Consider the following 72089-nt stretch of genomic DNA (forward strand, 5'->3'; position numbering starts at 1 on the left):
ATTGAGTCTCCTGAACCTCCGTCCGCTACTCTCTCTTTGTCAAGGCCGTTGGGAGAATAAGGCTCACATTTTATACCGGACAATGCTGATTATTAATCAAAATTCAAGCGATGGCTGGTTTCGAACTGTAGGCGGAGAGCGCTTTGAATACTAGTCAACTACGCTTCCCCAAAGAGCATGCTTCTTTTTGGTACATTTCCTTTCATATGAGTAACATGTGCCACTGCAGAAGAGAAAAGCATGCAACCAGCAGTAAACTAGAAGAGAAAATTCGAATATATTCCTTTTTGTTCAAAGGCCGGTGACTGAAAAATGGAGTAGCAGCTGCGTCATTTTGCCCTCCTCACTATCTTTCAAAATGTTCTGAAAATTTTGGAATGCGAACATATTCGCGCCTTTTTACGCTGAAAGAGAAGAAGACAGTGGCAGTGGCAAAGGTACAGAAAGGTAATAAATACTAAAAGATAGTAGTCTTAGAGAAAGAGCGAAGCTGACAATGGCAGTGTGAGAGAAAGAGAGGGACACTGTGGCAGTGGAACATAGTTGACAATGACAGAACAGTGCTAGGAAAGAGTGAAGAAGACAGTGTCAGTGAAAGGGAACGATAGGGAGAAGCAGAAGTGAAGAGGAAGATAAAATGGAAGTGAGTGACAGCCAGGTTGTATGACAGCGTCAACGAGGAAAATAGATAAAATGACAGAGGAGGCAGTGGCACCACGAAGTAAGGAATAAGATATTAGCAGCAAGAAAGAGTAAGGGAGAGACAGTGAAAGTGAGAGAAGACTATAGTAGTAGGGCAGAACGAAGGAGACTGTTTCTGTCACACAGGAGACAATGACACACAGGAGACAATGACAGAGGGACAAAGAGACAATGAGCGAATATCTGCCTGACCATGGTATAATCTACTTGAAATCTTCCCGTATCCTGACATTTTGCAAGTATACGTCCTCCTCTTGTGATTCTTAAGTACATTCGCTGTTACAGGCTGAAATTTATTGCGGAACTCAGTTAATCTTTCGCTTTTCTCACTCCTAGTATCAAGTCCATATTCTCCCGTAACCGTTTCTTCTGCTCCTTCTCCTACGTCTGCATTCCAGTCCCCATGAGTATTACAATTTCAACTCCCTTTACATACTGAATTATTCGTTCAATATCCTCTTACACATTCTCTATCTTCTCATGCTCGGCTTGCGATATTGGCATATATAACTGAACTATCGTTGTTCACTGAACTTTTCCCATTAACTCATTCTTTGCACTACTTTCCTATTCATAACGAATTCTTTTCTATTCTAACACTTTTTTATGCTATCCTATGCTCACCTGACCAGAAATTCTTTCCATTTCACTTCACTTACCCCCACTATGTCTATATTGAGCCTTAGCACTTCCGTTTCCAGATTTTCTGGCTTCCTTACCACGTTCAAGTTTCTGACATTTCAGACCCCGTAGAACGTTATCCTTCCGCTGGTTATTGAATCTTTCTCTCATTGTCACTTCCTCGTTGGCAGTCACCTCCCGAATATCTGAATGGGGGACTAGTCCAGAATCTTTTGCCAATGGAGAGATTATCATAACACTTTTTCAATCACAGGCCACAGGTCTTGTCGATACACTTAACATGTATTTAATGCAGTAACTTTCTGCACCCTCATTCCCTTGATCATTGCAGGGTAAGAGAGTGCCCTGAACCTCTTGTTTTTATTTTAATTTTTATATTCCAGGAAAAAACAGCCACATCTGAAAAAGAAAAGAAAGAAATGTAGCCGGCCGCGGTGGTCTAGCGGTTCTAGGCGCTCAGTCCGGAACCGCGGGGCTGCTACGGTCGCAGGTTCGAATCCTGCCTCGGGCATGGATGTGTGTGATGTCCTTAGGTTAGTTAGGTTTAGGTAGTTCTAAGTTCTAGGGGACTGATGACCACAGATGTTAAGTGCCATAGTGCTCAGAGCCATTTGAACCATTTTTGAAAGAAATGTAGGGCCGAAGTGACATCCTCGGCACTCCACTTGGAAGAATATCCTAGCTCATGAAACTGGTCAAACCTAGGGCTCTCCATCTCTCTGGGGGATCATGAAACATGCTGTCTAGAAAGTTCACAAGCTGCGTTTTGTATTTAGAGTCACGTCGGATGATCTCGCGGTGTCCTAGTAGATAGAGCCAGTAATGCATTCCCAATACCATGGACTGCGAGAGCACGTAGTGCAATGTGTGTCCTGTAATCGAGCGGATTGCGGACGTTTTCTGTGAGAGGAAAAAGACCAAACTGAGGAAGAATAAAATGTTTCGTCGTGATCGTGGAGCTGTTGGTGCGCTGGAGGAGTGCCACAATGCGTTGCGTCAGCCGCCAAACATTCTTCGCCTCACTGCATTGCAGACAATGTTCATCGATGTCCTGCATGCCACACATAAGGCAGAGTGCTGAATCGACCATATGAATGTCGCGAAAATGGTCGGCGTGACTGTCTTGCTTTTAATAAATGTATACCAAGACGATCTCACTGCCGTGGTGAGGAGAGGCGTATAGAAAGCACGCCAGATCCCTCATTGGGTATTTAAGTTTGACAACATTGATGCCATGATGACGCCTCACTTGTTATACGTCAAGGTCCGACTATCCCCATCGTAGAGCACTGTAATCAATGATTGGCGATTACTTGCATTCCCCGTGGACATACGATGCATGGAAATACGTTCTCCGTCGAGTTGTCCAAACACCGAGCACAGTCCCTCCAATCGACGTCCATGATCGATAAAATGCACACCATAATGCCATAGACTTCCGCTTAACGCTAGGGCGATGGAGCCCTGAAGAAGAGATCACGAAGCACCATGTAGTAATATTCAAGTGAATCTCGGAGCCATCTCGCTTTTTCCTTGCCGTAATTTACAAGAGACCTTCGTATCACCGGTTTTGCGCATTACAGCCACCATGAAAGAACCGTACTGCGCATGTCTACCACGGTTCTTCATTCCGCAGGTGACATTCGGGGTCCACCAATAAGGTGAACTAAGTTTCCGCGAACTACGGCCCCGCCAGACCTGCTACCGTCGGAGGGTTAACGTATTTAAGTATGCAAGGTGACCCGTAAAAGCTGTGGGCCAGCATTCAGCAGCCAGCACATGATCTCGTAATCCATCATAAACACAAATCAGCCGAGTGGCTAGCCAAAAAACGTGAAACCCTCACGCTCCCCGTGGATTTTTTTCTATGTGCCCATCAGTGTTACGTATCGGCAGATCGAGCGTGATGCATTGCAGGAGTTAAAATTCGAGGTTTGAGCCTTTGGTGTGAGAAAACACAGTTAAAATCCCCTCCTCCTATCAAGATGTGATCATGTATGCCACGGAAGAGGGGTGCAATCTCCTACGAGTAGAATTGCGCACGTTCCCGAAGATTGTCAGGTTCGCAGCGTGCGTAGATGTTGACAATACGAATACCTTTCACGGCCATCGCCAAAACACCGGGCTGAAGGGAGATAATTGAGGACACACCCCGAAGTCTCTTCCTGGAACAAGATCGCCGTGCCACGTCCTACGTCTAGAGTCGGCACCCTCGAAGGGCAACATTGCAGGCTTTCTTTCATCGCAGGATATCGAAGTCTGTGGCGTAGATCATATTCTGGAAAATTTGCAACTTTGCAACAAATCGTACGGTATTAAAGTCCACTGTTCCCACCTTATGTGCTAGGTTAGTTGTCGTCGTCATGCTCGTGTCATGTCACTGTAAACTCCAAACACTATGTCTACTATTAGTGCTGGGAAGGTTGCCCACCAACGGGCTTCTCTCTATATTGTTCTTGTCCTGTGGTGGCGTCCTGTATGTGAGCCGTCATCAAATGGGGCTGCCAACTCGTCTACCTCTTGGACTTGCTCTGCCCAGTCACACTGGTCACCAATCCTAGAAATGCTCTCTCCTGCATTTATATGTAATTGCCCGGATGCGGTCACTCACATCCGGTCACCATTCGATGAAATCATTTCGACGTCCTCAAAAGACACATGTTCTATGTCAGATGTCTCTTCAGCTCGAAGATCCTCCGTGTCCCCTGGGCTAGCGGAGGATGTGTCGTCCGAAGTATGGCGCCGCTTCTTGCGGGCTTTGTTTTCGCCCCCTGTCCTGTGACGCCGTTGTTAATCGGGCGCTCGGTGATCCACTGCTGCCGCCACATTCTCACCTCCGTGCTACTTGTGAGGCTGCCGTATGTTCTACATCTACATCTACATTTATACTCCGCAAGCCACCCAACGGTGTGTAGCGGAGGGCACTTTACGTGCCACTGTCATTACCTCCCTTTTCTGTTCCAGTCGCGTATGGTTCGCGGGAAGAACTCTACATAGTAGATTCTGGGTTTCCAAAAACGACATGATACTCGAGCAAAAAACATGTTCTAAAATTCTACAACAGACAGACGTCAGAGATATAGGACTATAGTTTTGCGCATCTGCGCGACGACCCTTCTTGAAGACTGGGACTACCTGTGCTCTTTTACAATCATTTGGAACCTTCCGTTCCTCTAGAGACTTGCGGTACACGGCAGTTAGAAGTGGGGCAAGTTCCTTCGCGTACTCTGTGTAGAATCGAATTGGTATCCCGTCAGGTCCACTGAACTTTCCTCTGTTGGGTGATTCCAGTTGCTTTTCTATTCCTTTGACGCTTATTTCGATGTCAGCCATTTTTTTCGTTTGTGCCAGGATTTAGAGAAGGAACTGCAGTGTCGTCTTCCTATGTGAAACAGCTTTGGAAAAAGGTGTTTAGTATTTCAGCTTTACGCGTGTCATTCTCTGATTCAATGCCATCACAGAATTTTACTTTCGAATTCACTAAACGCTTCACGCATAGCCCTCCTTACGCTAACATTGACATCGTTTAGCTTCTGTTTGTCTGAGAGGTTTTGGCTGCGTTTAAACTTGCAGTGAAGCTCTCTTTGCTTTCGCAGTAGTTTCCTAACTTTGTTGTTGAACCACGGTGGGTTTTTCCCGTCCCTCACAGTTTTACTCGGCACGTACCCGTCTAAAACGCATTTTACGATTGCCTTGAACTTTTTCCATAAACACTCAACATTGTCAGTGACGGAACAGAAATTTTCGTTTTGATCCGTTAGGTAGTCTGAAATCTGCCTTCTATTACTCTTGCTAAACAGATAAACCTTCCTCCCTTTTTCTATATTCCTATTAACTTCCATATTCAGGGATGCTGCAATGGCCTTATGATCACTGATTCCCTGTTCTACACTTACAGAGTTGAAAAGTTTGGGTCTGTTTGTTATCAGTAGGTCCAAGATGTTATCTCCACGAGTCGGTTCTCTGTTTAATTGCTCGAGGTAATTTTCGGTTAGTGCACTCAGTATAATGTCACATGATGCTCTGTCCCTACCACCCGTCCTAAACATCTGAGTGTCCCAGTCTATATCTGGTAAATTGAAATCTCCACCTAAGACTATAACACGCTGAGAAAATTTATGTGAAATGTATTCCAAATTTTCTCTCAGTTGTTCTGCCACTAATGCTGCTGAGTCGGGAGGTCGGTAAAAGGAGTCAATTATTAACCTAGCTCGGTTGTTGAGTGTAACCTCCACCCATAATAATTCACAGGAACTATCCTACTTCACTACAGGATAAACTACTTCTAACAGCGACAAACACTCCACCACCGGTTGCATGCAATCTATCCTTTCTAAACATCGTCTGTGCCTTTGTAAAAATTTCAGCAGAATTTATCTCTGGCTTCAGCCAGCTTTCTGTAAATATAACGATTTCAGCTCCCTTATCTGCTGTGAAGAGGATGTAGGGACATCCTGCTTGTCACCTCCTTTCGCCCCTGACTCGATACACTCTTGCATCAACATATATTCGTTCACCGACACATAGGTGATCGGCAGTAGCGTGAAAACTTCTCACTATGACGCTTCTCCACGTGGCAGTTGCATGATTTAGCGGTGTACGCACTCCGAGCGGATATTTTCCCTCCACCGCAGTGAGAACATGTCCGCGGCTGGCCACCGTAAATGACAATACCTCCACATCTTAAAACACGTAAGTATGAAGGGATATAATTGTTAAGGGTGATCCGCACCTATCGGACGCTCTTTAGCACGGGATAGGTGCTAAAACTCGCCCAGCGTTCAGACGTGTGACTGAGTAGCGTCCCGTATGGTCGCAATGATTCCATAACCATCAATTCTGGTACCTCAAAGGCAGTTCAAAGATCCGTACAACCCTCACTCCGAAACCTGAAGAGACACTGCAGCATCGCTGACATGTCCATCAGAGTGTCGAAATTTAAATCCCCTTTGGAAAGTTCTTTCACATGCAACTTCACCGGTCATATTGACGTACATTATGCTGCGTACACTGGGTAGGTGTGTCCCAACTGTATCTGTAACAGGTAAGCTAATTTCATTGGCCAAAAAATGCTCTATTTCAAAAACACATCGGGATTGGCATTTTCGTTGTCAAACATAAATTGTGTCACAGTATTTCTGAAATTATGTGCCATTGCGGTCTATTGGGTGAACAACAAGCGCGAGTATCGGCAATATAAACACTTCGTGTTCCATATGCGCTAGCAGCCGGGCAACGGATCCAAACTGCGCCACTGCCTAGTGCGGGTTCACCCCTACACCACGAGTGTACTCCTTGTAAGTCATCCTGTACGGCTGTTGTAGCGTTCTTCTAGGTAATGCCACTTCCCGGTGCTCGCTCTTCAGTTTACAGACACACTATAGCCACAGAGTCATATTATCGTCATTGCTGCCGTACATTTCCACCAACTCAGTGATAGGAAAGCTCATTAATCAACAGAGCCAAATATCAACCGTACAACCACTAGAATTTCTTTCGAGAGACAATTTTTTAATCTTAAATTCTGTAAGCAGGTACAGTATTAATGACAATGGCACTCCTAAGTCGGCCTTTGCTACAATCGTCCTCAAGTCTGACTGAGGTCGAACTGATCCAACTCTCCTATCTGCACTCGTCTTGTATGTTTCGAGTACCTCGCTTAGTTCATCGTCTCTATATGTCCAGACCATCGCAACATACCTTTCTCACTACTCGACGCTGCATAATCTTTCACTCCAGTTGGTTAAACATTACGTATCTTGAATAAAACTAATTATCAAACATAACAACAATATTATTTATTGATAAAATTAAATTGTAAGTTATCCATAAAACTAAATAATAACAATGGCTGATGAAACGTAATGCGAACATTGATTTTATTTCTTCTTGGTGAGTTGGGTAAGTCAAGGATGCATATTATTTTTAATTTGCGGCATGGTCTCAGGTTCTCGATGATAGGATGACTTCCCAGTTTAATGTTGATAAGGATTCATTCTTGAAAATGGCTGATCGCATGAATATACAAATCCGAATAAGGGAAGAACAGTAAATGCTAATTTCTTCAGCTGATAATGAATCAAGAATACTATTCAATATGTTAAAAACTAACATATCTTCGCTTCCGACAATTCGTCTAAAGACAGACTCACCAGCTGAGCCTGTAAAAATAGGAATAAGGAAACAAGTCATATATGCGGGACAAGTACTTTTATTTGTTATTAAACAAGTTTATATTTATTTGTCATCCTCCTCATCTGTTTCACATATTTCCGACTCAGAATTATTATCATAATTCAAGATGAGCCCTTATTAGTTCCTTAAAACAAAGTTATCTTCTTTCGTCCGATCGCTCGCTGTTTTCCACACTTCAGGAACCTTCAATGGAGTAGATACAACACGTTCTCCATTTTTGGTCAAAAGTTTAGGGACCATGTTGTAGTATTCCTGAGTGCTGAAGCATCAGAAGTATAATGAAAGCTGCCTGTTATCAATACCAAAACTAAGTATTTGTTAGATGCTCGAAGCGACAACTTGCCTTATAATTATTACGATGATAGCTCGAATGTATGATCGCAGCCGAATCTCGGAGTGATCCAAGCTGGCACTCAGGTAAAGCTAAGCGTTCTACCGCCGCCTTAGCGTCATTTGGCAGAAACACACTGTCTCATCCGCCCCCGTTTTCTCGTGTATTTCTGCATTCGTTACGAGTGATTTAGTCCTGCTGAACTGGAGGTAAGCGCTGCTCTGGTTACCTGAACACGCTAAGCAATTTAAGAGTCCTCTGCCACTCACGTACGTACTGTGACATTAATTGATAGGGTGAGCATCTGCTATATGTGACTGAGCGTTTTATTAAATATATCTGCATCTTTGAGTCTGTGTACGAGTTATTTACATAGCTTTGTAATCTCCCTAACTGCACTTCATTCTGTTAGTGATGATGTCCACAGTAATTAAGTGAGAGACCAAGATTAATTAAGCCTGCAAGTACGGCAGGAAGACGTTGCCTGGCCGCCGATCATCACTCTACATTGTGTGCTGGTGTACATTTTAGCAACAGCATACGATGCCAAGAGAAAGTTGTACAAACCCTTGGATCCACGCCGGCCGATGTGGCCGATCGGTTCTAGGCGCTTCAGTCCGGAACCGCGAGACCGCTACGGTCGCAGGTTCGAATCCTGCCTCGGGCATGGATGTGTGTGCTGTCCTTAGGTTGGTTAGGTTTAAGTAGTTCTAAGTTCTAAGGGACTGATGACCTCAGATGTTAAGTCCCACAGTCCTCAGAGCCATTTTGAACCTTGGATCCACCTTAGAGGGAAATAAAATGAGTGAAATAGAGGAAACTTTTAGTCTTACTGTGTTTCATCCCACCAATCTTCGAATCAGTTTATCTAAGTCAGATACGCCAAGAGGACAGCCCAAGTGATCATGGAAGACAACACCACTACCAGCAACTGAAATATGATGGAAAATACTGAGCCATAAAGTTAGATGCTTCAAGGATGCAAAGTTTTGTATTTTTGCACTGTAGTTTACGAAAATATAAAGAATTCAGATTTACCTTGTGTTGTTCTGTTATAATTTATTGTATAGAAAGTTTGGAGGAAAATTCAATGCCTTCTTAAGGAGTCCTCAAACATCGACACACTTTTGTATATTTAATGGACTTCAGTCTTTGGTATTAACAATCAATGTACAAATGAAGTGGAAACAGCAGGTTACACCCAGCCAGAGTGACTATAACTCTCTGAAGTTTGTTTTCTAAATTGCTCTTATTGCACTTGGCGTCTTGGAGCCTCAGTTACAATCGGTAAACCCCATCCGATACGAAATTACTCTGAGTATCTTGTTTATTACTCCAAGCGCAAGTTATCACAAATTTACAGGAAATTATGAAGTTCAAGTAAGAGAAGTGCTGATAATATTCGTAAGAGACCTGATAAGATTCTTATTCTTAATTTCTACAGTTGCTACACTGGTGCAGAGAGGGTACTTACACTGAGGGATGGATCCCGCACCGGGCAGCTGAATGGTCTGCACGCAGGAGTTCAGAGCTAATGCGGTGCCCAGCTTGAAGATGGCGATGTCGTTGACAATAAGTACGTTATCTCTGTAGGATTAATAGAAAATGGTATTTTTTAAGTGAGAGTCGGCTTGTCGATAAGGACAATTGTTGAAATAACCGATTGAAACAAATTTTAAAAATGATCATATCACAGCCGTTCATTAGAGCCTTAATAAGGTGTAGATGGCGGTTTATTTACCAGTGAAGAAAACAGCAACAGCCGGTATTAAATTATAGCAAACGATACTAGAAACAGGAAAGAAAATCCACCTGTTGAAAGACCGACAAGTAAGAGATCCTATCAGTGGCCGTCAGCTATCGGCCTTAGGGAAGCACCACATTCTGTTTGCCTGAACTTTGCCCTGAACTCCTGCATCTACAATCACTGTTAAGATGCGATCAACTACTGAAGATACTGCCTACGGAAGACTCATGCAGTGTCTTCCTGTTCCACCATTATCATTAATTATATGAACTGCCTCAGCCGCGCGGGATTAGCCGAGCTGTCTTAGGCGCTGCAGTCATGGCCTGCGCGGCTGGTCCCGGCGGAAGTTCGAGTCCTCCCTCATGCATGGGTGTGCGTGTATGTCCTTAGGATAATTTAGGTTAAGGGGAGTAGGACGTCAAACGGGTCGACGTGGAGCAGGAGAGGCACCACAGGACATTTTAATTTCCACTGTCTATACTTTTACAAATAAATTCATTAAACTTTAACAGCGTGACCAGGAACGATTCAGGATTCATACTCATAGCAGTGGAAGCTCTAAAACGTAACAAAACACATTTTTACACGTGAAATTTCATCATTTTTTCACTTACTACTGGCTGCATTTGTTGCTATAGGTACACTTTTCTTCCTAAGTAAGAGAGATTCTTCGATGACTTTTGCACAGCATACAAACCATAGTTACAGGTGTGTGAAACTCAAGAAGTTATTTAATTTATGAAAAAATGAATGAACAGTAATATTTTAAACTTCATGTTTAGAAAAAAATTCACGTTTTGTAGTTAATTATCTCAATTTTTCCACAGTTTTTTAATAGATTTGGAAAATTCTAGAGTTTCATACACCTGTAACTACTGTCTGTATGCTATGAAAAATTCATCGAAGAATCTCTCTTACTTAGGAAGAAAAGTGTACCTATATCAACAAATGCAGCCAGTAATAAGTGAAAAAAATGATGAAATTTCACATGTAAAAAAAGGTATTTTGCTACGTTTTTGAACTTCCACTGCGATGAGTGTGAATCCTCAATCCTTCCTGGTCATGGCGACAAGTTTTATGAATTTATTTGTAAAAGTATAGACAGTAGAAATTAAAATGTCCTGTGGTGACTCTCATGCTCCAAGTCGGCCCGTTTGACGTCCTGCCCCCTTTAAGTAGTGTGTAAGCTTAGGGACTGATGATCTTAGCAGTTAAGTTCCATAAGATTTCACACACATTTGTATTTTTGAAGTGCCTCATAAATACCGCGTTCTTCATATCGGTAACTCCAGGTTAATAATCAATTGTGACGTCAGTTTCAATTGCACTGCGCAACACAATTAATGGGCCACATTCGCAAAAACCAGTAACAGTTTCAAATTTGGTGAATGGTGTCGACAATGTTCCTCTGTAACGGTGCAAAAGCGTGGCGTCATGTGGCGTCACCCCCAGGGTCGGCGACGCTTCAAACAACCAAACGTCGACACTTACGAAAACAAGGCCACAACTCCGAAGTTCATGTGAGCTGTTAGGTCGGTTAATGATGTTACCTTGGCACCAGACTTCACCACAATTTTTCCCAACACCACTGCAGACATGTCAGACAATGGGAGGGTCGTCAGATCCCCTATTACGCACATTTCGCCCCTTCTCTTGACACCTCTGCCATATAGGACAGAATCCTAACGTCCAGCGACGTAATCACACAGCATCTTATGAGTGACCGAGGAAAACATTTCAAACACACCGCCGCTCAGAATCGGTACGAGAAGTCCTCTGAGGGTGGCATACAAGGCACCAATGAAACCACCGCTTCTTTGAGGCTTTGATCCCACACATTTTGCAATCTAAAGCGGCAGTTCACAGTGTAAAGAGGAACAGGACGACGTTCTTGACAACGTTTGACTCTGTTGAACCCTCCTGGACGATTCAACCTGTCCCTCAGGACATCCTGTACTTATAACCCCACTGGACGTATCGGATCCTTTTTGGAGTACGACCGCAATTTTTGCTTTTGTGTACAGGGCGTGTGATGACCTCAACCCACAGGAAAAATAATTATCAAAATCTATGCTGTGAAGTCATTCAAAATTCTAGTTGGAAAACCACACTCTATGTTATACTTCTCAATTGGTCACGATCCCACTTTGTTTATGAACTTAAAACACGAATATTCACGAGAAACTGCTCTGAAATTAATCTGAACCGACAAAATTGTGTATATATTCTCTGAAACTTTAAAGACATCTAAGACAATAACTGAAAGGAATTAGAAAAAGTGACAAAATTTCGTGAATCACACACAATACTGTTAATAATTGCATGAACACTGGGAGGGGGGGGGGGGGGGGGGGGAGCCTCAGCACACATCTACCCACTTTTGAGTATAACCAGTGTCTCTTAATACTACGACTCGTAGCAATACAATATCAAAAACATTTATTACTGGATAAACAGTCCCTGCGTGATTTGACAGGCGACGCTCACGTCAGGACTTGCACCAATACGGGAATAGCAGCTTTTACGTTATTGGTCAAAACGCAAACAATTATGGCGGTCGCCGTAATTTTCGCGCGACACCATATTTCGCGACAAAATACTCTTATTAGTCACTGTCATATATCTAGTCTCATAACAATACATAAAACTACATAAAATAACTACAATAATTTTGACATGCAAGAAGAATTAGTTCTAATGAGAGGAAGAAATTTATATTTAGTGGTGTTTCAACATTGACTACCAGGCAACTTTTAATTCACTGATTGTAATTTTATTTTCGTTAGCAGAAAGCAAACATAAACTAAACAAAGAATTTATTTGACCAGAGTCTGTAATTCTTATACTTTTAATAGAAAAAGAAAGTTTCTAGGTCAGGGGATAGCGTTCGGCGAAATCTCTTAACTTTTTGTTGCATACGAAGCGTTGCTTTGGGCAGCACGATGTCGGCGGGTTACGATGATAAGAGCAGCATATAGGCATTTCCGCTGGTTAATCTTCTCCGGTGAAACGCAAATAAAGTTCCGGCACAGCTGTATCATTAACCCCATGGTGGTTAACAAACCACAAGGCGCCAGTATACGACCGTTGTTGACATGTCCTCTCTTTCAAGGTACATTACGTAGACATCGCTCGTTTTTACACTTTATGCACTGTCCGTGACGCTACCGTCCATAATTACACAGTTCGTCGCATTCATATAGTCTTAGCCACAAATACACAGTTCATAGAATTGTTCTTGTGTGTGAAGCACACCGTAAACAATGTCCACTCTGTTCTCACATTTCCAACTTCGACAACGTCACTGAAAGTCATTTATATTTCACAGTTAATTAAAGTCTTCACTTTCACGGCTCGATAGAATGTGACAGACAACAGTTCCACCACCCAAAACCAATACCAGCAAAGTTCATTCGCATAAAAGCACTGTTCGTGTCGGCCACAACAAAGGATTGTTAGCGGCACTTTCACAGACCGGTTTATTTGCCCTTAAAGTTCGCTCGTGATGGCATTACATACTGCAGTGGTAAAGAGAATTAACAATATGATAGTTCGGTATCACTGTCCACACAATTACGTATGCTTTTCTTAAAACACAGTACTCTTTTTCCACGCACGCTTCACATACACACCATCCACCATCCCCTCAACTACACAGCAACCGTTCGGCTATCGATATCACTATCGCTGTCACCTGTCTATAGATGTTATGTCGTTATAGTAAATTACATAAATCTTTATAGATGGTATTGACTGCATTTTTCACAATTAATAATATTCCAAAAGAGAACTTTACAAACTATACCACAGGTACAAAGCAAGAAAAACATTTATCCATTGGCAAACGAAATAATCACAATTACATCTTTACATTTAAAAACCACAGTAGAATGTTACATAATCACAATTAGAAATGCCCATATGAACAAAAGAAAAAGAATAGAAATCTAAAGAAAATAACGAAAAAAATTTTATATGCCTAATTAGCAATGCCTTCACAGGCGAAACCACTAGGTCCGCGGGTGAGACATGTACATATGCGTGAATAAAATGATAACGGGCCCCTCTGAGATTTCCATGATCCGCACGTCGTTGTCGGGCGCTTCAAAAATCTTCCTGTACAGAGATAGCCATTCACTGATTCTTAGGTATCAGCGGGACAGACAACCATTTCGACAAACCTCATCTGATGGCGCTATGTCTCTGAATTAGCGCCTGCCTGTGAAATCTAAGAGGTGTCGAAGATGATGGCTGTCACAGCGCCAGCTAGGAATCAGTGAATGGCTGTCTCTGTACAGGAAACATTTCTAAGGTCCGAACGAAGGTGCGCGGGTGGAATCAAGAATGTTGCCGAACTGGAGGGATTTCGAGAAACCCTATACCGTTTTATTCACTCACGTGTCAATGTCTCACGCCGCAGGAGGGCGCGAATCAGGAGAGGTGAACAGCTTTTGCTACTTCGGATAGCGTTCAAATTTCGCGGAATTGCTTAGAACGGTTCTTAGTGGTTCCACCCTCTAAACCATAAAAAAACGCTTTTCGTGACACACAAAGGTGCGATGACGTTTAATGGGGTTGTAGCCCCACAATGTTCTTAGAGAAGGTTCAGATGGCTCTGAGCACTATGCGACTTAACTTTTGAGGTCATCAGTCCATTAGAACTTAGAACTACTTGTACCTAACCTATCCTAAGGACATCACACACATCCATGCCCCAGGCAGGATTCGAACCTGCGACCGTAGCGGTCGCGCGGTTCCAAACTGTAGCGCCTAGAACCGCTCCGTTAGAGAAGGGTTCATCGCGCTGCGAAATGTTGTTTTCAAATGTGTGGGAATCAACGCCAAAAGCGAAGGAGAGGTTTCGTTGACGTAGTTTATGACACCCGTTGACGCCTTGAGCGGTGGTGTGTCTGAAACGTTTTCCTAGGTCAGCCGTAAGAAAATCGATATATATATATATACAGGGTGTCCGAGAAGTCTTTCCCTGATTACATAAATTGATAACTCAGGCTAGAAGTAAGATACAAATATGAAACTTGTGTCGAATTGTTTACAACAATCAAAGTTTTTTTCTGTTTTAGGTTCGCAGTTCGTAAGTAGTGGATGAGGTGCAGTGCCCAAGAAGCCATGTTAACGAATCAGGAGAAGGCACAGTGTGAGACACGATCACCAACCACAGTGCAGAGACACTTCCAGACAACATTTGGAAGGAATCCACCTGATGTCAAGAGCATTAAAGCCTGGTATGAGAGGTTCAAGAGCACAGGATCGGTTGCTGACTTTACGAAGTCTGGTCGACCAAGAACCTCAGCAGACAGGGTGGAAGCTGTAAGGCAGTCTTAGGTCCAAAGAAATCGGTGCGCAGGGCCTCACGGTAATTACAGATACCAAAAAGCTTTCACCATGACATTTTACACAAACGTTTATTGTTTCCTGCATACAAAGTGCAAATCGTGCAGGCCTTGTTGCCCAATGACTGTACACGTCGATATGACTTTGCTATCACGTATTGAGGACGATGATGGTTATCTCTGACCAATTGCCTTTTTCGACGAAGCGATTTTTTTTGTCAGTGGAGTAGTGAGCCGCCATAATGTGCACATTTGGGGTTCACAACCCCCTGGCGAGGTCATGGAGTGCACCGGAGGCAGTCCAAAGGTGAATGTTTGGTGCGCGCTACGGCACGATCGAATTATCGGGCCATTCTTCTTCGCTGAGGCTACCATTACATCTGCAGTGTATCTGGACACGTTGTAACTGTATGCTGTTCCTCAGCTGCTTCAGTATCACCCCGATGTCTTGTTTCAGCAAGACGGTGCACCGCCTCATTGGGATTTGGACGTCCGTGCCTATCTCGATATGACCTTTCCTGGGCGATGGATTGGTCGTGATGGGCCAACGGTTTGGCTTCCACGCTCTCCTGACATAACCCCATTAGATTTCTTTTTATGGGGTTATGTCAAGGACGAGGTCTACCGAACAGGTGTAGCAGATCCTGAAACCCTGCGGCAACGGATAACCACAGTCGTTGAATCGATCCCTCCAGTGATGTTGGCTAATGTGTGGACGGAAATTGAATATCGCCTAGATGTGCCACGTGCTACCAAGGGTGCTCATGTGGAAGTTTACTGATGTGTGGAAAAAACTTTGATAGTTTGTAAATAATTAGACACCAGTTTCATATTTGTATCTTACTTCTAGCCTGAGTTATCAATTTATGTAATCAGGAAAAGACTTTTCGGACACCCTGTATATATAGCGCAGAAGCGTCAACAGAAGGCGTGCAAAGTGCGTAAGAGGGGTGTCACGGGTTTCCTATGACACGTCCACGGGGGCCTTGGACTAAATTTTAGTGACCGTTGCTGCCAATGTGACATTATTAACCCATCTTGCAGTTCACAGGAACTTCTGAGCGTCGCCTTTTCTTCGCCCGTGCCGACACCTTGCTGTCTGAACCATTGCCAATACCGATGGTGACGGTGCAGGGCACCATGCTTCTACACCATAACAGAGGTAAGTTGTCGGCATCTTCGAACCTAACTTCGAACTCTGCGTCGCAGTGGGAGTCAGAGGATTTCGGAAAGCGGCCCTTCTATTGTGTTGCGCAGTACAGATTCCCCCAAAATAATTATTTTAAAACAGTCTCTAACACGCACACTTTGCACGGATAGTGGCCAAAAATTCACCTTAGATGGAGAGGTTAAGTTCACGTCTTTACTCACCCTGGATAGTCAGGGTGCACGATCTGCTCTGCCACCAGTGACGTCTGTTCGGTGCCCTCGTCAATACTGAGGTTCACTTCTCCGGCCACCGCCTGTCAACAGCAAACAAGAAAAAATTCCTCAACGTGTTACACTTTTGTCTTCCTTTTTACGCTCATCTGTGCCTGTCTTGTGTTGTTCTTCTCATCTTAGTATACAACCTGTCCTGCAGGTCGTTTTACATATTCCAGTCTTTGTACGCCGCAGTCTTTGTGTGCCGCTATAAACCTTCCTGTTTACTACTACATTTAACTGCATGTGGACGCGTTTTACACGCTATAGATCGTGGTTGTCGCTGCAAAACGGGTTTTTGAACATACCTTTGTTTTTCCATCTCAAATTTAATACGACTCTTTAAAGGGGACAAAACAACCAGATTCTGAAATATTCGCTTTTCAGTTTCTCATTTTTATTATTTCCAATGGCAAACGGAGAAATCGAACAAAGACTGAAAAACTTTAAGAAGTCTGCATTACACGTTTCAAGACACGCAGACTCAAAATATCAAATAAAACAAGTACATAAAAGAAAACTAAGACAATCTACTTTCTGCAGCCTTCGCGAAGATTAATGTAGGCCGCGCGGGATTAGCCGAGCGGTCTAGCCGCTGCAGTCATGGACTGTGCGGCTGGTCCCGGCGGAGGTTCGAGTCCTCCGTCGGGCATGGGTGTGTGTGTTTGTCCTTAGGGTAATTTAGGTTAAGTAGTGTGTAAGCTTAGGGACTGATGACCTTAGAAGTTAAGTCTCATAAGATTTCACACTCATTTGAACATTAATATAGGGTTAAATACTAAAAAACAAACTCCAATATTCTCCTGTTTCATTTCTAATTTTTTGAAACTCTGCTTAAAAATTATGTTGTAATTGAGGATCATACATCCATCTGAGCACTATAAATAGTCAGTGGTAAAGGGTGAAGGCTTGGTTTGGACAGCTCTTATTTTTTCGTGCTAAGTTGTCCGTTTCCAAGGATCTGCAGGCAGATAAAGGAATATTACATAAACACAGAAAGCAGACCAGTTGCTTTCTCTTTTGCTTGTAAAGTATGAGTGAGCTGCAAAGTTTTTAATTTTTTTCTGTTTCAGTAATTTCCTTTCTTTTTTATTCTTTCATAGAAATGGCAGACATATAATAAGATTTTGTGTAAAATTTGTGGCGTTCTTTTTCTGTAATTGTTTCAAATGAAAAACCCTTCTTGCAATCAGATACAATTATTTTCTTTCAACCCGGTGTAGGCTGTTACACACTCCTGTGCACATACACCGCAATAGGTACACTATTGTCTCAGCATCGCAACATCGATTCTTGTGTCACATGTTTGTTGGTCGCTTCTAACTGTCGGCCTTGTTCGTGAAATAACATTGATTGCGTTTCTCACATTTTATGATAACCGAATATTTCAAAATAGTGGAAATTTTCGACTAAACATTAGACGTTGTTTATAAAGTTTTGTTTTAATAACCAAAAACTGTAGGAACACTGCTATGGGAAACTGACGTGCGGCACCGGTTTTTTACCCATTATTAGCAAAAACAGAATACGTGTTATATCCAATACCGAAAAATACCAATTATTCTAAACTGAAACACCGGTATCGATTTCAAGCGATCGGTTTTATCCATCCCCATCCGAAGCCCGAACAGCCAGCTCCTACTTCTGATCCGCGTTTTCCGTTGACTTTCTTCCTCTCCTGTTGTTTGTGGATCATCTGCATTTCCTTCTGTACCTACTCATTTAGAATTTCTTCTACAGTAACATCTCAAATGCTTTCCCGTCCTTCTTCTCCATGTTTCCTGTGGCCAAGATTCACAAAAATCAAATGTTGTGCTGCATACTTGCACAACCAGAAACTTCTTCGTTACAGTATATCAATATTTGATGCCAGTATATGCAGTGTAAGAATTCCGTTACCGTGTGATAAAAAAAAAAAAAAAAAACACATGACGAACGGAGCGATGAGTGCATAAGAAGGATAGCAGCACGCAGCAAAAACAGTATTCCTCTCCATCAGATACTTACTAATAGTAGACATTGATCTGAGATAAGACTTTTTAGATCTCTGGAGAACAAACATACATGGAAGAGATTCATGGACTGTGAGAAACCGGGAAAGAGAAGAATCTATGGATCTGAAATGTTGAAAAAAGTGGTATGTCAGAAAGGGGGTCTTGAAAGAATCGGCAAGGAAAAGAAAACATCGTGTGTGAAATACACTAATAGACATAAAGGACAATGTTATAGGATATCAGAAAATAACTTCTATGATAACAGGGAGAGCCATAGAGGACAAATGTTGTCGGAGAAGACAGAGATTTGAATATGCAGAACGAATAATCAAGGAGTTTTGGTTTAACTGCTACTTGAGACCACCAGACTGCCACACGGCAGTGAGAAGACCGATGAACCAAAGAAAAGAGCACTTGAAAAGAAGTAAGTTTGCTTCCCGTGCTCCGATCTATTATGGATACCACATTTCCTTCGGTCATCGTCTTTAAGCAGGCTTGTTACATAACAGACAACCGTGTCACGTCATATTGCAGCTAACAGTAAGACCGATAATATTAACATCTGCGATGCATGCGCCTAACAGTCGCCTACACTTCTGGTAAACCACCAAACTAGCGACTCATCAACATCTTTACTGTAACAAAGACATAAAAGGAAATCCAAATTTCACTGGATCCGATTGAAGCGTTTCCAAGGTTTCCCGCATATTGAAAAACAATACCTATTCGGTACTGGAACTCCCTCCCACGTATTCGCTGGGATGTAGCTTGTATTCTAAGCTCGCTGGGATCTGCCATCGAAGAAAAACGAGAGACATGTGAGCTTAGAAAACGTCTTTCCTGCCCGTTGTGAATACGAAATCAAGTAAAAGAAAGAAATACAAAAAAGAGTGAACAAGAAAAGCCTCCATTCTATACGGCTTACAGATTCAAATTTGTTGCTACTTTCTTCTCATGCTTAATGTAGCGTAAACCGATATTTCAAAAAAAGTCAGTCTGTCATCGGAGCTCATGTGAAGTAAGCAAATATTTGATTAACTCCGCGAGCACCTCGCTTCCGATACTACCAATGGTGAAACCGATGCGACAGACAGACCATCTTCAAATCGACCACGAACAGCTTTCGTTCCACTAAACGGAGACGTCAGTCAGGCCATTCAGTAAATTGCTATTCGAAGTCTGCGGAGGAAGCTCTGTACTGGCTCAAGTGAAGCGCAGTAAATACACATATCAGAAAAAGTTTTGCAACACTCCGGCTCCCAGAACTCCTGAAGATAGACGTTGACTGTGGATATTGTATCACAGACACAGTCCCTTTGACTGTTCAGAGGTGTCACTAAACCCGTCCAAAGACGTAAACAACCGTGGATGAGCAGCGCCTATTACACGGAGGGGTCCGACAGCCGATCAGTTCCAGGCATTCCACCAGGAAGGAGGTACACGGCTCGTGTTGTCTGTAGTTCAACCATGCCTAGACGGTCAATAACGCAGTTCGATCTCTTCCGCATTGTTACTGCCAGGAAGGGCTCTCAAAAAGAAAAGTGTCCTGGCGTCACGGAGTGAACCAAAGCGATGTTGTTCGGACATGGAGTAGATACAGAGAGACAGTAACTGTCGGTGACACGCCTCGCTCAGACCGCCCAACGGCTACTACATCTACATCTACATCTACATTCATACTCCACAGGCCACCTGACGGTGTGTGGCGGAGGGTACCCTGAGTACCTCTATCGGTTCTCCCTTCTATTCCAGTCTCGTATTGTTCGTGAAAAGAAGGATTGTCGGTATGCTGTTGTGTGGGCTCTAATCTCTGATTTTATCCTCATCGTCTCTTCGCGAGATATACGTAGGAGGGAGCAATATACCGCTTGACTCTCCGGTGAAGGTATGTTCTCGAAACTTTAACAAAAGCCCGTACCGAGCCACTGAGCGTCTCTCCTGCAGAGTCTTCCACTGGAGTTTATCCATCATCTCCGTAACGCCTTCGCGATTACGAAATGATCCTGTAACGAAGCGCCCTGCTCTCCGTTTGATCTTCTCTCTCTCTTCTATCAACCCTATCTGGTACGGATCCCACACTGCTGAGCAGTATTCAAGCAGTGGGCGAACAAGCGTACTGTAACCTACTTCTTTTGTTTTCGGATTGCATTTCCTTAGGGTTCTTCCAATGAATCTCAGTCTGGCATCTGCTTTACCGACGATCAACTTTATATGATCATTCCATTTTAAATCACTCCTAATGCGTACTCCCAGATAATTTATGGAATTAACTGCTTCTAGTTCTGACCTCCTATATTGTAGCTAAATGATAAAGGATCTATCTTTCTATGTATTCGCAGCACATTACACTTGTCTACATTGAGACTGAATTGCCATTCCCTGCACCATGCGTCAGTTCGCTGCAGATCCTCCTGCATTTAAGTACAATTTTTCATTGTTACAACCTCTCGATACACCACAGCATCATCTGCAAAAAGCCTCAGTGAACTTATTCTGCATTGCTATCCATACAAAATCACCCATGTCCTGGAGTTGCTTCCTGCTGACCTGCCAGCAAACTTTCGCTCCAGAACTTCTTGCTCGCGACGGAGTTTGTTTTGTTTTAGGACGCAAAAACATCTAGGGTGATGCGCGTCCGTGTCAAAACTGTAAAACACGAAGACAAAGAGAGGAGTTACAAACGACAACGCGTCACTCCGAATCGACGGACGAGAAGACACCTAAAAAGAGGGACTTGGTAAAGTGTCCATAAAATACGCCATAGAGGCAACGGAGGTCCCTGACTAAAGATGCCACGACGGATAAAAAGTAAAACGCCGACGACGGCCCGCGCGTAGTTCACTGAAACAGCCTATAACTCAGGCGGCAAACACAAACGAGTACGAAAGTGGTTAAAAACAGAAACAGAATTTCGCCAGGAAATGACCGACCGTCAAAAGTTGAGTGCAATGTGCACGAAGTGGAGGGGAAGCACCACTTAACAAATGGCAATGGCTAAAAGGACAGTGCCCAGTACGTGACCTAGCTGAAATGATCGCCTCATGGCGAGAGCGCCCAGAGAAGTCGTCCAAGCTGTTGGGAGATGCTTAATAACTCGGAGCTTGTTCCCATGAAGGGAGGTCTAGTGATGATGCCAAAGTGACACCACCCGCTTATTTTACTTATTTATTTAGCGTATGTAAATTAAGTACAATTCAGTACTGGACCACGTCCTTCTACATTACGTAACATTACATATGTTCACAAACATCTAGCCCTTGTATATACTCAATGCAAGAGGAATTCTTCAAGTCCCCACTGAACGCTCTGGCACTGCATTCATCTCTGTTGTCTTGGATGGTCTGTTAAGGCGTGCTGCAGTCACATGCTGGCGAAGACAGCAGTCCCCGTTTGAAGACTGAGTCAGCACATCTTCCATGCCCAGTTCTTAGTCGGTCCACAACTGACCAGAACTTGCGGGGCTCATCAAAACCAGGAACTACCTCAGCAATACAAGGCATTAGGTGGCAAGTTGTTGGGGCATTTTGGAGCCATTGTCTTCGCCATGTCAGGCCCGTCGAGGCTGTCCAGAGCAAGATGGGGATGTTGACACAGAGATCATCGCAGGGAATGTAGCAACTAGTGGGCTGAGGTACGAGAACTGCTGTCTTAGCAGCGGTGTCAGCGGATGACCGCCGCTACCTCCGGATTATGGCTTGGAGGAACCCTGACAGCAATGCCACCATATAGGATAATGCTTTTCGTTCAGCCATAGCGCGTCGTGTTACGACTCAACCTGTGCGCGGTAGGCTGCAACTTCACTCCCGACGTCCATGGCGAGGTCCATCTTTGCAACCACGACAGCATACAGCGCTCAGGATTGGCATCACTTTCTCTTCACCGACGAGTGTCGCATATGCTTTCAACCAGACAACCGTCGGAGACGTGTTTGGAGGCAACCCGGTCAGGCTGAACGTCTTAGACACACTGTGCAGCGAGTGCAGCAAGGTGGAGGTTCCCTGCTGTTTTGGGGTGGCATTATGTGGGGCCGACTTACACCGCTGGTGGTCATGGAAGGTGCCGCAGCGGCTGTACAATACGTGAATGCCACCCTCCGACCAATAATGCAACCATATTGACAGCATATTGGCGAGGCATTCGACTTCATGGACGACAATTCACGCTCCCATCGTACACATCTTGTGAATGACTTCCTTCAGGATAAAGAAATCGCTCGACTGGAGTGGCCAGCATGTTGTGCAGACATGAGCCCTATCGAACATACCTGGGACAAATTGAAAAGGGCTTTTATGGACGACGTGACCCACCAAACACTCTGAGGGACCTACGCCGAATCGCCGTTGGGGTGTGGGACAATCTGGACCAACAGTGCCTTGATGAACTTGTGGATAGCATGCCACGACGAAAACAGGCAAGCATCAATACAAGAGGATGTGCTACTGCGTATTAGAGGTACCGGTGTGTATAGCAAACTGGGCCACCACCACAGAAGGTATCGCTGCCTGGTGGTACAACACGCAATGTGTGGTTTTCATGAGGAATGAAAAGGGTGGAAATGATGTTTATATTGATCTCTATTCCAATTTTCTGGACACGTTCCGGAACTCTCGGAACCGAGGTGATGCAAAACTTTTTTGACGTCTGATCACAAATGCGGAGGTACCGAAAACTTCGCTCCTTCTCTCTCTCTCTCTCTCTCTCTCTCTCTCTCTCTCTCTCTCTCCCTTACATCTATCTAAACACTTCAAACAAGAGACTGCTTAAAAATATACATCCAAGCTTGGTGTCCTCTCTTCTACAGGATTGTTCATTATGGTTCAAAGAACCTACTGTCATGCGTATTACTTGGAGCTGCGGTTGGCGATTAGTTGTCTCTGCACTTGCTCTGACGTCACGACACCGGATTCTGAGACCCAGCAGCCCAACGAATTCCTCAAGCAGAAGGTGCACAAAATCAAAAAGAGGCAAATGTCTACAGTAAATAAGTGAAAACCGAGTTTCCAGAATAACATCATATTACACGGAACTATACAAGAATTACGCTATAACTGTACACGTTTACTCTCTCCTATACGTCACAAAGGGAACAGAAACTTTAGCGTGATGAATTCGCGCGTATTTCAGGATTTTAAACACCTAGTGACTTCTAGCTAACTTCCAGCATATTTTCAATCCTTCTCTAAACTTTTTCTCGAATACATGCTTGATGTCAAATATTTAACACATTAACTCATTTATAAAGTAATCAGACGATTAAGGCTGTTTCATACATGAGCTAGATTCCTTACTAGTTGTACAGGCTATGCAAGGTAGGCAATCGCAGGTGTCGGTAGCTCTCGACGTTATAACGTTATATAGCAGGGGTGCCAGCTTTTGGTCTGATGGCGGCCGATACCTCACGTTCGTTCTCGTATATTGTGCTCACCTCTCCCTCCTTCCCGAAAAGGAAGTCCGGACCCTTTGTTTTGCGAAGTATACTTGTTTATAAAGTAACTTTTTCTCTCCCCTTTTGCGGCCCGTTATGCAGTCACTGTGCGGGATTTGCGGCGTGCGGTACTAAAATGTCTTTACACCTTTGCTACACGGTGCGACAGCATTCGTCCCGCCTCCCCTCCCCCCCCCCCCCCACACACACATACTTACCTGATTTCACTTAAGTGCAAGTAGGTTTTGTGAATACACTATTGCAACCACATTCGTTTATTAAATTTACTGAAAGACACTAAACATACTGTTTTTAATGACTTCCGTGATCCTTCAAATAGGGATGCACAGATGTTTCCCAAATCTTCTTTCAAACCACCAGTATTTTCAATTGGTTGGTTGTTATTCTCCAGCTTTTCTTGTTTTAATGCTTATCTTTCAATACCTACGTAACTACATGTACTTAGCGAAGAAATAACAGATAGCCCAGAAAAGTGATGAAGGTGAATACAACTCACTGTGTTCTCTAAAACTAAACTCCTTCCGAACACCCCTCGGGAGGCCCAGAGGTACTGAGCGACCACTGGCCATCCTCAGTCTACACACGTCAGCGGATGCGGAGGATATGGAGGAACATCTGGTCAGCACTCCGATCTCTACAGTATGTCTCATATTTTTTATGTCCGAACGAGCTAATCCTGTACACTCCCATAACAATGACCGTTTCGACCAGTGTTCTGATTTCCACAAGTACTCTGGCATGATAAACTGCATCGTCTGAACTTGGAAAGAGGCAGTATTTCTTGTTTCCTTTTAACTATACAGATCGAAGAAAGACTGTCATTTAATCATCTTCAACAGCGCAAAACGTTAATTCTGTTTTTAGGCTTTCGAAATCTTACTAGGCGAACGTGAGTCCAGTTGACGGCAGAAATTTGCGATTAACTTTTATACGACTTACGTTCCCCACTACTCTTGTGCTAATCTTCCTCATACAATCGACGACTTGGTGTTCGAGGGCGCAGTGAACCTGCAACATCGCTGCTCGCCTTGGTTCACCGAGCCGAGCGGTGATCACGGTGTGCCTCCCTGGAAACTCTGACGTCACCGGCCAGGCCTAAGTTCACTGGGCGGCTACCTTGGACTCAATCGGGCTGGCTGGCGCTGCTGCTGCTTGCACAGTTTCTCGTCCGCTGTACCCCTAGAGTAGCGTGTCTGAGGATCACTGGGGATAACACCAGGATAATGAGCAATGGGTGACGATTCTGCATATGAACTTATTGCAGTCGTTTTTTGACATAAAGATGCCTGGGATCGAAGTGATGCAGACGTTTACAACTGTTATGCCTATGGGCCAATCGAGCAGGAAAAAGAGAAATGGTGAACATTAAGTGGTGATTGTCAGTCACCTAAGATGCACAAACTTGTCCAGTTTCCTGTTCTACGATAACACTCACTCTCACTCCAAGGGACCATCGGTACCATCTGGCCGCCGTGTCATCCTCAGCTGAGGATGCGGATAGGAGGGGCGTGTGGTCAGCACACCGCTCTCCCGGTCATTATGGCGGTTTTGTTTGACCAGAGCCGCTACTATTCGGTCGAGAAATTCCTCAATTGTCATCACGAGGCTGAGTGCACCCCGAAAAATGGCAACGGCGCATGGTGGCCGGATGGTCACCCATCCAAGTGTCGGCCACGCCCGACAGCGCTTAACTTCGGTGATCTGACGGGAACAGATGAAATACTAAACACCTTTTTCCAAAGCTGTTTCACAGAGGAAGACCGCACTGCAGTTCCGTCTCTAAATCCTCGCACAAACGAAAAAATGGCTGACATCGAAATAAGTGTCCAAGGAATAGAAAAGCAACTGGAATCACTCAACAGAGGAAAGTCCACTGGACCTGACTGGATACCAATTGGTTTCTACACAGAGTACGCGAAAGAACTTGCCCCCCTTCTGACAGCCGTGTACCGAAAGTCTCTAGAGGAGCAGAAGGTTCCAAATGATTGGAAAAGAGCACAGGTAGTCCCAGTCTTCAAGAAGGGTCGTCGAGCAGATGCGCAAAACTATAGACCTATATCTCTGACGTCAATCTGTTGTAGAATTTTAGAACATGTTTTTTGCTCGAGTATCATGTCGTTTTTGGAAACCCAGAATCTACTCTGTAGGAATCAACATGAATTCCGGAAACAGCGATCGTGTGAGACCCAACTCGCTTTATTTGTTCATGAGACCCAGAAAATATTAGATACAGGCTCCCAGGTAGATGCTATTTTCCTTGACTTACGGAAGGCGTTGGATACAGTTCCGCACTGTCGCCTGATATACAAAGTAAGAGCCTACGGAATATCAGACCAGCTGTGTGGCTGGATTGAAGAGTTTTTAGCAAACAGAACACAGCATGTTGTTATCAATGGAGAGACGTCTACAGACGTTAAAGTAACCTCTGACGTGCCACAGGGGAGTGTTATGGGACCATTGCTTTTCACAATATATATAAATGACCTAGTAGATAGTGTCGGAAGTTCCATGCGGCTTTTCGCGGATGATGCTGTAGTATACAGAGAAGTTGCAGCATTAGAAAATTGTAGCGAAATGCAGGAAGATGTGCAGCGGATAGGCACTTGGTGCAGAGAGTGGCAACTGACCCGTAACATAGACAAATGTAATGTATTGCAAATACATAGAAAGAAGGATCCTTTGTTGTATGATTATATGATAGCGGAACAAACAATGGTAGCAGTTACTTCTGTAAAATATCTGGGAGTATGCGTGCGGAACGATTTGAAGTGGAATGATCATATAAAATTAATTGTTGGTTAGGCGGGTACCGGGTTCAGATTCATTGGGAGAGTGCTTAGAAAATGTAGTCCATCAACAAAGGAGGTGGCTTACAAAACACTCGTTCGACCTATACTTGAGTATTGCTCAACAGTGTGGGATCCGTACCAGATCGGGTTGACGGAGGAGATAGAGAAGATCCAAAGAAGAGCGGCGCGTTTCGTCACAGGGTTATTTGGTAACAGTGATAGCGTTACGGAGATGTTTAGCAAACTCAAGTGGCAGACTCTGCAAGAGAGGCGCTCTGCATCGCTGTGTAGCTTGCTCGCCAGGTTTCGAGAGGGTGCGTTTCTGGATGAGGTATTGAATATATTGCTTCCCCCTACTTATACCTCCCGAGGAGATCACGAATGTAAAATTAGAGAGATTAGAGCGCGCACGGAGGCTTTCAGACAGTCGTTCTTCCCGCGAACCATACGCGACTGGAACAGAAAAGGGAGGCAATGACCGTGGCACGTAAAGTGCCCTCCGCCACACACCGTTGGGTGGCATGCGGAGTATAAATGTAGATGTAGATGTAGATCCACAGCGGCAAGGCTGTTGTCATACGGTGACGTTAGTTTTTCGAAATTGGGACCATTGTTTCACCAGAAACGTATTAGCACAAAAATTGATACGCGACATAAGTAGCAAATGAAGTATACAAAAACTGACTATATATCTGAGTACCAATTGGTCTTCAACAGAAAATGTATTAGCAGTGTTTGCCCGTATCTGACTATTTCTAATTCACTGCGACTTAAAATATACTACAAAGTTTGTTACGACTTTCTCATATTTGGGAAATGGTTCTAAGTTATTTATTAGCTATTGACAGAAAGTGTGACAGTTTCTGTAGCACGGTAGTTCTGCTTTCAAAATGAGCTATCGCTTGTTATTATTTACTCTTTCTTCTTGCCGAGATTTTTTTTTTCCATGAACGAATCATTGTCCCTATCGTTAGACGATATAGGGAAAGTTGTTTTTCTGAACAGACCACGTACTTAGCAGTAAGTACACGTTGTATTGTGCAAGTAGCTACTTTCCGGGAAAAATGTAGTACCTATGGGCCAATCAAGCAGGAAAAAGAGAAATGGTGAACATTCAGTGGTGATTGTCAGTCACTTAAGCTGCACAGACTTGTCCAATTTCCTATACTACGATAATCTGCTATTTGAGAAATTTTGTTTCTTTACTGTAGTATCAAATTTCGTGACAGCATACCCGTGTTTTTTCTGTGGCGGGCCACTGTTACTGAGCACTTGCATGTACGCGGCTACTGCACGGAGTACGCGCTATGTTTTATTTAGTTAATCAGAGAGAGAGAAAGAGAGATAGAGGGTAAATGAGAAGGTAGACTGCGACGGGTGTGGCGGGGAAAGGGGAGGAAACAGCCATCGCACCCTTTCCGTGGCACCATTGTCCGTGACTGTGCCACTGGCCGTCCGAAAAATATTGTACTTTGCTAGTAGGCTTGAATGTAAGCATTTTGTGTGATTGTTCACCGCTTAAGGTCTCAGACTTTAGCTTTTTATTCACATCTCGACCGAGAAAGGGCAACATTCACCTGTAACGTCGATGCAGACATCACATCCACATTAAAAGCTAAAAAACAGAGCATAGGCTGTGTTTTAAGTGAATAAAACGAGACGTGTGTCATAACAAAAATGTGGAAATATATATTTCAGCAGTTGCAGGCATAATTTGACCGACATTATTTCAGAAGTATCAGTGCGCGGGAGAGGAGGCGCTACAAGTCTCGCATGGTGGCACTCATGGAAGTGTTTTAAGGGCAGTGCGTACTTTCCTTCATCCACCACGTCACTGTTCATGTAGCCACATTCCTGCTGCGCAAATTCATCTTAGCTACGGACGCCACACTGGAACTCGGAAATTTCCATCGCTGCAGGCGGTGTGGTGGGAGGAGGGAGAGAGATGGCGGTGGATGGTTTTCTGAAAGGTCACACGCATCCTGCGCCTGTATGCCAGGCTGTCCCGCCAGATACCAACTGCAGTCTATTGATCTATACAGGGCAGAGCAATACTAAATACTTTTAAATGTAACAGCGGTTGAAATTAATACCTCACTTCAATTACCCATAACGGTTATACTTGGTGATTCTAAAGTCACTATACATTTCAGGGATATAGTAAGTCACTGTACATTCAGTGATATAGTAAGGGAATATTTGTTTCTTGCAGGTGCTACGACAGAATGCTAACGGAAGAAGACCGAATCGCTGTTGTTTCTGCTCGTCTTCGTGGAATGACGTATGAACATGTGCGGACAGACTTTGCCCGTCGATTCCGGAAAACAGGCCGCACCAGGCTGCTATCAAGACGCTCGGCAATAAATTCCAGCGTACTGGTAGTGTTGCAGATGAAGAACGTCCATGGAGGCCGGCCATAACGCCAGACACCGTGCAAAGTGTGCAGGATGCGATAACACGTAGCACTTGCGCATCTACCAGGAGACTTAGTAGGGAGCTTGGTATTCGTCAAACCACTGTATGGAGAGTTCTTCGTTACAAGCTCACAAACGTGCGTACAATATCCAGTTTGCACATAAGCTTGAAGCGGAGGACTACGCAGCCAGACAAGCTATGTGTCATGCCCTGCTACAAGCTGTGTAAAATGATAATTAGATGCAAAATGTCTTGTTCAGTGATGAAACTACAATTCATACCTGTGGACATGTGAAAAGACACAACTGTAGGATCTGGGCAGACGAACAACCAAGTGTGCAGCAGGAGTGGCAACGGGACAGCAAAAGTGAATGTGTGGTTAGGGATAACGAGGTCAACAGTGTACGGGCCCTTCTTCTTCGCAGAACAAACCGTTACTGGAACCACATACCTAGATATGTTGGAACAGTTTTTGGAGCCCCAGTTGATATCTGATGGGACCAGGGATACTGCTGTTTTTCAACAGGATGGTGCACCAGCCTATTTTGCCCTCGTTGTTCGGGATTATCTGAATCAAGCATTTCCCGGCAGATGGACTGGTCGTGCCTCTCCACGGATTTGGGCACCACACTCTCCTGACTTGACAGACAGACTTTTTCGCATGGGGATTTATCAAGTCTAAGGTATACCAGGTGAAGATCCGCAGCACTGAACACTCAACGCAGCGTATTCGAGCCGCAGCTGCTGTGATTACACCAGATATGTTTGGGCAGGTTTTTCGGTCTACAGTGGTTACGGTGGTTGGGGGGTGTGCCTAGACGTGCAAGGTGGTCACAATGAAATGTACCGAAATTATGTCCCATTGTAACGTAAGTTGCAGTGCCATTACATATTGGTTCGTAAAATTTGTTTGAGTACAAAATGTATAGTGACTTAAGAATCACCCTGTATTATTTCCGATTTTCACCTAAATTACAACAAAGTACTGGCCAATTTTATGATTATGTACTATGTTGTATTTTTTTTTTCAATGACACTTCCTGGAACATTTTGGCTGAAACAGTTTTACATACAGGAATAAAATTAATTGTCAGTTATGAGTGCTTTATTTCTCACACATTGTTCCATTTAGATTTTGTGAGAGTAAACTGATTATAACTGAAGGGTATGACAGATTAATTTCGGATTTTCTGACACGTAATAGTTTGTAGTACACAGGTTTGGTCGTGGTCAATGGTGTGGCGCACCAGACCGAGAGGCAGAGTCTGAACTCGTCATTGCCCTGTCATTTTTTCGTATAATCGACTGCGGGTTGGTAGAGGGGGACGGGGGCAGTTTGTGTGTCCGCCCCACACGGTATAGACGAAACTGGGCGCCTTTAGCTTGGCGGTCAACATCGCCTCAATGTTGGGGAATGGAGAAAGACTTGTAGACAGAGAACGACAGAACACAACAACTTGTCGCGTGGCTATTGGACAAGAATTAATTTTGTTTCATGGCCCACTTCCCACTATATACCGTGATGATGTGAACGAGTCATTTCATGGAACATTGTGTGACTGCATGCCCATCATTTACAGCCTGGTCACATAATAGAAAACAAAGTTCAGTCAAATGACACAAGTATCATTTTTGCACTAAACTTCTATGGAATAGCAACAACTGCCCTGAAGAAATAATATCGGTTTATTATCAAAGAGAGCGTCTTAGATCTGGTTAATTGCAAGACGTAGGTAACTTACTTAAGACTGAAATATGCTATATGCTACAGATTAAGAGATCGTTATTACAGAAATGTCTATCGTCCCCGGTAGAAGGTTGGTTACAGTCTCAAGTCCTCGTATACTGTAATCAGCCAGTAAACGTCGCCGGTCTGTGAGTGGCTAGCGCCTCAGCTATAGAAGGCGAATGACCCATAGGCAGTCCAAAAAAGAAAAAAAAAGCCTAAGCACTATGGGACTTAACATCTGATGTCATCAGTCCTCTAGACTTACAACTACTTAAACCTAAGTATCCTAAGGACATCATACACATCCATACCCGAGGCAGGATTCGAACCTGCGACCGTAGCAGCAGCGCGGTTCCGGACTGAAGCGCCTAGAACCGCTCGGCCACAGAGGCCGGCAGTCCACTACACATTTTGCGAACAGTATGGGCGCGGAAAGTGTAAAAAATCAAATGTTCCTGCACTTACCAAAATCTTATGGCTTTGCGAAAGGCAAGTTTTGAACAGGCCTTTTGTCCTACCTATGCTACAAATGCACTATGCGCAAAAGTGTACGTCTCTGGGAGGCAATATCCCTTCTCTCCACACGAAATTTGTCTCTTGTTACATTTATTGAACTTAAAACTAAAGTTTTTTAGAAAGCGAGTAACGGGCGTTTCAGACTTCTCATTCTGAATTCTGGATATCAGTTGGGCACGAACGTTGCTTTGCTTCAGTGCAGCATTCTAACACAGTCCTACAAACCTATTCATTATTAAAATTGTCGTTTTGAGTAAATATACTTTCCCGTTTGTATCAATCTCGTGGTGAATCGAAGACAGCACTCACACCTATAGCTTCTGAAGCTACGATCAACCTAACGCGTTACACTGTTCTTTGTACGACTCCACACGCTTCTACTGTCAATTTTTATGTTTACGCAAAGTTCAAGTTTTGTCTTCCTTCATCATGAGCAAGTCTGTTGAAATCATATTAGATGTGAGACATTTATAGAGGAACGACAACGACTTTTCCGCATTAACGATAAACGCGGCAGGAGGTATTTAAAGCGATTTGGCGAGTCTTTAAGAATCATACGTTTCTGGCTAAGAAAATTTTTCCACGAATTAAGGCGATATGGTCGTTTTAATGCGAAACTTTACCTGCAACTACCTGACATATAAAAACTATGTGTCCGACACAGTCTCGAACTTGGGACCTGCTGAACGCTCAGGAACGATGCGACTTGTGCACACGGTACGTGGGCCCCAACGCAGGTATACGCGATCGCAACGCACTCCAGCGGCAGTTGAGTGATGATCCTAGTTCGTAAGTCACACTGTTTACTCAACGGGCGCGCGTAAAATTCCCACATTAGCTCTATTAAAACGCACTTTTCCTCTATCGTCCACGAATAGGAAAGTACCATGTCCAATCAATAAGGACACAGGCTTATAAAAGTTCTATTACGAACAGTGCAGTACAAAGTAGGAATACTTCTCCGCGTAAGATAAACATTATTTCATCATTCCCACATTTTAGTAAAACCCTAAGGTCAGTCTTACTTGATCAGTGTTCCTACCCAGTAGCAGAATCTTTGCAACATGTGCATTACGAAGCGTAAAAGAAAAAGGGGCAAAATATCTTTATACAAGTAGCGCAAGCTGTCCTGTAGATTAAGCCAATCGAACAAAGTCGTCCCTCAAAAAAAGATGAACTTATATTTACATAACATCAAATATTATAGTATATACTTATATTAAACTAATAATAAAGTATCAGAACCCAATAAAAGCGTGAATGTTAGGAAAAAAAATTGGAAGTGGCAAGATGCGAACCACCGCCCCATCAAATATTCCTACATTGTGCATTGACGCTAGTCATTACACTACACCGGTACTGGACAGCCACGCTCTAATCATAGTATGTTAGCTCCTACAGGAAACCTTAATGGTAGATATGTTACTAATTGAAATTTAATTATAACAAATTGTACCAAGAACAATGCGTTTTGGGTGGATCTTCACTGTGTCGCTGGCTTCAAATAGCCTACTCTCGTAATACGCAAGTTACAATAATTCTTTTGCCACGAATATGATATTTCTCATTATTTTATTGCAACGAATGACAGAGTTAACAACGGGTTTTCGAGTGATTCTCAATTTGCTGGTGCACAGAAACGGTATATATACATATAGGCTTGAAATGAAAGCCAATAAGGCGCCACACAACTCTGTACTGAAGGGAGACGGCGTACGTGTGACGTAGGTGGCGTTGTGCCACCTCATTGATCAACGCTCAGACGCACGCTCAGAATATCTGACAGGCCAGATATTGCTCTGCACGTTCGGAAAGACTCGCGAACGTGCTATTTCACGCTATGGCGTCAGAAACTCGGCACGCTCAACGCTCAACGTTCGGATGCACGGTCCGTGTGCCGACGGCTTAACGCGCTGGCGCGAATCCGCCCAGCGGATTAGGGTCGAAGTCCGGTGTGATGGCCAGCCTGTGGATGGTTTTTAAGGCTGTTTTCCGTCTACTTCGGCGAATGCGCGCTGGCTCCCTTTATTCCGCCTCAGTTACACCGTGTCAAGCAATTGCTGCACAAACACCATTTCCATGTATGCGTACAATGTAATTACTCTACCATGCAAACATTTCGGGTTACACTGGGCTGGTATGAGACGTTCCTGGGGAGGGGTTAGGGGGGAGGGGGTCCACTGGGGGCAGAACCGCACAATAACCCTGGTTTGGGTGTAGGTCGGTGGTGGGGTGGGTGGACTGCTTGGCCTGTTGTGGGGTTGTAATCCACTGAGGCCTACAGCGAGACGAAGCCTCTCCGTCGTTTCTAGGTCCCCGGTTTAATACATACATAAAATATCGGCTTCGTTTTCATAACTGTGGTGAACTCAGACTAACTTGGGTTATTTTCTTCCCTCTCACACAGACGGCATATGGCCTTCTCTCAATAAGGACTGCGTGGACGACGACGTTGTCGATAAATGTCTGTAGGCGACTTGCTACTCATTCTCACGGTCGAGCGAACAAACTGCAGGGTCACTAGAGGACAAACATCATCTACAACAGTAAACGCGTTGAAAAATAGTGTCGCAGAGCTGTACATTTTAGAGTCGTATACTTACGTAGTATGTGGAGTTCTGAGCACAGTGGGCGGCGGTGAGGACGGCAGAGATGGAGATGAGGGCTCCGCCGCAGCTGTGGTGCCTGGTACCCAAGGCAGAGACCTGCAGCGACACCTGGTACGGAAACTGCCCTGCAACATTGCATACGTGGGCTTACAGTCACGTCATTCAAAATGGTTCAAATGGCTCTGAGCACTATGGGACTTAACTTCTGAGGTCATCAGTCCCCTAGAAATTAGAACTACTTAAACCTAACTAACCTAAGGACAACACACACATCCATGCCCGTGGCAGGATTCGAACCTGCGACGGTAGCGGTCGCGTGGTTCCAGACTGTAGCGCCTAGAACCGCTCGGCCACTCCGGCCGGCGTCATTCAAAATTGGAAGTTTGGAAATTGGGGCCTGTATCTGACATACGATAACTGACCGAAATAATGAATTAAGTGAGAATTAACTGAAACAATAATCACAACTGATTCGGTTTAGTCCGATGAAAAAAACGTTTGACAAGCAATAATAATATTACTCTTGTAAAATCTAGGCACATCTGATAAAAAGGTCTGGGTTAAGACTCTCCTAATCAAAAACTCCTCCCGAACTGGCCTTGAAGGCCCAACGGTACCGACCTTCCTTCCGCCGTGTCATGATCAGTCCACGTGCATCACTGTATACGGATATGGAGGGGCGTGTGGTCAGCACACCGCTCTCAGTTTACGAGACCGGAGCCGCTACTTCTCAATCAAGTAGCTCCTCGGTTTGCCTCACCCCGCTTGCAACAAACAGCGATCGGCACATCGGATGGTCACCCATCCCAGTCTTAGCCCAGTCCGACAGCGCTTAACTTCGGTGATCTGACGGAACCTGTACTACCACTGCTGCAAGGCTGTTGGCTTCCCAGTCACGCAAATGAAACAATTTTCAGTCGTAAAGCCGTTCTGTGATTGTCGTGAGTTTAGTAGAAACAATAGGTTATGCTAAAGAACGGGACGCATTGAACCGGTGGTCGGAGTTGACAGTAATCAGGTCACTAAATGTGTATGCAGGTTTTCAAAGTGAGGCTTGAAGCTATGAAAGTGCATAAAATGGCTTTTATATTGGAATATATTGATGAACATCCTTAAGTAAATAGGAATCAACTGGAGAGATCGGAGACTTATAAGGAACTTGTACCTACATCTACATCTACATCTACATACATACTTCGCAATCCACCATACGGTGCGTGGCGGAGGGTACCTCGTACCACAACTAGCATCTTCTTTCCCTGTTCCTCTCCCAAACAGAAAGAGGGAAAAATGGCTGCATAGATGCCTCTGTACGAGCCCTAATCTCTCTTATCTTATCTGTGTGGTCTTTCCGCGAAATGTAAGTTGGCGGCAGTAAAATTGTACTGCAGTCAGCCTCAAATGCTGGTTCTCTAAATTTCCTCAGTAGCGATTCACGAAAAGAACGCCTCCTTTCCTCTAGAGACTCCCACCCGAGTTCCTGAAGCATTTCCTTAACACTCGCGTGATGATCAAACCTACCAGTAACAAATATGGCAGCCCGTCTCTGAATTGCTTCTATGTCCTCCCCCAATCCGACCTGATAGGGATCCCAAACGCTCGACCAGTACTCAAGAATAGGTGGTATTAGTGTTTTATAAGCGGTCTCCTTTACGGATGAACCACATCTTCCCAAAATTGTACCAATGAACCGAAGACGACTATCCGCCTTCCCCACAACTGCCATTACATGCTTGTCCCGCTTCATATCGCTCTGCAATGTCACGCCCAAATATTTAATCGACGTGACTGTGTCAAGCGCTACACTAATAATGGATTATTCAAACATTACGGGATTCTTTTTCCTATTCATCTGCATTAATTTACATTTATCTATGTTTAAGAATTAGCTGCCATTCTTAACACCAATCACAAATCATGTCCAAGTCATCTTGTATCCTCCTACAGTCACTCAACGACGACACCTTCCCGTACACCACAGCATCATCAGCAAACAGCCGCACATTGCCATCCACCCTATCCAAAAGATCATTTATGTAGATAGAAAACGACAGCGGACTTACCACACTTCCCTGGATCACTCCAGATGATACCCTCACCTCCGATGAACACTCACCATCGAGGACAAAGGGTAAAGGCAGGACTGAACTATGGAGAAACGAATAGGAAGGGGAGTAAGACAAGGATGTTGTCTGTCGCCAAGTCTCTTCAACTTGTGTGGAGAAATGCTGGTGAGAGAAGCGCTTAAAGGATGCGGAAACTTCAAAGTAGGAGGACGTCTCATCAACACCATCAAGTGTGCAGGCGACCTGGTAGTGCTCGCCAAGAGATGATGAAAAATTTGGTGGAAACGGGAAGAAAATACGGCATGGAAATCAACGTCGAAAAATCAAAAGTGATTCGCATATCAAAACGTGAGAAACACTTGAAGATAACTGTTGACAATCGGGAACTGGAAAATGTGAATACCTGGAAATTTTTATCACAAAGGATGCCCACTGCACCAACAAAATTAGAGCAAGAATCACCATGGCCAATGCTGCTTTCAACAAGAAGAGGACTCTGCTGACCAGCAAGTTGAGTTTTGCATTGAGGAAAAAAGTGATAAAGTGCTACATTTGGAGCACTGCACTGTATGGAGCAGAGACATGGACCATGAGATCGAAGGAGAAAAAATACTTAGAGAGCTTTGAAATGTGGTGCTGAAGGAGAATGGAAAAGATCAAGTGGACAGATAGCATAAAAAATGACGATTTACTGCGAAGAGTAAGAGAGAAGGGAAGTATTCTGCGTACAATTCTTCAGAGAAAGGCCAGCTGGATTGGACATGTGCGAGGGACTCATACATGATGTCATCGAAGGGAAACTCAGAGGAAACACAGGACGAGGAAGAAGAAGAAGAATTAACATATGGACGACATGAAAGATGGAAGGGGATACAACAGAAGATGATGACAGGGAACAGTGGAAACAGAAATTCTCCGTACGAAGACATGGACCTGCCACTAGGCAGAATACCACATAATAATAATAATAATAATAACAATAATAATAATAAAATCTTTCGGCATCGTCACTCATTTGCGGCGTTTATCTCACTACAGTAAACTGTAGGTTGATGCTGAAGTTGCTACAGCGACCCCTGATAATAGCTAAGTGCAGATCAGCCAGAAATCTTTCTAAGTACCTCGATACACCTTGTATGGCGGCGTTGCAGCACAATCTGAGATCTAGATGAAACAGTGGAGATTCTCTATAGAGAAGTAATTTCGTGCCAAGTGATCCCTAAAAGGATACCTCGCATTTCCGCGTTTGCACTCTTTATCCTTAGAAATCGTCCCTCCCTTTCACTTGCCTATCCGTCAGGCGATCAACCAGCAAGGAGACTTCCACCATTTAAAGGCATTTCAAAAATGGTTCAAATGGCTCTGAGCACTCTGGGACTTTACATCTCAGGTCATCAGTCCCCTAGAACTTAGAACTACTTAAACCTAACTAACCTAAGGACATCACACACATCCATGCCCGAGTCAGGATTCGAATCTGCGACCGTAGCGGTCGCGCGGTTCCAAACTGAAGCGCCTAGAACCGCTCGGCCACTTCAGCCGGCTAAAGGCATTTCACTCTCTCTCCAATTCTCTCTGTGGCCAATGAGGTGGGTCCTCGTCGGCACAGTCGAGTTTCTCTGTCAGATCTCTACTTTATTCATATTAGCCGGCTATGGCAGTTTCTATGCTGCGTTAAACATTAGTTCTGAATCCAACGTTCAGCAGCGTCTCACGCCTATGAAGTGTCTCAAAACTGTCGGACCCCATTCAGTTTCCCAAGTAGAATATATAGCGTCCTGCAGTGTCCGGAGAGTGCCTTCCTGGACTTCACTAAAAACGGCTTTCCTTCTCATTCGACTTCTAGGTTGTAAAAGTGGTGATGCCTGGGAGGGGGAGGTACCTTGCGCCACAGTCAAAATTACTTGTGGTTTGTGTGCAGTGTTTTGAGGTGACCTACTCACCTGCCGGCGCTGCCTTCTGGGAATCTCTCCAAGTACTGTGTGGCCTCTGTGACTCGACGACTCTGCCACCTCTATCCATTCTGCTCCTTTCTGAAAGACACGTAAATCGGAATAAAAGAACAAATGAAGAGTAAATTATACACTCCTGGAAATAGAAATAAGAACACCGTGAATTCATTGTCCCAGGAAGGGGAAACTTTATTGACACATTCCTGGCGTCAGATACATCACATGATCACACTGACAGAACCACAGGCACATAGACACAGGCAACAGAGCATGCACAATGTCGGCACTAGTACAGTGTATATCCACCTTTTGCAGCAATGCAGGCTGCTATTCTCCCATGGAGACGATCGTAGAGATGCTGGATGTAGTCCTGTGGAACGGCTTGCCATGCCATTTCCACCTGGCGCCTCAGTTGGACCAGCGTTCGTGCTGGACGTGCAGACCGCGTGAGACGGCGCTTCACCCAGTCCCAAACATGCTCAATGGGGGACAGATCCGGAGATCTTGCTGGCCAGGGTAGTTGACTTACACCTTCTAGAGCACGTTGGGTGGCACGGGATACATGCGGAAGTGCATTGTGCTGTTGGAACAGCAAGTTCCCTTGCCGGTCTAGGAATGGTAGAACGATGGGTTCGATGACGGGTTGGATGTACCGTGCACTATTCAGTGTCCCCTCGACGATCACCAGTGGTGTACGGCCAGTGTAGGAGATCGCTCCCCACACCATGATGCCGGGTGTTGGCCCTGTGTGCCTCGGTCGTATGCAGTCCTGATTGTGGCGCTCACCTGCACGGCGCCAAACACGCATACGACCATCATTGGCACCAAGGCAGAAGCGACTCTCATCGCTGAAGACGACACGTCTCCATTCGTCCCTCCATTCACGCCTGTCGCGACACCACTGGAGGCGGGCTGCACGATGTTGGGGCGTGAGCGGAAGACGGCCTAACGGTGTGCGGGACCGTAGCCCAGCTTCATGGAGACAGTTGCGAATGGTCGTCGCCGATACCCCAGGAGCAACAGTGTCCCTAATTTGCTGGGAAGTGGCGGTGCGGTCCCCTACGGCACTGCGTAGGATCCTACGGTCTCGGCGTGCATCCGTGCGTCGCTGCGGTCCGGTCCCAGGTCGACGGGCACGTGCACCTTCCGCCGACCACTGGCGACAACATCGATGTACTGTGGAGACCTCACGCCCCACGTGTTGAGCAATTCGGCGGTACGTCCACCCGGCCTCCCGCATGCCCACTATACGCCCTCGCTCAAAGTCCGTCAACTGCACATACGGTTCACGTCCACGCTGTCGCGGCATGCTACCAGTGTTAAAGACTGCGATGGAGCTCCGTAAGCCACGGCAAACTGGCTGACACTGACGGCGGCGGTGCACAAATGCTGCGCAGCTAGCGCCATTCGACGGCCAACACCGCGGTTCCTGGTGTGTCCGCTGTGCCGTGCGTGTGATCATTGCTTGTACAGCCCTCTCGCAGTGTCCGGAGCACGTATGGTGGGTCTGACACACCGGTGTCAATGTGTTCTTTTTTCCATTTCCAGGAGTGTACTAGTCAGTTGCCCACAGTCACTAGTACCGATATGGATATCATATTTCTAAGCACTGATTAATCATTCTGATCGAATGATTCTTTGAATTATAATTTTACATACATCATAGAACTGTTTCCGAGAAAATAATCGTGTAACACCTAGGTAAATGGTACCGATCGTTGGCTAATCGAAAATTACAAATGACGTATTTCTGGCACAAATACGCCATGGACATGTTCCGCAGTGGCGTGACAGTCAAAGCGTGCAGTTGTGGGCCCCTATGCCAGTGAATTATGAATCAAAGTTCCTCCATATGGTAGTGGGTTATGAATCAAAGTTCGTTCAGGCTGGCGAAAGATCACATCATAGATTTATTAATTCTCCCACATCGAGAGAGCAGCTTCACTTGAGATTAGAAGACTCTCACTGATTCCTGAACCTTAAGTGGCCACGTGGTTGTCACTGAAAACGAAAGAGCTGTGTGACATTGTTAGATGTGATGTTTTGAAGGATTGTTCAGGCACCTATTCATAATAATTTTTCTGCCTCCACACACAATTTCCCTTTTCCGTTTGATGAAACAAACGTATCTCACACTAAAAAGTCTCTTTACAGTTCAGTGTCATGTTTGCTCTGTATGATTATGGAAGAAGCGTGTGTGTGTGTGTGTGTGTGTGTGTGTGTGTGTGTGTGTGTGTGTGTGTATGTATGTGTGTGTGTGAATTTCTAAGGCGCCAAGCTGCTGAGGTCATCGGACCACAGACTTACACACTACTTAAACTAACTTAAACTAACTTATGCTAAGAACAACACAAACACCTATGCCCGAGGGGGGACTCGAACCTCCGGCGGAAGGGGCCGCGCAATCCGTGACATGTAATTTACGATTATTAAGAGGACCTGGAAGGTCCTGTACCTTCAATGTTAAATGTAGGGAACATATTCTTATGAACTATTTACACCAGAATGATGAAACTTTTACAGTAGCGCAGTACATATATTTATCATCGTGTACCATATGGATTCAAATTTATTGCAATTTTCTGGGAAGATATTAATTATTTTGTTACTGAAAATAATTGACTCATTTTAGGTGTAACATCTTTGAAACAAAATCTGTCATCGATTGAGAATGACAAAAGGGCTATGGTAAAAGGTGTTTACGGAGACTGTTTACATTCCCTGAAAGTTTCAATTACGTATCTCTAATAGTTTAGGAGGAAATATTCCTTATATGGCAAAAAAGTGAACTTGTGAAAAACGAAGTTCGAAGTTAACTAACATTTTAGTGGAGTCCAACTCCATAATAGGGGGTTTCACTGTCAGTAGACATCTCCCCAACTAGCCTTCTTTTCACACCTTTCATTCTTTGTTTGGCTTGCCTTTCTTTTCGGCAGCCCGTTTCCTCTCATTGTCTATCGAGTTGCCCTCACCCTATACTTTACGGGCACATTTTCCAACCTTTGCAGCACATTACATTTTATAACGATAACTTTGTTATACTTAGAAACGCCTTCATATGCTCCAAAATGAAGAACATGAATTTCCACAAACAGATTTTTTGGGATCTGGTCCAAATTACATTATTCACAGTCTCATTTTGCTTTGTGTACGTCCATGGAACCATTTCTTCAACAGATCAGTTGCAGAAATATCACTGAAAATTGGGTTTTATAGGTTCTGTGATGGGCAATGGGCATGTCGCAGTGGTAGAACCGGTTCCGTCAGATCATCGAAGTTAAGCGCTGTCAGGCTGGGCTAACAGTGGGATGGGTGACCAGACGGTGCGCCGAGCGCTGTTTGCAAGCGGGGTGCACTCAGCCTTTTTGACGCAAACCGTGGAGCTACTTTATTGAGAAGTAGCGGCTCCGATCTCGTAAACTGGCATAGGGCCGGGAGAGCGGTGTGCTGACCACATGCTCCTCCACATCTGCATCCAGTGACGCCTATGGATTGAGGATGACACGGCGGCCGGTAGGTTCCGTTGGGCCTTCATGGTCTGTTTGGGCGGAGTCTCTATGACAGCTTTTGGTAGACTGTGATGAAGCTTCTATACAATTTCAGATACCTGATATTTGTTGTACTTGTTCCAAGAACTGGTTTCTTACTGTACTGTGGTTCCTTGTCGGTCGATAAGCCTATCAGTCTCAAATTGGCCTATTTCAACATATTCTGAACAAAATGAAACACTGTGATGATAGTTAGTATTATGGAGACAGATTTCTGCTGCAACTCCTATGTGTAAAATGGCTCTGAACACTATGGGACTTAACTTCTAAGGTCATCAGTCCCCTAGAACTTAGAACTAATTAAACCTAACTAACCTAAGGACATCACACACATCCATGCCCGAGGCAGAATTTGAACCTGCGACCGCAGCGGTCGCGCGGTTCCAGACTGTAGCGCCTAGAACCGCTCTGCCACCCCCGCCGGCCTCCCATGTGTCACTTGAAATTTATTGACATACTCAATTTCCAACATTCCTAACACAATACTGAACTTTCTATCACCTTTGAGGGCTATAAGTGTTAATTTCGTATTTTGTTCACATTATCCTCACTACACTCCTTCAATAAACTGCAGCTGTTCCATACAACGTCTTGATAGTATTGGATACAGAAGTAGATTTCTCTTTGTGAATAACTTTTCTACTTTCAGAATCATTTCCCTTGTTACAGTTCCACTGGTACAGTTCCCAGCAGGCTTCTTCCTGCTACTAAATCGAGGCATGTTTGATAAGTTCCTGTTACCCAGTAGAAATTCAATAGAAATCATGAACTAACCAGCAAATGCTGAATGTAAACAACAGTATCCAAAGAATGTGATATGCAGACAAAGCAATTTCCAGTACAAGAATTTTGCGTCACGTACATAATATAAACTCTTTGGAAAGACGGGGAGTTTTGAATAAGGATGTTTTCAATGACCACGAATCCTCAGAAATGACAGCTCACGACAAACCCACTATAGCACATTACTGAAAATAATATCTTTAATACTTGGGCTTGGGCTACAGGGTAGATTAATATATCATTTTAAAGAGGAAGTGCTGTAGCATTTTGTTTCTAAGTAACCTGAAAATCCAAAATTTCATCATTTTTAGGTTCTAGATAGCTTTAATACAAACAATGTTCAGTTGACTCAGAATTGTTTATTCCGGGCTGGGATGCCAGTGGCAGCCTGGGCGTAGATGTTGCCTTGTGTGGCGTCATGGTAGCATCCGCCGGGTCACAGGGCACAGGTGTGTAGCCACAGATGAATGTCAGTCGTGCTAGGGTAGTACAAAGCAGATTCATCATTCATTTTTTTTCTTTTTTTTAAATGAGTTAGCGCTATTGGGAACTGATTGTTTGCAAACCAGCTCCAGCGCGGAATTTCAGTAACAAATTAAGCTGTGACCTATTTACTTGTTGCTAGTGTAATTTTCAAGAGCACCTTAGTTCCCGACATATTAAATAATTTACTTCTGTGTTTGTTTAAATGAGCTATTGCTCATAGGAATCAGTAATTTGCAAATGGGCAAGAGCCAGGTATTTGAATAACAGATTTAATTATGTTTGAATGGGCTAGCGCCTGTGATCTATTTACTTGTTGTTAATCAGTTTTCAATGACGACCTCCCACCCAACATTTTGAGTAATTTCCTTTTTTTAGTGAGACATTTCTCGTAGGAGTCAATTATTTGCAAATGAGCGAAAGTCGGTATTTTAATAATAAAACTAAAACCGTTTATATGTGAGTTAGTGCCCGTAAGCCATTTGAAATTTGCCGGTTCAGGTTTTAAACGCGGTCCCCTACCTGACATCTTGAGTCACTACCATTTATCCTGTATTGGTTGCTTAAAAAACTAGTGGTCGTATATGTTCAATTCTGTCGTTGCTGTTTCGTAAGTATTTTGATCTATAAATCGACTGAGTATTTTCAGTATTTTCAAGTGGCCTACCAACCATTAGATAATTTATGTCATAAAAGTTATCGCGCATTTTCAGAGAGCTATTGCCAATGAGCTGACTATCCATCAAAATTCTTGGGATATTTTATTGCTCAGTAACAAGCTGTGTATACCTTATTCCATAAAAACACGCGAGAACTGCCGGATATCAGTAACTTACTGCCACGATATTTCGGCGCAGAGTCTTCTGGCCATCTTCAGGCGAATGCCACTGTAGTAGTACTGGCGAGTACGCACTGAGCTCCGCTATTTAAAGCCGTACTGACAAGGGAACCTCCCCATCGCACCCCCCTCAGATTTAGTTATAAGTTTGCACAGGAATAGGCCTTGAAAAACTGAACACAGATCCATCGAGAAAACAGGAAGAAGTTGTGTGGAAGTGTGAAAAAAATAAGCAAAATATACAAACTGAGTAGTCCATGCGTAACATAGGCAACATCAAGTAATCTCTGAGCTTACGAGCGCCGTGGTCCCGTGGTTAGCGTGAGCAGCTGCGGAACGAGAGGTCCTTGGTTCAAGTCCTGTCTCGAGTGAAAAGTTTAATTTTTATTTTCAGACAATTATCAAAGTTCAGGTACTCACACATAATCAACTTCGCTATCCAAAATTCCAGCACATGTTCAGATTTGCTTGGACATATGCAGGATTTGACGGTCTAAACATGAAAACATTTGAAAAACGTAAAAAACATATGTTTTGACAGGGCACAGGGAAAACTGTGCGACTGTGAAACTGTTGCATTCATTTGTTGCAGTTTATGTCACAAACTCTTATGTTTTCATCACTTTTTTGGGAGTGATTATCACATCCACAAGAAAACCTAAATCGGGCAAGGTGGAAGAATCATTTTACCCATTCGCCAAGTGTGCAAGTTAGGTGGATCGACAACATATTCCTGTCATGTGACGCACATGCCGTCACCAGTGTCGTATAGAATATATCAGACGTGTTTTCCTGTGGAGGAATCGGTTGACCTATGACTTTGCGATCAAATATTTTCGGTTCCTATTGGAGAGGCACGTCCTTTCGTCTACTAATCGCACGGTTTTGCGGTGCGGTCGCAAAACACAGACAGTAAACTTATTACAGTGAACAGAGACGTCAATGAATGAACGGACAGATCGTAACTTTGCGAAAATAAAGAAATTAAAATTTTCGCTCGAGGGAAGACTCGAACCTAAGATCTCTCGTTCAGCAGTTGCTCATTCTAACCACGGGACCACGGCGCTCATCAGCTCACAGTGTCCTTGATGTTGCCTATCTTACTCATGGACTACTCAGTTTGTATATTTTGCTTATTTATTCATAGTTTCACACAACTTCTTGCTGTTTTTTCGATTGATCTGTGTTCAGTTTTTCAAGGTCTATCCACTGTGTCAATTTATAACTAAATCTGAGGGGGGTGCGATGGGGAGGTTCCCTTGTGAGGTGACATTGCGCATGCGCTGCTCCTCGTGCGCGTTCATAACTGCTCCGTGCGCTGCACCTCGCGCCCTCCACTGTGAAAGCCTGGCGCATCGGTACCAGGTCGATTTCCATCTTTAAACAGATAACTACGTCGACTACGAAGCTTCTCTAGAACAGGATTCCAAGCAGAGTTTAGCTGATATCCGCTATCTCGATTGATGAGAGTCTCGTTGTCAGACAATCTTATTTCCACAGATTCATTGATAATCGAGCTCCAAAAGTTTGATGTATGGGCCAAAATTTTTGTGTCGTTGTAATTCATGGAATGGTCTGTGGAAATACAACGTGTATACCTTGTTTGTCAATTAAATCTCTTAACTAGAAACTGTTCAGTGGTTTTCCGCTCCCGAACCCGTGAGTCCATCAAAGCTACCAGATCCAAGGTATCACCCCACTCCGGTCCTTCCTGGTCTCAAAGGGGGAGTGTTTTCACTGTCTATATCTGAATGCAAGTATTCAGGGAGCCATATGCCAAGATGCTTAACATTCTGTATTCATTCCACTTGTCTAGTAACAAAAGACTGAGTTACATTTGCAAGTGACTCTAGTTCTCGTGTTACAACATATTCTGCTTTGTTAATAATACCTGTTAATGGAAACTTTGACTTAGCATCTTCTACTCAACGAGTAGCTCGTTATACCCCAGATTTTGTTGTCCAGATATTTACGTAGTACCAGTTTTGATTGATTCGAAATGAATAATAGCATCAAACTACTACCAAGCCTTCAACTCTTGGGCGTGGCTGTGTTTATTAAGTGTCTAGTTCACATTTCGCGGAAAGTAGAGTGAAGTTGTGGCAGTTGGGCCGAATAGCACTTGTGCGAAGAAGGTCTGTGTTGACATTTCTGTGGAGTAGGACTGTTGATGTTTTTAAAAATATCAGGAAATCGATATATTGATATTTAAGAAATATCATTATCGACTCTTGAAATATCGATATTTTATCAACAGCCCTACTGTGGAGTCCAATGCACTTTAGGGAGGTTTTGGTTCTTACCTTCGTTGGCTTCGATAGCTCAAAGCCAGACTGTCACGTTCCAACGTCGCCTAAAACTCGGGATAACCTACAGATCGGTATGACACCACAATCAGGTTTTATGAATGTATCTGATTCTGTAGGGAAAAAGCCGCTTATCCCAACAAGAGCCCGAGATTCCGCACAAATATCTCTCCGCAGAAGTGTTCCAACCTCAACAGAGAGGCCTTGTTCCTCTCCTTCTGGCAACATTAAGCCCTACACTCGCCACATCTAATACTTCAGAGATACCAGTTTATGTTGACATACCCGATTAACTGTTTTAGCCAATTAACACTGATAACGCAGCTGCCATGTTACACAGCTGCCACTAACTTTACAGTCACTGTCCATTATGATAATCCGGGCTGTTATGCCGTGGTCGGTTGATGAATTTTGTCTCAATTCCCAACGTTTCGTCCCCGTCTGCGGGAACATCTTCAAGGGGGCTGAGAATTGAGACAAAATTCATCAACCGACCACGGCATAACAGCTCGGATAATCGTAATGGACATGACATTTCCGGCCGTGAAAGTCTACATTTTAGCATCAGACGCCTCTACGGGGAGGAGATGTCAAGAGAAGTGCGACACCTGAAAGGACTCCAGAAGAAGACAGTGCAGCTTTTGTGTTCCCTCACATTCCTGTCTCGTTGCAGAGCCGTCGGCGTTATACCGAAGTTTCTGAAGATAAAGCGACTGTTCTATTCGGGAAAGGCACAACGCATTTTCAAACGGACTGAGGAGGCCTTACTACGAGAGCGCATTCAGCAGACCAGACGGGACTTGGCAAGCACAAACTGTAAGTTAATGTCTATCCATATTACGATCAGTAATAAACTGTGCAGCGGTGACTGGGATAAAATTGATAGACTACTGCATGATACCATGTGGAAGCGTGTGTTGACAACGTCTAGTAGACAGAAGAAGAAGTTTGATAATTTGCTACCTATTCAGACTGTTCGGTATTCAGACGTTTCCCGAACCGTCATCAATTTATCCAAACGTTCGTTATCTGAGTATGAGACATCTGTGCTTGCCAAGGGAGGAAATTTTGCTGTTAGCCCGCGTTTTGTGCCCAAGGAAGAAATTATAGCCAGTGTAGAAGCAGGAATTCGCAGTGTGGATTCTGTAACAGCTGAAGAAATCCGTATAGTAACAGTGAGAATATTAGCCAATGCAAAACCGCCGAAGAGTAATATAACTGTGGGTCAGAGAATAGCTTTAAAACTCCTGAATGACGACGATAGTATTTTGATTCTCCCAGCTGACAAAGGAAGCGCAATGGTGGTTATGGATGTGGCCGACTATCAGGGTAAAATTACTGATCTACTGGATCCGCAAGCATATAGGAAGCTGAATAAGGACCCCACTAACAACATTCTTAGAAATGTGTCGAGGTTAATAAAAAAGTTCTCCATGGAGGAGAGTGTACAAATAGCTCTGAGCACTATGCGACTCAACTTCTGAGGTCATCAGTCGCCTAGAACTTAGAACTAATTAAACCTAACTAACCTAAGGACATCACACACATCCATGCCCGAGGCAGGATTCGAACCTGCGACCGTAGCGGTCACGCGGTTCCAGACTGAAGCGCCTTTAACCGCACGGCCACACCGGCCGGCTGAGAGTGTACAGAAAGGTCTGTGCAATTCGGTTGCGCTACCAGCGAGGCTTTATGGATTGCCCAAAATTCATAAAGAAAATGTACCGTTAAGACCGATACTAAGTGCCATTGGTTCGCCCACCTACTCGTAGCCAAGTTTTTGACTACGCTGTTAAAACCACATGTGGGCCGTTCGGGCTCTTATATAAAGAATTCGACACATTTCATCAGCAGATTGAAAGGCATAGTGGTCCAGCCGGAGGACATATTGGTGAGCTTCGATGTGGTATCGCTGTTTACCATGGTTCTACTTAATGATGTATTGGAACAGCTGGATCGAATTTTTCCTGCCGATAATTCAGAACTGTTTAAGTGTTGTTTGACGACCACATACTTCAAGTGGAATGAACAGTTTTATGAGCGAACGGATGGCGTGGCTATGGGAAACCCCCAAAGTCCTGTAATTGCAAACTTCTTTATGGAGAAATTCGAAGAACAGGCCTTAGGTACTACCAGAAAAAAAACAAATATATGGTTCCGATACGTGAGTGACAGGCTTGTGTTGTGGAGACATGGCAGGGAGGAACTAAGTCGGTTTCACAAACATCTGAATATTATAAACTCGAGAATTCAGTTTACAATGGAGGAGGAGGTAGACTGCAAATATCATTTCCTCGATGTGCTGGTTTTTAGAAACGAAAATGGTAGTTTGGGCCACTCAGTATACCGTAAACCCACGCACACGAACCGTTATTTGCACCGGGATTCGAACCACCACCCAGAAGCGGGGTGTTATCAAGATGTTAGCGGACAGAGCTAGAAATATTTGTGAACCTGAATTGCTCGACGCGGAGATGGAACATCTCTACAATGCACTAATGAGGAACGGATATTCGCCCGCCGAAATAAAACGTGCGTTGAGACAGCCACGCAGAAATCATACTGACGTACAGGCTACTGCAAAATCTAAGGTATTCCTGCCATTTGTTAAAAATGTAACGGAACGAATAGGGAGGATCTTGACGAAGCGGAATATTACCGTAATTTACAAGCCCACCAGGAAGATACAGGAATACCTTAAGCCTGCCAAGGACGCTCGCGAACCATTGGAAAAAGCTGGAGTGTATAGGGTGCCATGCAGCTGTGAAGATGTTTATGTGGGTACCACTAAAAGAACTGTTTCAAAACGTTTGGAAGAGCACAAGGGCAATTTAGAAGAGTTGAAACGGAACGATCAGCTGTTGCGGAGCATGCTTTCCAGCCAGGGAACCACCATATTCGTTTCTAGGAGACGCTAGCACTAGCTGCCACAAACGCATATTACGAAATGCTCTACAGGGAAGCAATCGAAATCGCTAAACACCCTAATAATTTCAATCTAAAGGAGGAGGGCGTGAAATTAAACGGTGTATGGATGCCGGTGTTAAAGAAGATGTGTCCCACCCCTCCAATACTGGGTGAGGGCAACGACGATCGACGGCAGCGCACAGCGGCCAATTGCACTGACGTTTTCAAAACACGTGACGTCACGCCGCGGCGCGGGAGCGCGCGGACACGGAATTTAGCGGCAGTCAGTAGCGAGCCAGTGGGTGTGTTGGACCTTCCATCGATCTACGGACCCCCTTGAAGATGTCTCCCGCATACGGGGACGAAGCTTTGGGAATTGAGACAAAATTTGTCAACCGACTAACAGCCCGGCATAACAGCCCGGATAATAATAATAATGGACATGACGTTTCCGGCCGTGAAAGTCTACATTTTAGTTTAGAGTCACTGTTCATCTGGTTCCTTCACAACCAGTACTCACCGCTGGCAGCTTCCTGACCTCCATAGATACGACCGGCAGCCACACCCAGACCCCTCGTGGGTCCAGTGTGTACCACGCGATGCAGGGGCAGCCTCATGCCTGTAACAAAGGAAAGATAACTAGTACACACCTCGCATTTGCCGATCACTGCTAAAAAAAAAAAAAAAAAAAAAAAAAAAAAAAAAGGGTCAAAATGGCTTTAAGCACTATGAGACTTAACTTCTGAGTTCATCAGTCCCCTACACTTAGAACTACTTAAACTTAACGAACCTAAGTACATCACACAGATCCATGCCCGGGGCAGGATTCGAACCTGCGACCGTTGCAGCAGCGCTGTTTCAGAATGAAGCACCTAGAACGGCTCGGCCACAGCGGCCGGCCCGATCACTGTAACTTCCCGGATTAGTGAAATACAGCAAACTTCTGAACTTGTTTCCTTTCCGGTACGGTAAATAGTATTTGGTGAGCCCATCATATATTTTATTAATGTAAAGAGTATTATTGGAGACCGGAAAATATTAGCCAGTTGGCAACAGTCAAAGAACCTATACTCAGTAGGAAACATGTATTGTATGAAAGGAAAAGCGCTAGAAATAGGTAAACAAAGTTTGTGAAAAATGTATAGATAGCAATTGGAAATCCTAAAAACAGAATTTCTCATAGAGAGAACAGTGTGAGCATTAAAAACTCCTTTGAAAGGAAGTAGCTCATGTAAAGACGGTCGTCTGTGCCTTCCTATTTTCTGTCAGCAAACAGCTGTTGGCTGATGCTTTAGCCTGTTGCAACGGTGCAGGACTTGGACTGATTCCTCAGCAGTGATGATTGCAAGAAGTAGTCCATCGTTAAACCTCCTACGGGTAGTGGTTGGTAGCAGACAGTCGCACACAGACGACATTAAATCCTCAGCTGGTATTCCTCAGAATGAAGGAACGGCGCCTGTTGTTTTGAAATAAGGTATAACTGCATGTAACGTTTACTTGAACAGTTGTTTCGATGTAAATGCTAAAGAAAGGATTCTAACGAAAATGACAGACAGCAAGAAAAAATAGTCTGAGACTTTCGTTTCTAAGTGAGATTAAAACTGTCGGGTTGTACAGGCCATACAAGAAAATCCAGATTCCTTGAAATAAAAAAGGTGCTTTCGTAGTTCATAAACAAAATAACCTCTTTTTATATCGGAAGAGAAAGACAATAAAGAACAGTTGGTTTAAAAGGTTTTCAACCTGTGGTCCATTGAACCCGACACAATGCATTAAACTTATAGACTGCTGTTTTCTGTAATATAGTTGTGGGTGCTTCCCCCAAAGTTTTCGTAGAAGTCTTTACCTGCTAATTTCTTTTCTCTGGTAATTCTGTGAGGCACTTTCAAACTTTATGCCGTCTCGTAAGTCAACTTTTGAAACTAAATCTTTGCTCACGGCGTTCACTGGCAGTCTAAATCTCTCGTGTTTACTACAAGCATTTCTTCGTAATTTTCTTCAAATGTTGTTTTGAGAAACCCCTTGTAAAGATTCATAGCTGTCTACTGATTCCCTCCAACATATTTCAATCCCCTGTGTAGTGTAGATCTAGAAACATTAAACCGATAGGGCGCAGCCCTACCGACCACATCTTCGAAAACACTTGAAATGGCTTGCTGTATGCAGTCTTCGACCATTCCCTTCGTCACTCCCCAGTGAGCTTCTTCGTCGACCTTAGTATCCTGCCTTAAAAACAAGCAAAAAAAATTTACTTGTAAGTCCTTTATTACCCAGCTTTAGTACGGCCCATACTACCCGACTGACACTGCACGATAAAACATGACGGAACAGAGACCGTCTTGAGTGAGCGAAATTCGTTACTACGGCACAATCTACATTAGATTACCTAAATATTAATACTATAGCCCGATTAAAATTACTTGGTAGTTGGTACTTAAGGCACTGAAGCTGGTTTCCTTCAATCAGAGACTCAACATTACGGCTGCACCGTCGCTCTTCCAAACTGTCACAACTATTGGTCAGGTCATGTCCAGTTCCTTGTCCGGCATTCTTTCTTGATTTTTTTGGATCCCAAATCACGGTTCCGGCACTTTTATTTCATCACACATGACAACCACACTAAAAACAACACACACAAACAACGATGCGAATGGAACACCCACGTTTTATACACAGCACTAACCAAATACTACCGGATACTCCCGCACAAGATGCCATTCAGCATCACACATACAGTTATCATAACCACGGATATTTCGGCTTGCGTTAGGTAAGCTTCTCACGACTTTGCACGAAGTCTAATTTTTGAAGGGTGCAATTCATCGTTGCCACTGGGTTACCAAAATCATAAATAAAGCTGCGAACTTCCAGCATGCTGGAGTAGTTGTGGGTCAGCAACTTCTGTTATTGGCACAACTGTTACAGTAGATACCTGTGTAGTCATCGAGCGTATAAAAAAAGTAACATTTGCAACTTTGGACTGGTTTCCCTTCGTACTGAAGAATGCGACTAGTTAGCTCAGCAGCGTGGCGTAGCGCAATGCTTGTAAGCCTGATGCAAGGAAAATCGTAGGTTAGAATCTCGTTAAACGTAATAAAATTGTTATATTTATAAATCTAATCAGCAGAGTTTTGTTATTATTTTCATTCCTCTAAATGGTTTAAATGTAATGGTTCAAATGGCTCTGAGCACTATGCGACTTAACTTCTGAGGTCATCAGTCGTCTAGAACTTACAACTAATTAAACCTAACTAACCTAAGGACATCACACACATCCATGCCCGAGGCAGGATTCGAACCTGCGACCCTATCGGTCACGCGGTTCCAGACTGAAGCGCCTAGAACCGCACGGCCGCACCGGCCGGCGTTTAAATGTAATTTTTTTATTTATAATTATCTGCCTCGTCATTATCATCATAGTATTGACATTTTTATTTGCGCATATTTTACTTCCTATCATTTGTTTCTCGTTTGGAATCTGTCTATGTCGCCTGTAATCTGCAATCAAATACGACTGAGGACTGCTCATTGGTGGGTAACATGAAAGCTCGAGTAGCCAGAGGATAGTTTCAGGTAACCAATGATAAGAGGTATTACGGTTTGCTTTTAGCGCTGAAACTGAAATATTTTCTGCCTTGAGCTTGGCCGTAGAGGATGTCCTTAATCGCCGTGAACGAAGCGATAGTGATATTAGTTGTGCCTCAGATTGCTGACTGCCGTTATCTGGGATACATTACACCTCACGAGTTTCTGGTTAGCTTAGGACGTGAGTTTAAAATTCAGGGCTACAAAACGCATCATCTGCTACAGTTCAGTCACTGGTCATTAAAAATCAGTTGTCGACACATCTTTCATTTCCGGTATACCTCGCAGCGGTCACTTCTAACATTGCTCCGCGTTACACATTCACAGCATTTGTGAAGTGACCCGCCGTGTTTGTGTGTCGGCTATAACCGAGAGGTAGCTGGCACCCGATGTGGCAACACTGTAACGGCAAATGACAGAAGTCACCTGGGACGTAATTTTAATTGAACTATAGTATGATAACGTTACTCTTTACCTTTAAAAGTATAAACCACTGGTGAAAATTACACCGTTCAACAGCTTAGAAACTAAGAAACAAATAAAATACGCTTGTGGCACGCCGACCAATGTGGCCGAGTGGTTCTAGGCGCTTCAGTCTGGAACCGCGCGACCACTACGGTCGCAGGTTAGAATCCTGCCTTGGGCATGGATGTGTGTGATGTCCTTAGGTTAGTTAGGTTTAAGTCGTTCTAAGTTCTAGGGACTGATGACCTCAGATGTTAAGTCCCATAGTGCTCAGAGGCATTTGAACCATTTGAACTTGTGGCACAAAGTCAAGAGCTACATCTCTCCATTACAAATACAATCAAAACGGAACTTTTCCTCTCTTTGAAAATGTAAATAAACACCAACAATATCGTAACTATTCAGTGATAAGTGTACCTCAGAAACTCCGCGAGCCTCCACTATGCAGCTGATCGCGTCTACCCAGACTTACCTGGCACGCAAACGGCGACGGCGGACAGCAGCAGGAAGTCTTGTAGCATTTTGAGAAGGCTGACAGACGTCGTCTGACAGTTCTCTTATATACTGGCCTCGACAACTCGAGATGAGACGTTACTGAGAAGTCAAAGTCCCCCTAATAACAATTCACATTAGTTTCGTTATCGACAGGCAATCTCAGTTCCATATAGAAATTACGCTTTATTGACGAGATAACCAAAAAGTCATCAATGGTTGCTCAATCTTAATTGCATAAGTAAGTTCCTATTCAAGATACTGATGCATTTGCTTTTAATTTCACCGAAGGTTGTTGTTCTGTGCGCTGAATCATTTCTTTCTACGACCATTCCTTTTCGACTTCAGATAGCTAGTGTGAATTCGCTTCCGCGCATTTCCTCCTTGTCTCATTCCCAAGTGACACGTATTGCCGTATTCCTGTCTTTTACTGAACGTTTTATAATTCCTTCTTCCGTCAATCGGTTGTATATCTTTCATCGGCCCATGATTCGACGCAGTTAACTTCCTTGTACTTATTCACGGTGCAGCCACATTAATGTGAACACCACATATGTTCGACATCAACGTTTGTTAACCACCCACTAACAGTATGTGGCAACACAAGCAATGGAGGATATACACTACTGGCCATTAAAATTGCTACACCAAGAAGAAATGCTGATGATGAACGGGTATTCATTGGACAAATATATTATACTAGAACTAGAACTGATTGTGATTACATTTTCACGCAATTTGGGTGCATATCTCCTGACAAAATCAGCACCCAGAACAACCACCTCTGGCGGTAATAACGGCCATGATGCGCCTGGGCATTGAGTTAAACAGAGCTTGGATGGCATGTACAGGTACAGCTGCCCATGCAGCTTCAACACGATACCACAGTTCATTAAGAGTAGTGACTGGCGATTTGTAACGAGCCAGTTGCTCGGCCACCATTGACCAGACGCTTTCAATTGGTGAGAGATCTGGACAATGTGCTGGCCAGGGCAGCAGTCGAACATTTTCTGTATCCAGAAAGGCCCGTACAGGAGTCGTGCATTATCCTGCTGAAATGTAGGGTTTCGCAGGGATCGAATGAAGGGTAGAGCCACGGGTCGTAACACATCTGAAATGTAACGTCCACTGTTCAAAGCGCCGTCAATGTGAACAAGAGGTGACCGAGACGTGTAACCAATGGCACCCCATACCATCACGCCGGGTGATACGCCAGTACGGCGATGACGAATACACGCTTCCAATGTGCGTTCACCGCGATGTGGCCAAACACGGATGCGACCATCATGATGCTGTAAACAGAACCTGGATTCATCCGAAAAAATGACGTTTTGCCGTTCGTGCACCCAGGTTCGTCGTTAGTACACCATCGCAGGCGCTCCTGTCTGTGATGCAGCGTCAAGGGTAACCGGAGCCATGGTCTCCGAGATCATAGTCCATGCTGCTGCAAACGTCGTCGAACTGTTCGTGCAGATGGTTGTTGTCTCGCAAACGTCCCCATCTGTTGACTGAGGGATCGAGACGTGGCTGCACGATCCGTTACAGCCATGCGGATAAGATGCCTGTCATCTCGACTGCTAGTGATACGAGACGGTTGGGATCCAGCACTGCGTTACGTATTACCCTCCTGAACACACCTATTCCATATTCTGCTAACAGTCATTGGATCTCGACCAACGCGAGCAGCAATGTCGCGATACGATAAACCGCAATCGCGGTAGGCTGCAATCCGACCTTTATCAAAGTCGGAAACGTGATGGTACGCATTTGTCCTCCTTACACGGGGCATCACAACAACGTTTCACCAGGCAACGCCGGTCAACTGCTGTTCGTGTATGAGAAATCGGTTGGAAACTTCCCTCATGTCAGCACGTTGTAGGTGTCGCCACCGGCGCCAACCTTGTGTGAATGTTCTGAGAAGCTAATCATTTGCATATCACAGCATCTTCTTCTTGTCGGTTAAATTTCGCGTCTGTAGCACGTCATCTTCGTGGTGTGGAAATTTTAATGGCCAGTAGTGTATAAAGCGAATCTGGAGGACGCGAAGAACAGTGCAGTCGTTGTGCGAAAGGTGAGAGATACATCTGACGCCAACAGGGCATGATCATTGGCCTTTGGGCCAAGGGTGGAAGTATTTCCGAAACGCCTAAGTTCGTACACATTTAGCGTTCCACAGTCGTTAAAGTATACAGTGCATGACAAAAAGACTCATTTCAAAACCTGTGCCGAGGCTGAGGTGCACCATGGGCCATAGGTGGCAAGGGTGAAAGATGGCTACAGAGGTTTGTACGAGCGAAGAGACGTGCAACTTTTTTTGGAAATTTGTGGTAAGGTCTTATGGCACCATACTGCTGAGGTCATCGGTCCCTAAGCTTACACACTACTTAATCTAACTCAAACTAACTTACGCTAAGGACGACACATACACACACCCGTGCCCGAGGGAGGACTCGAACCTCCGAGAGGGCCAGCCGTACGGACCGTGGCAAGGCGCCTGAGGCAGTGCGGCTAGACGTGCAACTGCGGTGCAGCTGACAGCCCAGCTGAACCAAGGGTTTACTAACAGTGTCTCCTCAACTCTCGTTCAGGGAATGTTACTGCATATGGGCCTCCGCAGCAGGCGCCTGGTTCATACACCCATACTGACTGCTGTTCATCATCGACGGAGGCTGGAATTTGCACGCGAGTACCGGAACTGGACGTCCATTGAGTGGCAACAGGTGGCCTTCTGAGATGAATAACGTTTTCTGGACAGATGGCCGTTAGTGTTCAAGCCTTGAAACACCTCAAAGCACACACATTGCGACAACAGTGTGAATGGTCCAGGAAGGAAGAGGGAGCCTAATGGTGTGGGTAACTGTGTTTCTGAATCAGTACAGCATGCCTCCTTGTGGACCATGTCCAGCCCAACATGCAGTTTGTTATTCCTCGGCAGGATGGCATCTACCAAGCAATGTGTTTCACAGATTGCAGTGCACGTGCCTGGTTCGCAGAGTTCCAGGATGAGTTTACTCCATTGGCCTTCAGACTCTCCGGACGTAAACCCAGTCGAGAATCTGTGGGACCATTACGATCGGGCTGTTCGCACCACGAATTCTTCACAGAGAAAGGTAGCGCGGCAGGCCACGGCAATGGAGTCGGCATGCTTCCACCTGGGTCCGTTCTAGGGAGCGAAGGGACATCTTAAGTGGAGTCCGGAAGAAGAAACTTTTATGTTAGATCTGGAAGATTGCAGCCCTGCCTGTGGCAGCGTGCGTCATTCGGCCGTGTCTGTGATGGTTTCTGGGAGGTGTACGGCCACTACAATATTTTACTTTTCAAAGGGACTAACTCTCACGAGATCTGAATGTGCTCCAGGGCAGAACCCTAACTTATCCGACTGTATTATGAAGTTGGGAATAGACATAACATCCGTATCTACTCATTATCACTTACGGACTGTATTATGAAATTGGGAACAGACATAATATCAGTCTCTGCTCGTTATCCCTAGTGTGGTATTGTGCAATCTATCATACTGAATTCGGAATAATTTGGAGCTGGCAAATGCTTCGTGTGTAGTGATCACCAAATGGTCTTACTTCTTCGCATGTCTTTGATGACTGTTTAGTTGCGGGGTTTTGCTACCAATCTCGAAACGCTGTCAAAATGGTTCAAATGGCTCTGAGCACTATGGGACTTAACGTCTGAGGTCATCAGTACCCTAGAACTCAGAACTACTTAAACCTAACTAAGCTAAGGACAGCACACACATCCATGCCCGAGGCAGGATTCGAACCTGCGATCGTAGCAGTTGCGCGGTTCCAGACTGTAGCGCCTAGAACCGCTCGGCCACTTCAGCCAGAGAAACGCTCTCAACTCAACTTCACTGTTTTTAATAAGATTATCATTCTGTCTCTAATAAATGGTTATCGTAGGACCACTTTCCGCCTATTTGGGATCCACTTTCTTGAAAAGACATTATACAACAGATTTGTCTTATGTCATCTATCAGTTTCTGACTTTAGGATAGAACCCTTTTTGTTAATTCTTAATGTGTATTTTATTTAATGTTTATATTTATTTTGTTAATTTGCAGTTGTAGCCAATGCAGAGGCGGTTTGACTGCAGAATCACAACGTAAGGTTAGCTGCTGAGCATGAAAGCAGAGATGTGTGGCATGACCCTAGCCTTTATCGAGCTATTCATTTAGAGCCATACGCAGGCGAGCGGTGCTCTGTGGAAATTCAGTGCGGGGTGCGGAAGGCTGTGGTGGCGGCCGAGGTTGCATGTCGTAGCGGCCCCTTATCTGTTAGAGGGCCTGCACAACAGGCAAGCGAGATATGCTGCCGACCTCCTTCCAAGAGCTCAGATCGAAACATCGCCAATGGATGTAAACAATAACAGGTTTCCTGAATAAACACGGATCTACTTCGCCAGATCATGTAGCACTCCGCCAAGTCGGTGTTATAAGCATTCCCGGACAGACTGGCAGTGTTCACCTCCCACTAGAACAGCTCCAGCCAGTACTTTGGAAGCTCTAACATAGTATACACCCGCCGTAGCATTCAGTAGCATGTTGCATCTTGAAATTGGTAGAGTAGATTTTGGTCATTATTTTCTTTCATTATCTTGTATTCTTATCTGGTTTTGCTACCACTAGAATTGTGGAGTTTTCCTGTTGCTCTTGTGGTTAAAAGTTAGTGCATGTCAAGAAGGTGGTTTTTTAAGTACAATAAAGTTTGTTCAAAGTTGACTGTTAGTTCTTTCCTGGCACCCGCAGGACACTACACTGCAGGCTCGCCTTTGCAGTGGCAGGTGTTGCTAGAGAGACGCCAAGGAAGGCAGTTCTGTGGGAAGTCCAACATCCTCACCGAACTGGCGTGTACATCAACACCGTATGGGCATGGTCAGCATGGGCCGATCTGGTGTGTGGACTACAATCTGTTGGAGTGGATGCTGTGTTCTCCGGTCGCCCACACAGCATTGCCGGAGGGCCAGGAATGGTTTCAGCAGACCGCAAGGAGCACAATCACAGTACTTCTGGAGTCAAGATTGGCATCCTGTTCGTCTGGTGTTCAAGTTGAGTCACACTGTTTTATGCAAGAACGCATTAAATGAAGTTAATTGTATTAGGCCGTTTCATAAGTAAGTAGTTTTTTCCATAAATTTAATAAACAAAAATACACACAGGGCCACCGCGTAGGTATATTGCCTGTAGCAGTCGCTATAGGCATCGCACTTGAAGTGGCCTCACACTTGGAATGGCCAGGCGTCGAACTTGCGAAGGGCGTTGTTAGACAGAGCAAGTAAAAAATTTCATGAATGCAAGGGAAATGTGCAAACGAATTTTTGCTTGCACTATGGTGCTAACCGAGTTTTTCTCTAGTCTCATCATGGATGTATTATTACATCCGTTGGTGAGCAGAGGAGCAGAGGGACAAGTGCAAACATAGTATGCCAGTCTTTTGTTGGGCGAAATCTGGCAACACTGGAGTCAGCGCTACAGTCAACTAAAACTGAGAAGCACACATTGCCGCTTTGTGCGTTTCTGTAAGACTGCTGCTCTCTTCGGCTTTGTTCCTCATCCAAACCGAATGGACTGCTGGCGATTGCGAAGGGACACCAGTCGCATTCGAAATGTTTGTAAGCCTCTTTGTGTACAGGTTGATGGTGTGCAGAGTTTTTGGTTTTGTGAACATGAGCATAAAAGAGTTGGGTTTTTCTTTGGTTATTGTCTGCTTATATGAGAACATATAAGGTTAAAACGTCTGAGAGGCACTCTAAAAGTTTTACTGTCATTTATTTCTGTTTTGTTAAGTTAACCGATTATGCATCATCGCAAGCTGTGATAAAGACATAGGACGTAAATTCGAAGGTGGAGCTGGAATAAAAGCGTGAAAGAAAATTCCGCGAAAAATTCCAACAACCACGAAAAGGTGACCTAGAAAAATTTTTGTGCACCTGTTCATCGCAGTCGTTTGACCAAACATCGAAGGCGGAGTCGATTAGCCCAACGATGGGTGAAAGCAGTGTGGAAGAAACTTCAGAACGAGAAGTTCTGAGTAGGGACGACGATCAGTCTATTTCTTCTGATGACGAGTTTGAGCCACTGGTAGTGTTTTCGTCATCTGAAACTGCAACATTACATTCGAAAAGAATTTCACTTGCTCCCTCCGAATCAAATCTAGCCGAACCTTGGGGACTAGCAATTGATTTGAATGATCCGGGAAAATGGCGAAACATTATTAATGCTTCAATGACGGAAATTATGGTACAAAAGGGTCCTGCGGAAATTCCTTTATCTCTCACATTCCCAAGAAACGAAGATGGAAAGCGCTTTTACAAATATTTTTGCTTCCATAAACTACCATCGGTGAAATTAGTTCAAGAACTCCGCTCATTTACTCTAAATCTAAAGATGTCGCCTACAGCTTCTGTTGCCGAATTTTCAACGTTATATTCCCACAATATAGGGAAAGAAAACTCTGGAAACCTGAAGGATTTAATTCATGGAGTTATTGCAGTAATGCCCTTCGAAAACATGGAGATTCAGAGGGTCACATTTCGTCCTTCTGAAATGTAACGTTCACTGTTCAAAGTGCCGTCAATGCGAACAAGAGGTGACCGAGACGTGTAACCAATGGCATCCCATACCATCACGCCGGGTGATACGCCAGTATGGCGATGACGACTACACGCTTCCAATGTGCGTTCACCGCGATGTCGCCAAACACGGATGCGACTATCATGAGGCTGTAAACAGGACCTTGATTCATCCGAGAAAAATGAAGTTTGTCAATTCGTGTACCCAGGTTAGTCGTTCAGTACACCATCACAGGCGGCTCCTTTCCGCGATGCAGTGTCAAGGGTAACCGCAGTCATGGTCTCCGAGCTGATACTCCATGCTGCTGCAAACGTCGTCGAACTGTTCGTGCAGATTGTTGTTGTCTTGCAAACGTCCCCATCTGTTGACTCAGGGATCGAGACGTATCTGCACGATTCGTTCCAGACATGCGGATAAGATGCCTGTCATCTCGACCGTTAGTGATACGAGGCCGTTGGGATCCAGCACGCTGTTCCGTATAACCCCGCTGCACCCACCGATTCCATATTCTGGTAACAGTCATTGGATCTCCACCAACGCGAGCAGCATTGTCACGATACGATAAACCACAATCACGATAGGCTACAGTCTGACATTTATCAAAGTCGGAAACGTGATGGTACGCATTTCTCCTCCTTACACGGGGCATCACAACAACGTTTCAACTGGCAACGCCGGTCAAGTGCTGTTTGTGTATGAGAAATCGGTACGAAACTTTCCTCATGTCAGTACGTTGTAGGTATCGCCACCGGCGCCAACCTTGTGTGAATGCTCTGAAAAGCTAATCATTTGCATATCACAGCATCTTCTTCCTGTCGGTTAAATTTCGCATCTGTAGCACGTCATCTTCGTGGTGTAGCAATTATAATGGCCAGTAGTGTATATTTCTAGAAATATGAAGTCATTCTCAGCGCATCGCGAGTGCTATCTACAACACCTCCTCAGAAATGAAAGCTAATTATCCACATTGATGGTAGGTAATGGTTAGAAAATGTGCTTCCCCTGCACCATTCCTCTCCTTACTGACATGTTTTTCACTCGTTTCCTGCAACCCATTTTAAAATCAACCAAGTCAGAGGGTGTATACTATACCTACTGCTTACGTACCACTAGATTCGTAGATTCCTTACCCCAGAAATGATAGAAATTGGAAGACTTTAGGCTGCCAATGTTTTGCGTCTGACCACTGCCGTACCACAATGTACACTGAAGAGCTCAAGTAACTGGTACACCTGCCTAATATCGTGTAGGACCACCGTGAGCACGCAGAAGGGCAACAACACGACGTGGCATGGACTTGACTACTGTCTGAAGTAGTGCTAGAGGTAACTGACACCATGAATCCTGCAGGGTTTCCATAAATCCGTAAGAGTACGCGGGGGTGGAGATCTCTTCTGAACAGCACGTTGTAAGGCATCCCTGATACGCTCAATAATGTTATGTGTCGGGACTTCAATGACCAGCGGAAGTCTTTAAACTCAGATGAGTGTTCCTGGAGCCACTCTGTAGCAATTCTGGGCATGTGGGGTGTCGACGTACTGCTCGAGTTGCCGAAGTCCGTCGGAATGCACAGTGGACATGAATGGATCCAGGTGATCGTACAGGATGCTTACGTACATGTCACCTGTCAGAGTCGTATCTAGAAGTATCAGGGGCCCGTATTATTCAAACTGCACGCTCCTCACACTCTACAGAGCCTCCACCAGCTTGAACAGTCCCCTTCTGGCATGCAGGGTCCACGGATTCATAAGGTTGTCTCCATAACGGTACACGTCCATCCGCTCGATACAATTTGAAACAAGACTCGCTCGACCAGGCAACATGTTTCCAGTTACCAACAGTCCAGTGTCGGGTTTGACGGGACCAGGCGAAGCGTAAAGCTTTGTGTCGTGCAGTCATCAAGAGTACACTAGCGGGCCATCGGCTCCGAAAGCCCATATCGATGATGTTTCGTTGAATGGTTCGCACCCTGACACTTGTTGATGGTCCAGCACTGAAATCTGCAGCAATTTGCAGAAGGGTTGCACTTCTGTCACTTTGAACGATTCTCTGCAGTCGTCGTTGGTCCCGTTCTTGCAGGATCTTTTTGCGGGCGCAGCGATGTCGGAGATGATGTTTTACCGGATTCCAGATATCCACGATACACTCGTGAAATTATCGTACGGGAAAATCCCCACTTTATTGCTACATCGGAGATGCTGTCTCCCATCGTTCATGTGCCGACTATCATTCCAGTTCAAATTCACTTAAACTATAATACCTTGCCATTGTAGCAGCAGTAACCGATCTAACAACTGCACCAGACACTTGTTTGTTGCCTTATATAGGCGCTGCCGAACGAGGGACCGTATTCTGCGTGTTTGCATATCTCGGGTGTTTGAATACGCATGCCTACAGCAGTTTCTTTGGCGCTCCAGTGTAGTAGCCATTACGTAATTACAGATGTACTGTCATCTCAGTTAGATCGTTTATTGTAGCGAAGTGAATAATGAAGCAGTTTCTGGTCCATTTCGGAGGAGGCATTTTCATGAGATGTTTAAGCATATGTGTATCAAGTTTACTTTCACAAATGGATGGTACCAAGTATAGTTGCAGTAGATGTCTATGTGAGGAAGAAGGAAGATGTTCACACATTCGTTTTACAAGCTGTAACCTCCACAACATTATCTCACTGATTAATGCTAGTATTTGAAATAAAAAATGTAGTTATTAGTAGCTTATGTAATCAGGATTACAGTTTTACGAAATAGTGATGATAATAATTACGATCTTTTGAAAATAGTTCAATTTTGAGAACCAAATACTACTGAACACTTTTTTTACTCCCGATAAAATTAGTTTTACTCCTCAGGGGATAACTACCGCCATGTTGGGAACCACTACTCTAGCAGGATGTGGGCTGGCGTTATCGAGGAGAAGCGTCACTTCACGCTGTCTTCCTGTCCGTTGTTCTTGGATTGCGTCAGCAAGACGTCTCAGTAGCTGACTATAATGTCGTAGTCATTTCGTGTAGGGCTGCACTTAGCGAAAATTGTCCATAGCACTCAGGGCGTGCTAAAGTGAATATCTTGCATCAAAGCAAGACGGATACTAGCTGTAGGTACACCGCGCATGGCTGTTTAAAAATTACAATCTTGTTACAACTTTGGATCTGTTCCGGAATCTCTGGTTTTAATGTTTATTCATTTCGGATATCGTCATTGAACCAGTAGTCCGTTCATGTGTACTGTGAATTGTAAGATTCTCTTATATGAATGAATTCTGTATACAAGGTGCGTCTGAAACATTCAGCGAATTGTCTCGGAAAATAAAGGAAACAAGCGTCAGAAACAAAATACCTCTGCTGAGCTTTAGAGTAAACACCAGTAATTGGAACACACTTGTGACGTCGATTGTAAAGCTGTTGGAAACTGTCAGAAAACGTTTCTTGTGGAATCGCTCGAAGCACCGTGGTCACGCGTTCTTGGAAGTTTGCGCCACTACCGGAGGCGACACCTGGTGCTAACAATACGACCCTGAGACCAAGCGACAATCAGTGGCGTGGCGTTCGTCGTCTTTCCACCTCCCACAAGATCGGCTGTCTCACTTCAAGATGAAGACGGTGTGATCACCTTTTTCGACGGCAAAGCCTTGATACATTATCATTTTCTATTCTAGGGAGACGGGGAAGACAATGAAGTACATGCCCTTGACTGTAACTTGGTCTTCGGATTGTAATGTTCTCACCAGGTGTAACATCCCGTAAAGGTGCGAATATCCAACAACGCGTAACCACCATGCACATTCGAGGGTTGGATTCCCTCTCTTCTTCATCGAAGAGTTTCACTGCCTGGGCTACTCTCAGGGTGCACCTTCGACGTGGAAGATCCCCGCCGTTTCCCTGCCGTGTCGTCTGCTTGCCGTCCATACTGCCTGCCGGTGCTCGCCGCCGCCGCCGCCCTCGCCGCCTGCCGGGGCTCGCCGCCGCCGCCTGGTCGCCGCCTGCCGGTGCTCGCCACCGTCGCCTGCCGCATGCCGATGCTCGCCGCCGCCGCCGCCGCCGCCTGCTGATCGCCGCCGTCGCCGTCTGCGCCGCCGTTTGGCCGCCTTCCGGTCCTCGCCGCCGCCGCCGCCGCCGCCGCCGCCGTCGCCGCCTGCCGGGGCTCGCCGCCGCCGTCGCCTGCCGGTGCTCGCCGCCGCCGCCACCGCCGCCGCCGCCGCCGCCGCCGCCGCCTCCCGGTCGCCGCCGTCGCCGTCTGGTCGCCACCGCCGCCCTTCTCGCGCGCCGCCGCCATGTTCCAACCCACCACCACCACCACTATCACTTTCACCTCTCCCTCCGCTGCTCCAACCACCATCACATGGAGCTCTTCCTCCACCCCACTTCCCGTCCTTCCTTCTCTCCCTGTCCACCCCACCCCTGCACCACTTTCGGCTGTAACCACCCCCAGCTCCTCCTCCCCTATCACTGTCGCCCCATCGACAGCTACTGACTTTCCGCCGCTCCCCGCACCGCCTCCGACAGGCTCCAAGCCAGCACGGATCTCTGCTCGACGTTCCACAGTCTCAGTGACACCCACGCCCCCTCCGTCTGCGTCATCCGCTGCTCAGGGTGATCCTGCCCCCCGCCATCTCCCCCTGCAACCCGTACCCCTGCCCCCACTCCACCCGGTCGTGCCCACGAAACCTTCAAAGCGCCCGAATGCTGACCCTTCCCCTGCAGTCTCCTCCAAAAAAAACCCCAGCCCCCGTGACCCACCCACCCCCATGGACGCGGCTCCGACCCCCGCCCCCGCCCCGCCTGCCACCCACACCTTTGTCCTCTCCAATCCTGACCCTCAATTCCTTGATGCCCGCTCCCTCACCCTCGCCATCCGGAAATACTACCCCAATGCTCTCATCTCCCAACTGATTCCTCGCAAGGACTCGGTCCTTATCAAATCCACCAGCGCTTCCCTCCACACCGATCTCCTCTCCCGCATCCCCCGTATCCAATTTGGCCAACGTGGAACCCTCACCCCCTACCACACCCCGTCCTCTCCCCGTCAGCCTCAACCTCCCCGGCGTCCGCCAACCTTCACCGCTGTGATCACAAAGCTTAGCCCCGTGATCACGGAGGCTGAGGTGTTGGCGGAACTCAACTCCCGGCCCGACATTGAAATCCGCTTGGCCCGTCGCATCTTCAATGATGCCGGGCCGACTTTTCTCATGCGGATATTCACCGAATCCTCCTCCTCCATTGACCGCCTCCTCACCGAGGGAGCCCTCATCTACAATCAGCGCCATAAGGTGGACCCCTCCCGTTCCCCCGTCCAATCCTACCGCTGCCAACGCTGTCTCACCTACAACGACCACATTACCTCTGCCTGCAGGAACCCCCCTACTTGTCCCCACTGCAAAGCTTCCCACTTCCTCAAGCAGTGCCCAAACCTCACCTCTCCCCCCTCCTGCAACACTTGCAATGAACCACATCCTACCTACTCCTCGAAGTGTAAAGCGAAACCTCCACCAGTAACCCCTGAGCTCATCGTGCCTGTCTGTCCTGTTGATGACCCCATCCACCCCAACAACTCGCTCCGCCCTCCCCCTACTGCTGAGGACATCATCCATTTCACCACCATTGTGCTCCAAAAGATCCACCCCTTCCAGCGCTCACACACTCTTTCCCAAATCGCCCTCGCTGCCCGTTCCATCTTCCATCTTACCACCTATGCCACATACTCCCACAACCAGGCCCACTTCACCTTCACCCCCCTCACCACCCTTATCTAACTCTCCACTCCCATGGCACAACAACCGTACCGTATCCTGTACCACAACATTCGCTCCCTGCCCACCCACAAACTCCTCTTCCTCCACACCCTACGTCAGCACCGCGTGGATGCCTTCGTCCTAAATGAAACCTTCCTTCAACCCCGTCTCTCCGTCTCCACGGCTCCTTACACTCTACACCGCACCGATAACCCGTACCCTCTTGCGCGTGGCGGAGTTGCTATAGGCCACCTCAAGCACCTCCCTGTCCAGCCCCAACCTCTCCTTAACAATCCTGCCGAGCATCTCACCCTCAGCCTCTTCTTCCCCACCCTTACCATCACCTGTGCCACCATTTATGTCCGCCCTCGCACCCCCATCCCGTACGATTTCCTGGCCCACATTGACCGCACCTTCTCCACCTACGTGATTGCCGCTGACCTCAATATCCACAGCCGTGATCCTGCCGACCTCCGGCGGTGGCATCAGTTTCTCACCACTCTCCAGGGAGACCTGGTTCCCCTGCCTCAGCACACCCGGCCCGAATCCAACACCACTCCTGATGTGGTCCTTGCCTCTCCAAACCTCCTTGGGCGCCTCACCGCGGATGTCCTTGACCTCATTGGCAGTGACCATGCTCCTGTCCTCCTCACTATCTCTAACGGTCGCCATCCCCGCCGCGCTCCTCGCCCTGACGTCCCTCCTAAACTTGTCCATGATTACTCCCGTGCCAACTGGGATGCCTACCGGGATTCCATTCACACCCAGGTTGACGGCCACGAACTTACCCTCCAGTCTCCTGATGACATCGCTCGCGCTGCTGCCTTCCTGCACCAGACATTGTCTGACGCCGTCGCCACCCATATCCCCACCAAAGCCATCCACCCTCACCGCCCCGCCCTGCCTCCACAGGCCGTCCTTCTCCTTCAAGAGTCCCGCCGCCTCTACCGCTCTTTTCTCCACACTCGTGACCGGGATACACTTACCCGCCACCGGCAATTACAGCGACACATCCGCAACCTGCTTGTTGCGAAGAAACGCCGAGCCTGGCGCCAGACATGTACACGACTCAACACCACACTCCCCATCAACTCTTCCAAGTATTGGTCTGCCTTCCACCGCCTTACTGGGAACCGCCCCACCCCCCAGTACCCTCTCCTCCTTAATGACCGTCCCTTTCCTGACAACCTCAGTAAGGCCAACCACTTTGCCTCCCACCTCTCTGATGTTTTTTCCATCCCAGATGATCCCCACTTTGATTATTCCCTCTTCCCTGATGTCATGGACCATACGAATACCTCTGTTCCTCCCCTTGCTCCTAGCTTCCAGTACTTGGGCCACACCCCACCTTCTGCGCTTAACACTCCCATCACTACACAGGACATCAGCCTCACACTCCGCACTAAACGCAACACTGCTCCCGGCCACGACTGCGTTACCTACCGCCACCTCAAACACTGCCCTCCCTCCTTCCTTTCCCTCCTTGCCACCCTCTACAATGTCATCCTTGCCACTGGCTTCTATCCCGACCTGTGGAAAACCTCCCGTATCCTGATGTTCTCCAAACCCAATAAGCCTCCATCTGATGCCTCTTCCTATCGTCCTATCTGTCTCACATCGGTGTTCAGCAAGCTCTTGGAATCCATTCTTTCCCGGCGCATCCATCTCCACCCCCACCAAAACCACCTCCTCCCAAACACCCAATGTGGCTTTCGACCCTCCTTCTCTGCTGGCGACCAACTCCTCCGCCTCACTCATCTCCTCTCCCTCCAGCTTAACTCCCGTCGCTCCGCCATTTTTGTCTCACTTGACCTCGAAAAGGCCTACGACCGTGTCTGGCATCCCAGTCTCCTGTTTAAACTCCAAACCTACGCCCTTCCTATCAACTACATCCGTCTGGTGGCCTCCTTCCTCTCCCACCGCCCCTCCTATGTTACCGTCCATCATGCCAATTCCCACACCTTCTACCCCTCTGCCGGTGTGCCCCAGGGCTCTGTCCTCTCCCCTCTCCTCTACCTCCTGTACATGGCAGATATGCCCCAACCCCCCCCCCCCCTCCAGTACACCTCTTGCAATATGCTGATGACACCGCATTCCTCGCCCTCGCTCCTACCCTCCAACGGTCCCAACGCCTTCTCCAGAATCACCTTGACCTTTTTGCTGCATGGTGTAACCAATGGCTCCTGAAACTCAATCCTTCCAAGACCCAGGCAATCATCGTAGGTCGTACCACTCGCTCCTTCCGCCTCCTGGATTTCTCCCTTACTGTCTGCGCACGTCCTGTTCGCCTCACCCCCACCCTCACCTACCTTGGCCTCACCATTGACCGTCACCTCACCTGGATACCTCATCCCCGCTCCATCCAATCCAAAGCCCACAACCGCCTCCGACTCCTCAAACTCCTCTCTGGCCAGACATGGGGGTTGCACCCCTCTACCATCCTCCACACCTACAAATCCTTCATCCGTCCCATCCTCTGTTATGCCAGTCCTGCCTGGATATCTGCCCCCCCCCAAATTCTATCAGTCCCTCCAGATCCTTGAGCGTCATGCACTCCGCCTCGCCTTCCGTATCCGCCTCCCGTCCCCCACGCGGATCCTCTATGATCTCATTCCTTTCCCCCATCTGCTCCTATTCCTCGAACATATCCGCATCCTCTACACCTCCCGCCGTCTTGAACCCCCTCACCCCCTGGTTGCTCCTCTCCTCTCCCGTCCCCGCCCCCTGCCACGTCTTCACCGTTGTGTCCCCCCTACCCTCCATCTCTACACCCTCCATCTCCTTTCCCAAGGTGGCTTCCATCACCTCCCCCTCCCGGATGATGCCCTCTCTCCCTCCATTTATCCTTCCTATCAACTCTGATCCTCCATCCCCCTCCTTTCCTCTGTCCTTTCCCTGGGCTCCCTTTCCCCCCCCCCCCCCTTCTGTCCTGTTTTTCTCCCCACTAAACCTCTCCCTACCTCCCTTCTCCCCCCCAGTCCTTTTGTATTCCCCTCCTCTGCCTACCCCACTCCCTGTCGCGTCTGCCCCCCACCCCTCTTATGGGTCCTCATCCTCCTTCAGCTCCTTTCCCGGCTCCCCCCTTCTTTTTTACTCTCCTTTCCCCCCTTTTTTGTTTTCCCATCTTCTGTCCAGTTTCCCCCCACCTGCTCTCGACTGTGGTGTCACATTTGCCAACTTTTTAGTGCAGTGTTCCAGTGACTATTCAGTGTTGTTTGTCTTTCTCGTGTTGCGAACAGAAACCATGCTGTCGCTAGGTGTGAATTTTATGTCCTTTGCGAACAGAATCCAGACTGTCGCCGTGTTTTTTAATTGTCTATTGTTTTCCCTGTCTGCTTCGTATGTATTTTTATTAGCGTCATCATCCCTATGTTGTTGTTTTAAGTTCCACGATTTCTTTTCGCCTTGTTACTCTCTAAGTCTCCGATTTTATCGCCTGTTTTTTATTATTTGTTCTCTTGATCTTTGTCACAAAATCTGTCGGCTGAAGAGCGGCATACTAAGCTGCTGCCAGCCCGCCCCCTTCGGGGGGAATTGAAATTCAATAAATGAAAAAAAAAAAAAAACCACCATGCTTCGAGCGATTCCACGAGAACCGTTTGCTGACGGTTTCCAACAGCTCCCAATGTCATCATTAATGTGTGATATAAGGGAAGCATTTTAATTACCACAGACGCTGAGTGTGAATAAAACATACATCTTTTAGTTATATCTATAACTGGACAGTGTAAATAGTGAATTCTCAATCCTACCCTCGGAGCAACTTAATAGTTTGGGCCTTCATCATTCACAAGTACGAAGACGAGTGAAAACTAGAAAATTCCAAGTACAGTTAATAAAAGTTCACGTAATAACTTAGCTGCTCCATATGATGAGGTACTCAACTTTGATATCTTCGGGGGTTGTTGCTTCAGGAAGTCCAGAGTCCGTCGTCGCCGATGTGCTAATTTTTAATTGAAACACTTTTCTTGTTTTGTATTACAACAGGACAGTATATACATTGATGGTAGATACATGTTATCGTCTGAGAGTATCCGGAAGAGTCTCACACAAACAACGTCCGAAAGGCAATAATGCAGACTCACTGTCTCTCTCACTAGCTGCCCCTTACTTCGACTACTAGGTCCTCACTGACTCTGCCTCTGCTCCCGTGGTTCATGCGCCACTTCCCTTTTAAATAAAACTAAACAGTTGAATACATCGTTAAATTAATATCTACAAAATAACAATTAAAAGTGATCACATGATTTCAGTTACTTACACCAAAAAATGGGCCACATATTGCCCTACAAAAGTTCATATCCAGTTTGGAAGAGTTTACTTGATTTCATACACAATTTCAACGAGTTTTACAGTACAAAGATTTAAATTACATTTTCGTTAATTACGAACAAATTACTTTGAATAAGATATTTTTATTGGTGTCTACGGTAGCTTTGAAGTAAAGCTATCATATTAAATAATCATGACGAATAAATGTCGTAGCTGCTCGGAAACGTGGGAGAAGTAAATTTTCAAGAATTTGTGGTGCAACATGATTGCACAGTTCGTATAACGAAATTTCAAATTTGAATTACTAATGAACAGCTTACTCCCCTTTGCCGCTAATATAAAGCGGGTAACATATTAATGTGAAATGTAATCTCAAATAGTAAACTCATTTGTACTAATTTTTGAAAGGGCGGTTTACTACTGATACTAAGTATAGTCATAACGGTGTGAACTCCAGAAAGTTAAAAATTCGAAGCCAGCCGGGGTGGCTGAGCGGCTATTGGCGCTACAGTCTGGAACCGCGCGACCGCTACGGTCGCAGGTTCGAATCCTGCCTCGGGCATGGATGTGTGTGATGTCCTTAGGTTAGTTAGGTTTAAGTACTTCTAAGTTCTAGGGGACTGATGACCTCAGAAGTTAAGTCCTATAGTGCTCAGAGCCATTTGAACCATTTAAAAATTCGAGTTAAATTGACCTCTTCAGAGAATGTTGACATGAGGAAGGAATTTCATATACAAATGTGAAGGTAGTCCCATTTCATACCCGAGACGATGGCTGGTGCTACCAATACGATCCTGAGACCAAGCGACAGTCAGTGGCATGGTGTTTGTCATCTTTCCATGTTCGTCGTCTTTCCACCTCGCGAAAGATCGGCTGTCTCAGTCCAAGATTAAGACGGTGTGATCGCTTTTTTCGACGGAAAAGCGTTGATACATCATCATCTCCTACTCTAAGGAGACGAGGAAGACGATGAAAACGATGCCATTGGTTATCACTTGGTCTCAGGATCGTAGTGTTCGCCCACGTGTCATATCCCGTGATGGTGGGGATATCCAATAACGTGTGACCACGGCGCTTCGAGCGATTCTTCGAGAAGCGTTTGCTGACAGTTTCCAACACCTGTACAACCGATGTCAGAAGTGTGTTGTGGCTAATGGTGATTGAATTGAAGGCCAGTAAAGGTATTTTGTTCGTGAATCTGGGTTCCTTTATTTTATGAGACCATTCATCGAACTTTTCACATGCGCGTTTTATATGCAGCTGGTGTACCAATCACTTAGACGTAAGCGTGGGTAGTTGGTTACCGTATTGATAGAAAATGTCTAGGTGAGGGGTGTCGAATCTTTTACCTTACCAGGGCACACTGGAAGAAGCCGACATTTTTAAGCCGTACTTATTATACTTCACACACACATACATACACACACATACACACACACACAAATAAACAAAGAACGGGATGGACCAATGTCAGAACAGCATATTGTAGGAGTTGTTGTACATTGAAAATAATCAATTTATCATAACTTTATATAAACGGATTTTTTTTCCTGATCGTGTGATAGATGCTCACTTCTTGGGTTGCAGTAATAATTACTTCGCGCCCCATGCGGACATAAAAAAAATGGCTCTGAGCACTATGGGACTCAACATCTTAGGTCATAAGTCCCCTAGAACTTAGAACTACTTAAACCTAACTAACCTAAGGACATCACACACACCCATGCCCGAGGCAGGATTCGAACCTGCCACCGTAGCAGTCCCGCGGTTCCGGACTGCAGCGCCAGAACCGCTAGACCACCGCGGCCGGCATGCGGACATCCCTGCTCCGGTGACTGGGAGTACTTAATAGACTACTAGCCAGGCTAGTAATAACTAGTAGCGATTTTACTCAGTTTTCTATTATAGATATGTGAATATCTTCTGGGAAAATAAGTGTCTATTCTCACAATTATTGCAGGCCGAAGACCAATATTCTAAAGCGTTACATCGCATTTGAGTTGCATGTGTGGGGCTAGACTGAGTTGTTTGTGCCAGCCGCGGTGGTCTAGCGGCTCTAGGCACTCAGTCCGGAAACGCGCGACTGCTACGGTCGCAGGTTCGAATCCTGCCTCGGGCATGGATGTGTGTGATGTCCTTAGGTTAGTTAGGTTTAAGTAGATCTAAGTTCTAGGGGACTGATGACCAC

At 45.4% G+C, this 72089-nt stretch overlaps 1 protein-coding gene across 1 annotated transcript; it reads right to left on the reverse strand.

Moving 5' to 3' along the window:
* Positions 1–8709: 8709 nt before the first annotated feature.
* Positions 8710–53342, reverse strand: LOC124776077 (chymotrypsin-like elastase family member 1). Its single transcript, XM_047250919.1, has 7 exons — positions 53294–53342; positions 49292–49390; positions 37898–37987; positions 33883–34013; positions 16340–16431; positions 9345–9457; positions 8710–8801 (listed from the first exon to the last, which is right to left on the reverse strand). Exons 1-7 carry the CDS (start codon positions 53340–53342, stop codon positions 8710–8712), a joined length of 666 nt encoding a protein of 221 aa, XP_047106875.1.
* Between the last annotated feature and the right edge of the window lie 18747 nt (positions 53343–72089).

The sequence above is a fragment of the Schistocerca piceifrons genome, chromosome 2 (genome assembly GCF_021461385.2).
Source record: "Schistocerca piceifrons isolate TAMUIC-IGC-003096 chromosome 2, iqSchPice1.1, whole genome shotgun sequence".
Classification (NCBI taxonomy): domain Eukaryota; kingdom Metazoa; phylum Arthropoda; class Insecta; order Orthoptera; family Acrididae; genus Schistocerca; species Schistocerca piceifrons.

Bases quoted from the DNA above. Each gene is read 5' to 3' on its own strand.
- LOC124776077 (XM_047250919.1), bottom strand. From the start codon at position 53,342: ATGCTACAAGACTTCCTGCTGCTGTCCGCCGTCGCCGTTTGCGTGCCA. The intron at 37,988-49,291 runs GTGAGTACTGGT...CGTGTCTTTCAG, and splicing joins AGGTCAGGAAGCTGCCAGCG to AAAGGAGCAGAATGGATAGA. The intron at 34,014-37,897 runs GTGAGTAGGTCA...GCAATGTTGCAG, and splicing joins CCAGAAGGCAGCGCCGGCAG to GGCAGTTTCCGTACCAGGTG.